This window comes from Nicotiana tomentosiformis, chromosome 10 (genome assembly GCF_000390325.3).
Source record: "Nicotiana tomentosiformis chromosome 10, ASM39032v3, whole genome shotgun sequence".
In the NCBI taxonomy this organism is placed as follows: Eukaryota; Viridiplantae; Streptophyta; class Magnoliopsida; order Solanales; family Solanaceae; genus Nicotiana; species Nicotiana tomentosiformis.
This window is the reverse complement of record NC_090821.1, coordinates 73,233,072-73,305,160: the sequence shown is the minus strand read 5'-3', so window position 1 is coordinate 73,305,160 and position 72,089 is coordinate 73,233,072. Positions and strand designations below refer to the sequence as shown.

General features: G+C 34.9%; 2 protein-coding genes across 2 annotated transcripts; one reads left to right on the top strand and one right to left on the bottom strand.

Moving 5' to 3' along the window:
- The first annotated feature begins 34,190 nt into the window (after window positions 1–34,190).
- Window positions 34,191–34,556, top strand: LOC138900389 (protein NEGATIVE REGULATOR OF RESISTANCE-like). Its single transcript, XM_070187128.1, has one exon. The coding sequence runs from the start codon at window positions 34,191–34,193 to the stop codon at window positions 34,554–34,556; it is 366 nt and encodes a 121-aa protein (XP_070043229.1).
- A 10,627-nt stretch (window positions 34,557–45,183) lies between these two features.
- On the bottom strand, window positions 45,184–50,381 carry LOC104104541 (protein NRT1/ PTR FAMILY 3.1). Its single transcript, XM_009612650.4, has 4 exons — window positions 50,224–50,381; window positions 49,890–50,107; window positions 48,111–48,670; window positions 45,184–46,281 (listed from the first exon to the last, which is right to left on the bottom strand). Exons 1-4 carry the CDS (start codon window positions 50,297–50,299, stop codon window positions 45,396–45,398), a joined length of 1,740 nt encoding a protein of 579 aa, XP_009610945.1. The 5' UTR covers window positions 50,300–50,381; the 3' UTR covers window positions 45,184–45,395.
- Window positions 50,382–72,089: the final 21,708 nt, after the last annotated feature.

Genomic DNA, 72,089 nt, shown 5'->3' with positions numbered 1-72,089 from the left:
AGGTTTAGAGCCAACCAACTACGTTGATAAACAACATAGTATTGCTGCTTACTTAAATACCTATAGTGGGCAGTTGCAACCAGTGGGTGCTGAGCATTATTGGCCGCCGGAACCATTTAAAATGGTGTGTAACAAGGACTATTTGTGTCGAATACAGGTGCCGAAGAGAACGCGTATACGGAACCAAATGGATGTTAGCGATACTGTTTATGTGTGCAAAATACGATATATGCTCGCAAACAGGATACGACCGTCGAAAATGTCCTTCGGCTAGTTTGGGTGGCGGTAGTAATCAAGCTCGTGGTGGGTGTTCTTCTAATGTTCCCAACTATCAATGAGTTTATGTTGTAATAAGTAGATATTTTGTTTATGTTGTAAGATGTATCAAATAAAATTATGTTTCCATTGTTATTAAATCTTATTGATATTTAACATTTTTCAGTTGAGTAAATTAATGCATTTTTCCTTCCCGTTCATGTAATCAAAAATAGTATTGGAGTAAAAAATGGAAAAATATGTGAATATATTTGATAAATATAGTTGATAAATATAGTACAAAATAGTTGAGTTAAAGGTAGATTTATGATAAATATGTGAATACACATAGCGTGGTTAAATACTACATTATGTGAATATATATAGCGCGGTTAAATACTACGTTACGTAAATATATATATCGCGGTTAAATACTACGTTATGTGTATTGTCTTGTCGAACTGAAAAGCTGCCCGTCTGAGAAAATATTGTTTTGTATCCGTAATCATCTTTAACACGCAAAACATAGTGCGGTTAAATACTACGTTATGTGAATGTATATATAGCGCAGTTAAATACTACGTTATGTGATATATATATATATATATATATATATATATATATATATATATATATATATATATATATATATCGCGGTTAAATACTACGTTATGTGTATTGTCTTATCGAACTGAAAAGCTGCCCGTTTGAGAAAAAGCTGTTTTGTATCCGTAATCATCTTTAACGCGCAAAGCATAGCGCAGTTAAATACTACGTTATGTGAATATATATAGCGCGGTTAAATACTACGTTATGTGTGTTTCCTTGCCTATAAATAACGGGCGCATTCTAGTTATTTTCTGCGCTTAACAATAACCAATAGCAAAACTTTCCATAAAAGCAAAGTTTTTTTTAACGCTTTAACAAATGTCTGAACGCCTTTATGTACCAAGGTGCCAGTGCAGCAAAAAATATTTGATGAATGACTGTTGGGATGATAGTGAAGTTGGACGCCGCTACTGAATGTGTGTGGACAAGTTTTATAGGGTTTCCGACGAACTTTTTTGCAATTTTGAGGTATGGATTGATGAACCCTGTAAGCAGGAATGCTACAAACGATCTTTGCAGTATCTTCATGATTTGACCTTAAAACAGTGTGAATATGAAAAAGAATATAAACGAGAAATTGTGGAGTTGAAGGAGAAACTGAAAGAGGCAGAATTAGAAAAAAATAAGATGGAAGAGAAATTTAAGTGGTTGGAGCAGAGAATAATGGGCGGCAGTGACTAAACAATGACATGTATGTGTTAAGTGTACTACTTTATCTTTATATTTCTCGTGTCATGTATTTTCATTAGTTGTACTGAATTTAAATTATGTTAAGTTGTTATGTTTTGTGTTTTTGTTGTAGTATTAAAATAAATAAGGAACGGGAAAATAAAAACATAATGCGCATATTATGTAAACATAAAAAATCATTGTTATTATTTACATAAAATAATATTTACATAAAATACAAAAAAAAAATCAATGTGTCCCACAGCCTGTGTGCTTCAATGCAGCCGCTGGCCTGAGGAGCATCCCATCCCTCCCGGCTATGCTATCAGGATCATCCTTATCACGACGCCTCTTTATAGCAGGATGCGCTGCAGCACGATCATCAGTGGTGCTGGCAGGATCGGTAGAAAGGGCCGTCGGTCCAGTAGAAACCTACAAAAGAATAAGTCACCTCAGTATAGGAAAGTATATATTAAGTCATAACAATTTAAATTGTCTTACCATGGTCTCGTCGGGTTCCTGAATATAATCTTCCGTCACAGCCATTTCAGCATCGCACAAATGGGCCTCCGATACGGGCAGAGATGAAGCCTTAATAAAAAAATTAATAAAGTAATGAAAAATAAATGAGAAAAGAAAAAACAAATTTAAATTTAATACTAATAAAAACATACTTGCGCCTCTTATGATGAGCCATAACTCAGCCGGCGCCCACTATCCAAATCTCAGGTCGGCCGATCCTCAGCAGCGGTCGATGACCTTGGGAAGTATGCTTCCCAATCCTCTCCGGTAAGGTCCGTGCCCGTGATCAATAACGGACCTGACGGGGTCACCTGCGAAGTCCCTGGAATGAGCTGCATCCCAAGGCTGTATGACGGCATACTGGTGGGATACTCGTCCGGCTCATGTAGGTCACTCGGCAGATCAGCACCAACATCATCAATAGAGGCCTCAACGCCCCCTTGCTGGGGACCACCTCCTCGCCGCCCACCACGATCCCGTGCGGCAGCCCTGCCTCGTGGGGCAACCCTGCCTCGTGGGGTACCCCTACCTCGAGGGGCACCCCTGCCTCGTGGAGCACCCCTCCCTCGTGCGACACCCCTACCTTGTTGGTATTGCTCTGGCGCCACATAAACAGGGTCGTGTCCCAAGCGCTGATCCTCTCGAGCTCGCTGCAGTGTCCGGGCAGCCACCTCTGCAACCTTCCGGCCGTCATCGTGCAAAGCGGCCGCTCCCTCGCCGGCATACTGTTACATCTGCAGTCCCATCTAGTAGACTATATGTAGGCCAATAGCTTGCACAACGTATAAAATATAAACTACAGAACACTAAGTTATAGTTACATAATTAATAATAACAGAAAACATACCAGGGCCTCGTGCAGTCCGGCGTATGGAACGTACCGACCGCCATCTTGATGAATGGGATTCCCGACAAAAAGTCGGGTAACGAGACGGTACCAGGGCATATAGAGCTGAATAGTCTCCGTCTGGATCTGTGGGGGGGGGGGCGAAATTAGGTCAGCTCGGCCGTCCCAAGTATGGACCTGCGCCTCTAGCCATGCTACATATGCGTCGTCCGCCCTGGAACGATCATCCTGCTGATAATATGTGGCCTCCCATGCAGGCCCCCTCGGTATACACTGCGAACGGCCAAACTGGCGAAGTACCCGCTTCGTGGTATGATGCTCCACAATATCGAGGCACATGAGCGGGACGAAAGTGCTCCAAATCAGTCGGCCGGCCGAGCAATAATCGGGCAGGCCACCTATCAAATCGTCGTTGTATGGCGTCCAGATGAACTATCAAATAACAATAGAAAACGTGAGTATGCGCAACACATGTGAAGCTATACCAAGAAAGTTTAGGTACACATTTACCTGTGCGCCCTCCAGCATATCCAACACATCCCTGCAAAGGGGGAGATTATGCCGAGCCTCATAATCTCGTACATATCCACGCCAGAGAACCCACCTCCTAGCTAGAGGGAGAAACAGAGTGGTACATCCGGAGGTAATAGTGGTAGAGGTGGCTGCAACTGCAGGAACCGCTCCTAAGCCCAAACCTAACATACAAAGTTGACGTAAAGTTTAAGAAATTTTTTGACTAGATAGAATTGGAAGGAATGAACAGAGTATTCAAATATGTTGTCACCTGTAGAAGCGGCAAAAATCCACATACGTCATGCTTGGTGCCCATGCTCGCCCGACACAAATGCCTGTACAAGTAGGCGAGAACAGCAACACCCCAGCTGTACTGGGGTAAATCATCTAGCAGTTGAAGATGATGAAGAAATTGCAAGCTGACTAGGTTCCCCGAAGTATTCGGGAACAAGACCCCCCCCAAACAGAAGGAGCCGCAACAACCTTGTATACCCGTAAATATGCAAATCATATGTCTCCCTGGTGATGTCGGGGTGCAATATCTCCAAATGCTGTCGAATAACTGTCAAACTCATGCGACTAGCTCCTGAGTGTGCAGTCTCATCCTGTGGCCTGAAATCAGTGAGCTGCTGCAGCATGTCCAAATACTGCCCACGCGTCATCTCTCTTATGGCCTAAGGCAGTGCAATGGACAGTCCATCAACATGCATCCCATATAAAACCTCTACGTCCTGCAGCGTGATGGTGGCCTCGCCAATGGGCAGGTGGAAAGTGTGCGTCTCCGGTCGCCACCGCTCTATCAGGGCCGTGATCAAAGACCAGTCGAGCTGCAGCCGCCCGATCTCCAAAATCCTGTAGTAGCCCGTATCCCGCAGGCGCTGGACTACACGGGGATGGAGATCTTTGTCCTTCATAAAATCTCACATGTCGTCCACTCTCCTGGCGCGGAGAGTCTGGGCCAGTAACTTTCCCTCCCATACGTAGGCGAACCTATGATCGCCCTGTAACACTAATAGCTCATCGGAGACAGGTCCGGGATGCATAGGCGGCACGTCCATATCGTATAGTGTAAATTAAATAACATTAATTGTATGTTTGATCTGTAAATTAAATAATTATTTTTTATAATTATACAATATTTAATTAGATCAAGCTATTTAATTGGTCCGAGATCCAGGCTCGATATTTGATGCCCAGTAGGACCAAGCTATCCTCAGTTCTTGTGTGTGTCAATTTTATTATTTTTGTAATTTTGTATGTTTATTTTATAAATTAAATAATTAATTTTTATCATATTTAATTGGACAGAGTATATACCTATGAGTTCCATGCTCGATATTTGAGGCCCAGTAGCACCAAGCTATCCTGAATTCTTGTGTGTGTCAATTTTAATACTTTCATAATATGTTTGTTTTGTAAATTAAATATTTATCATATTTAATTGGACAGAGTATATACCTATAGGTTCCAGGCTCGATATTTGAGGAACCAGTAGCACCAAACTATCTTGAATTCTTGTGTGTGTCAATTTTAATATTTTTATAATTTTGTATGTTTGTTTTATAAATTAAATAATTAATTTTTATCATATTTAATTGGGCAGATTTTGTGTTTGATCTATCAGTATAAAAGATACTTAAACTACAGGGATTCTACGCTAAAAGGTTCTACATTTTACTACGCTAAAAGGGCATTAGTCTTTAAGCAAATAAATAATCTAAACTAGATAAAAACAGCCAATAAATTTTAATCACAAAACAAACACAAAACACTAATATCTTAGTTCAGATAAAAATAACATACTAGTTTAATCATAAAAAAAAAATACAAAACAACATGAAAACACATTCAAAACAACTAATATGCATTATTATACGTGTTTCGACATAAATTAAATCGGAATACCTCGATTTATGTTTTTCGGAAAGTCAATGAATTAAAAATTTGAGCCCGAAACGAGGAAACCACAACAATAGAAGGCTTGGCTAGGATGTGGGACCTATAATTTTATCTTTTTGTGTGACGGGTGGGGTCCGCTGTAATTTTTTTAGAAGGAAATTTAAGGGGGAGGGGGGGGGGGGGAAGGGTCGGCTAAGACTTTTTAATTTGGGGGAGGGGGCGTCTGGTTTGAGTGTGGGGAAGAAGAAGGGGGACCGTTTATTTATCTATGTATAGCGCGGTATATAACTGCGCTATACATATACCGCGCGGTTATATACCGCGCTATGCATAGCTGTCTTATCAGCCCTGTATAGCGCGGTTTAAAAGAGCGTTCTATATATATATATATAGCGCTCTTAAAAGAGTGCTATATATAAAAATGTCACTCTTTTTTTTAAACATATATTTTCGTCATACTTGTCCAAAAAAACCACAAATGAGTTCTGGACTCCTCATTTCTCCCCCTTTCTTTTTTCTCCTAATTACGCTTAACATGTTCTTTTTTAGGTTATTAATTTTACTATTATGAGCGATTATTTGTAATCATCTTTTGAATCACTTTAGTGTAAAATTTCTTTTAGAAATAAAAGTTACACTTATTTGCCTACACTATTTAAAGCAACTACAATTAAACCTCTCTATAACAACGTTCATATATAATAACACTTCACTATAAAAATCAAGCTTTTTCGGAACTAATTTTTATGTTATGTTATAATATATGTTCTCTATAACAGCACTTCACTATAACATCAAAAAAATTCGGAACAAACGGGGTTGTTATAAAGTAGTTTGACTGTATTAACTTATTTTGTCTTTTTAAGAAATTATCATCGTAATGCCAAGTTCAATGCCAAGTTCTTTGCTACTCCCTCCGTCTCATAATATGTGCCGTGGTTACTAAAGATGTTTGTCTCAAATTATTTGTCATTTTAGAAGTTCAAGACAAATTTGATTATATTTTTCCTTTTTTACCATTAATAATCAATTGCATTCACATTTAGTAAAAATATGGATAATGTCATTGATAGAGATGACACATAAATTGAGAAAATATTTAATAAAGGTAAAGTAGTTAAAAATTATTCTTTCTTAAGGGGCGTGCACACGAAAATCACGACACATATTATGAGACGGAGGGAGTATATGCATAATTAAATGAGCTCATAATCAAAAGTTACCAATTTGTGAATTTGGTTGGTATTTACTCTCGATAAACAATGAAATCTACTCCATCTTGAAACTACAATTATCCTTTAGACCATCACTTAGGACCGTTTGTCCATTGATTTTTTTTTTCAAGATTATTTTTAAAAAAAACGTCTTTGGCGGTGTAATTTTGCAAGTTTTTGGAAAATTTTCAAAAATGAGTTTTTTCAAAAAAAAAAAAAAAAACATATTTTCAAAATTTTCAGAATTTTTTGTTTTCCCACTCACAAAATTGTAAAAAATTTCAAGTGAAATGTATGTCCAAATATAATTTCAAATGTTATTTTTCAACCTAACTCCAAATACTACTTTTCAAATATTACAATTTTTATGTTCAAACACCTGCTTAGAGTCGTAAAGGAAAAAAGAAAAGAGAGGATATGGCTTTATTATTATATTGCGTACTTTTAGGTATATTGTCTTTTTAATTATGAGAATAAACGATATAAAGAATTTAAACAGAATACAAATTAACCTATTAATTAGTGCAAAGTTTTACTACATATACATATACTTTTTTTTTGGAAAAATGTATTATCCTGCCCAATTTCGAATGGAATTTCAGAAGCAAAAATCTGAAGGAACAAAAAGCTTGCAAAGCACATTGGAAATTTGTGACACATTGAATGAAATCAGCCATTGGAATAAAGTGTAAGAATCTAAGATAAGAATATTTCTTTTAATGATGATTTAGCACAGCTTTAATTATTTTAATTTAAAAATAATTAAAAAGATTGGTTTATATTTTTGTCTTAATGATAAGTCTTTGCATAAGAGTAGGGCAAATTGACAATTAAATAGTCAAAATATCTCAATATTACATATGAAGCAACTAAACCACATGGGTAAGTTTAGATTTTCTCCAAACAGTATAGCAGGAAAATATTTCCTGAAAATTCAGTGAATAATTGCCTAAAATTCACTGTGTTTACTGTTTAGTGCACTAATATACGGCTCAGGAATAGTCTAAAGATAAAGGATTGATAATTTGACATTTCTTGCTTAGGGTTCCTTGTAATAATTGTCCTTTTAGACAATTTTCTTTCCCCTTGGATTCCTCCTTTATCGAAAATGACCCGTAAGACTGTAATAAATTGAAAGAAGATATCTTTTTGCTCAGTCCGTGACCTAGTATTGCCGTTATTACAATCATTCGTCCCTGTAACATTTATTCGTAGCTAAAGGGCCAAAAATGATATTCTTTGTTTGCTTTTTGTATCAAAAATATTCTTGCAGTCTATGTTTTGGACCACAAATGTCCCTTAAATCGTTAGTGATGCCATTGAAGCTGACATGACAGTCCAATTGGGTTAGATTTGCTTACATGGCCATCCACCTAAGCAATCTATCATGACAAAATTATTTTTCCGAAAAATTATTTTTTCGGATGTCACACCCTTTTTTCACCTCAATAACCCTCTTTAAAACGATAATAAGATTTGTAATGCTCAAAAGGGTTTTCAATCATGAAAGTGACAAAAACATTGTTTAAAAGGGATTTTCTCAGAGTCGCCACTTGGCATGAATCTCGGTGTGCTAAGTCACCGTTTAAAAAAATAATTTTTCCTTAAAAATAATTTTGACTCTAAATCATAGTCTGCACCAGAAATCCAAGGTAAGGGGGTTCATTTGACTCGGGGAGAAGGTGTTAGGCATTTTTCAAGTCCCGTAACTAGTACGTTTACATATCTAATCTAGTTAGCTTTTAAGAATACTCTAAATTGAGGCAAAGAAAAACACGCAAAGGAAAATAAACACCAAAAGAGGTTCGAAGTCGTCCCCACCTAATAAAAGTAAAGAAAATAATAAAAATAAATCTAATTATCCTATTATGCCTCCATGATATTGCATCGGCCTCCTTTTACATTCACTTCGGGGCATTCCCCTGAATATGAACTAAAGAGAACGACCAATCGCCTCGAATAAAATAAAATAAAAGATCTAAAGTTTGCCTACCCAAGTTTGATCGGTCTAAATATGCTACTAGCGGTTTTAATCAAATAAAGTAAAATATTTAAACACCTATGGTTCAATTTCCTTTCGGATTTTTACCCAAGGTCTATGGCCAAATCCTTTTCAATTTTAATTCCCTTCAGAGCGTGTGTCTAAAAGGCATACATCAACGGTAAGTAAATTGTGCAAATTGTTGCGCTACTAAACATTCGAGTACTTCTCCATTAAATCAAGTAATAAAGCTTAGTTTCAAAATTAGATCATTTTAATTCAAGATATCACAAATAAGCATGAAATTCACACAAGTCTATCGTCCAAATATCATAAAGGACAAAATCAATAAATAAAGGATAAAATAGTGACGGACCTTAAAGCAAAATAAATTTGAATCGGAAAATGCTCAACACCGGAAACCTTAGACAACGGCAACCTTGACGGAGCCGCGAACCTGCCCGAAAACCTCAGACTGTGACCTTCGACAATCTCGAAATTCACTAGAAAACTCAAATTAAACCAAACAATGAAACCAACGGACTCTATAACAGTGACTGACGATTTGGAACTGCTTTGGCTGTTTGTGGTGCTTTTGGAGAAAAATTTATGAGTAGTGTCAATGGAGTTTTTTATTGGTTACATAGCTGTGAAATGGAGGGGAAAAAACGCTGGGTCTATGTAGATTGAAGGGAGGAAAATTCAGAGTTTTTGCTTTTGGTATTTGAGCCCCAAAAAACGTGAGTTCTTTCCTCTCTGTTCCTAATTCTTTCACCCTTTTTTAAAAAAATTCTTTCTGCAAGTTGCCGTTGAAGACCTCAAAAATGGTGAATCTATAAGCGGCTGCTCCTAGGTTCTTCGAGCTTTTTAGGATTTTCATAATTGGGTATTTTACATAAAGGTGGGAAGGGATGATGGCCATTGGATTAGAGGAGGAATAAATGGCTAAGATTAAATCTTGCATTTTAAGTGGAGAGTGGGCTAATGAGATGGGAAGAATGGGTCTTTGTCTTGCTAAGCCACTAAAATCCGAAAATGAGCTCCCAATTGATCCAAATTCTATTCTTTCTCAATGAACAAATATAAAAATAAAATAAAAATACTACCAGAATATACTATTTCATCTTAGTTAATAAGAATAAACTATTAAAGTGAACTATATATGCAAATAAAAATATTTTTGGTATTTTATTTAAATGTTATAAAAAGGTAGAGAAAACTATGTTAAAGTAATGGCAAAAATTAAAATATTATCACTATAAAATATCAATAAGCTTAAATAAATAAAATAAATAAAGGATAAAATAAAAAAATATATAATAAGAGAAGAAATATTATAAAACTATTTTTTGTGTTTTTAAACTTATGTTTAAAATTAAAATTAGAAGTTGATTGAAATCCTATTAAAATAAAAATAAGTTAGTATTTTAAAAATACTGCTTTTAAAAGTAGCGCGGGTCAAAAATTACGTGCTTACAGCTGCCCCTCTTGGCTTAAAAACACGAAAAATTTTCGGAGCAAAGAACAATAAGCAACATAATTGATTTTTGACCCAACGCTTATTCAAAAGAAAATAAAGATGGCTAAAAAGATTATGACCGAGTCCTGGTATTGAGCTGCCTACATATCCTTGGCCATAAAGAAATCAGGTCACGTGTAGTTCAGAAGTGAGAAGAGCGATGAAGTATACCGAGGTGGAGAGCCGATTGAGGTGCCGTCGAGGTTCCGGTCCGCGGTTCCTGCCATTACATCAAAAATAAAAGGAAATATTACAATAGAAATAAAAGAAAAATATAAGATCCTATCTACTTCTTGTCTCAAATCTTCCTTGAATCTCCACTTGATCCTTTAACATGAAACCGAAAATTCACCCTATTCTTCAGGTGCGCATCCTTCTGACTTGAATTTGAAGAAAACTGAAAGTTGATTTTGTTATTCAGGCGGGTATCCTGCTGCTTGAACTTGAAATAAACTTGAACTTGGAGTAGACTTGAGCTTGCAAACCATGTTCTTCAGGCGGGCTCGTGCTACTTCTCATTTGAACTGGAAAAACAATTGGAGGTTGACCCTATTCTTCAGGTGGGACCCTGCTGTCTCTGACTTGAACTTGAAAACTGAAAGTTGACCCTGTTCTTCAGGCGGGCTCCTGGAACTTCTCACTCGAACTTGAAAACTGAAAGTTGACCCTGTTCATCAGGCGGGCTCCCGATGCCTCTCTAACTTGAACTGAAAATTGAAAGTTGACCCTATTTTTCAGGCGGGCTCATGGTGCCTCTGACTTGAACTTGAAAATTAAAGATTGACCCTGTTCTTCAGGCGGGCTCCTGGTACTTCTCTGACTTGAATTTAAATCCAATTTCTGAAATATTGACCCTCGTTCTCCAGGTGGGGGTGCCTGAAATCAAAACAACAAAACGAACAAAATTTTCTGCCCCAGTTTGCACTAGGAAGATTTGTGAGTTGTTAGCAAAACTGTAAATCACCTATGCTATTGATGAAGGATGCAATGATGAAAGTAAAACTAAAGACTCGACTAGGATGTGCATCTCCTGTGAGATTGAGCTTAAGGAAAACTATAAACTGAGTTTGACTAAACTTAAAATTAACCATATTCTCCAGGCGGGACCCCTGAACTCAAGGAAAACTAAAGATTAACAACTTAAGAAATCTAAAAAATAATCCTATTCTCCAGGCGGGACCCCTGAACTTAAAGAAAGCCAATAATTAATAACTTAAGGAAACTAAAATTGACACCATTCTGCAGGCAGGACCCCTGAACTCAAGGAAAACTAAGATTAACAACTTAAGAAAACTAAAAGATGACCCTATTCTCCAGGCAGGACCCCTGAACTTAAGGAAAACTAAAGATTAACGACTTAAGAAAACTAAAACTGACCTTATTTTCCAGGCGGGACCCCTGAATTAAAGGAATGCTAAGGATTAACAACTTAAGAAAACTAAAAACTGACCCTATTCTCTAGGCGGGACTCCTGAACTTAAGGCGATTTAAGGAAACTAAAACTGACCCTATTCTCCAGGCAGGACTCCTGAACATAAGAAAAGCTAAAGATTAACAACTTAAGAAAACTAAAACCTGACCCTATTCTCCAGGTGGGACTCCTGAACTTAAGAAAAGCTAAAGATTAACGAGTTAAGGAAACTAAAACTGACCCTATTCTCCAGGCGGGACCCCTGAACTTAAGGAATGCTAAAGAGTAACGACTTATGGAAACTAAAACTAACCCTATTCTAAAGGCGGGACTCCTGAACTTAAAGAAAAATTAAAAACTCTTCCGACTGGGGAGAATGCCTTGGAGGTATGATCTTCTCAACTAGGGTAATGTCTAGCAGGTAAAGACCTTCTCAAACAACCTTTGTGCTGACAAAATTTGGGCACGATACCTGAAAAATTCAAGCTTCCAAGCTTTGATTTGGATATAGTCTTCATCCCTGTTTCAAACAAAGAAAACTTGTGAGTTTAAAACATGGTGGTTGGTTTGTGGCCTTGATCTTGAGGGCGATTGCTCCTACGCTTGCCATGATAACTTTGATTTCAACTTGGAAGACCTTGCTTGTTATTGGCTAACCACTTTTCTGTCAAACCTTACCACAGAAAACACCTCTGATCTATTCGAGCCCTATACCCTTTATCTGTTGCATTGTGCTCATGAATTGATATTTACCGAGCCTTTGCATTTCATATAAATCCCAAAGCACGTCAATTATCACCAACTTAGTATGCATACTACTCTTTCCTGACTTATGCCACTTTGATGTGCTAGCCAGACTCCGCTCTGTGCAATTGGAAAGCTGGTAGAAAATTTTGAAGTCATTTCTCACTTGTTCTGACTAAACAGACTCAAAAAAGGACTTAAACAAAGCAAGAGGAACAAAGTAAGGGGACAGTGGAAATAGATGATATCTAACAAGAACATTATCAAGTAGAAACTTATCTGATGTGACACCAACTCTAATGACCATGACGTGCATCTTGGATTAAGTGGCTTGATCTGTCAAGCAAGTCTAATATTCCATTCTTGTCAAACCTCTAAGGTGTGAAACTAGGCTTCAACGCTCCTATTGTCCTATCTAATTCACGATCCTCAGTCGACTTGTAGTGCCCTGAAGGGTTTTCACTATCAAGCCTCTCTGATTTTGTTCTTTCTCTTAACTCACCGTCGCCTTATGGTTTTCGTGAGGGTTTTCACTAATAATATTCTCTCATTTTGTTCTTTTCTTCTTATTTCCTCTGATTCTGCAGATGACAAGGCATTAACCATGGTAAAAATATCATATGCTCCTGGCATATCTAACTCGGCACTCTCAAAGATTATATGGGAGGTCTTTTTTGGACTGTAATGTGACTTTTGGATAGGGTTAGAAAGAAATGCATGAAGTCTCAAATTCAAATTAAGACCAAATGGGGTATAACTTTACAACTTTTGGAACCGTCTTTTATAGAAAACAAAACTTCTGCCTCGGTTTCTTTTGAAGTTAGGAAATTTAGAATTTTTGACCTGCTGTGACCGAACCTTAAGGCTGCCTACATATCTTGTTGACACAAGAATCAGGTCAAACATAGTTCAAAGGAATACTTTTTGTTGTTGCTATTTTTTTTCTTCTTTTTCTTTTTTTCCCCCTTCTTTATCTCTATTTTTGTTTTTGAATTTTTCTTTTGGAATGAACTTTACAAAACAAACCTATGGGGACATGAACTTTTTTTATATATTATTTTATGACTCTTGCTTGATTCCAAAAGAGGGGAGGTCAAAGAAATAAGCACATGCTCAAAAGGGTACCGAAGGGTATAAAGTATTTGGGTAGGTGAAAGAGGGTCTCCCAATCTATGAAAATGCCAAGTACAACACATGCAACTTGAGGATGAAAAATGAAGATCATGCATAGCATTTCTTTTGCAGCATCGGCATTGATATCACAGTTATGCCTTCCATCTCTCTTTAGTGCCATGTCAAGTACAAAACTCTCGTTGGGTGATTCCTTCTTCACAATGGATACCCTCCGTCAGTTTGGGACAAAACTCCCTTGGCTTTATCTTGTAACTTGAGATGCACTTGAACACAGAGTTGGTTGCTTCAAATTATCTGAGGCGCACTCTCTTGTAACAAATCTTTGTCATCTTATTAACTTCCCAAACTATCTGCCCAGTTTCACACAATTCGGGCTTTAAATGATCTCAAAATGTCCAAATCTTTACTTATTTCCCTCAAATGTCCCTATCATATTCAAACCTTGATTTATTGTTTCATGATTAGACTAACTTTTAAGACCAGGCTGAGAATTCCACGTGCATGTCATGTCACTAGAGTCACCATGAAAAGAACTATAAACGGAAAACAGAACCAAACAAAAATGGACTAGGAATAACAGAAAAAAGGGAGATTGCATTAGATAGACGGTGAAAGGGTTTGAACAACAAAACAAGCAAAATAGACATGGGTTACAACCCTGGAACAATCCTAGATAATACTAGACGAGTTACCACAACTAAACGAACTAGGAAAAATAAGAAGAAGAAGGGTTTGAGCCACAAGACAATATCCGGATTACAACCCTGAAATAACCCAAACAAGAGAAATGACAACAAAAATAAACCACCAAAACTCCTCCATGGCTAGCCAAGAAAGGAGTGTCTTTCCAATTACCAAGCTCGACATCTTAGCCACTGAGTCACACATCGACATTACCAGAACCTTCACAAGTCTCCATCACGTTGACCTTAGCAAACAGCTTTTGGGTCCCTTTTACCAACTCGTTCTTAAGATCAACTTCTGGAACCGAGACTGATAGCGCTGAAAACTTTGCGGTAGGTGGCCCTCCAAGGGACTTAGAAGAGTTCTCATATTCCTTTTCAACACAAATCATACCCACCATATGCGTCTCATTATGAACAGACAATGGACTTTGGTTAGTATCTGCTGCCTCTGGATTTTGCACGGTAATGTCACCTGCATCAATAAGCTTCTGGACTGCTCTTTTCAAATGCCAACACTTTTTTATACTGTGCCCCGGGAATTAGAGCAATATGCGCACCTTTGAAAATAATCAAAATTCTTTGGAAGGGGGTTCAATATTTTTATCTGAATCGGCTTCAACATGTCCAATTGCCTCAACTTTTGGAATAAACTGGCATATGATTCTCCAATAGGAGTGAAAGACTTTTCCTTTTGCTGTTGCCTTTTCATTTTGTACTCCGGCCTCGGTTGGAACCTCTTGCGGGTAGGTGGTTGATATGCTTGTAGAGGTGGGTAAGACATTTGTGGAGGTGGTGCAGGCCATTGCAGGTCTTGTCGATGTGGGACATATGGCGGTGCATTGTGGATAGAGTACTGGGAAAGTGAGGTATGTCTTTGGAGATTTTGTGGAGAGAAGTAGCATTGGGGAGGATTATCTGGAGTACGGTATATTCATGGGGTCGATGTTGAGGTTGAAAGCATTGAGCAAGAATGCCCACTGGATCTTGTCGTTGGTGGGACTCCACAACATCTTTTCTATTTCTCTTTCTTCCACCCACGCTTACTGAGATGTTCTGAATGTCTTTTGTAGAATCTTTCAATGCAGAATAACTCATCATTTTGCCTGACTTGATTCCTTCTTCTACCATCTCCCCCATTTTTACCACATCATTAAAAGGTTTACCTAAAGTTGGGATCAAATGACTGAAGTAGTTGGGTCCCTGAGCTTGTAGGAAAAACTTAACCATTTCTTCTTCATCAATCGGGGGACTGACCCGAGCAGCTTCTTCCCTCCATCTGAGCCCAAACTCTCTAAACTTTTCGCGGATTTCTTTTCCATCTTAGATAGGGAGGAACGGTCTGGGACAATGTCTATATTGTACTGAAAGTGTCGAACAAAATCTTGAGCCATGTCATCCCAGGCATGCCACTTACCGACATCTTGACGAGTATACCATTCCAAGTCTGATCCAGTTACACTCTCACTGAAATACGCCATCAACAACTCATCTTTTCCGCCAACACTTCTCATTTCACTGCAATAACCCCTCAGATGGGCCGCTGGATCTCCACGCCCATCATATAAGTTAAACTTTGACATTTTAAACCCCGCGGGCAGATGAGTATTAAGAAACATACAGATGTCATTGTAGGACACGTTAATCTGATTTCCCACCCCTTGCATGTTCTTTAAGGAGTGTTCTATACCTTTCAACTTTCTGGATATCTCATCTCACTCTTGTCTCCTTGTGAACTTTTCATTTTCAATATGAGGCTCATTCTGAGGGCTATGATTGTATGAGTCCAGGACCTGGTGGGCCAACTCTGAGGGGTAATATTGGGTATCATGAGGTTTGAACTGGTGTTCAATGTTGGACCTAAAAAGAGGTTGTTGAGAAGTTGTGATAGTGGAGGTAGTGGATATGACAGGAGGACTATTTTTGGGAAAGGTAGTTGGAGGACGAACGATGGAGCTACTAGGGAGGTTGGGAAAGCTGTGATAAGTGGGAAAATCTGGAGAGTATGGTGGATCATCTGGCACTATGACCGGAGCTTGGGTAAGGGTAGCATCTAAGAAGCTAGGTAGTGGCGGGGGTGGTGCATTCCCAGTCATCCAAGCCTGATACATGTTCGCCATGTGTTGTCTTAACATCCTTACCTCTTCAACCAACCCAATGTCTCGTTCAACGAATTGCTCTTGGACATCAGTATCAACCAACTCATTTCCGTTGACATTTGCCATGGCCTTTCAGACTTTATGTTCTAGGAAATAGTTACCAGTTTATGAACCACAAACCAACCACCCTTCTGCTATAATGAGAGGAACAAAATGAAGTCATCACGTTAGTGTTAGGTCATTTAACAGCAAATAATATCATATCATATGCAATGCACCTAGTCACAATTATCGGTTCTAAAATGACATCGAGGGTACGAAGGTCATTTTGGCATCATCCCAATTTTTCCAATTTTACTCTCCTCGACCTTTTCCTTTTTTATTCCTTTCTATCACTCATTGGTTTTTCATTTTCTTCCCTCTCTTTTCTTTCTCATTATCGCTCTTTTCTTACATCCCACAGTTTCATCTTCTTCTTTTTTAAAATGATTCGATCGAACTCGATGTAGGTTGCCTACGTATCATGTTCCACATGAATCGGACCAAGCATAGTTCTGGAAAAGTAATGGACAAAATAAACTAAAAATAAAAATCTTTTTGGATTTTTCATTTATAACTTTTTTTTTGGTTTTCACATACAAAATAGGAAGTACGATAACAAAAGACTCGACGAACTCAACTAGATTATGACAGACTCTGACACCTCCTAAAAGACTCAATACTACTGTACAAGACTAGAAATTAAAAGACAACATAAAATAGACTCAGAAATAAAAAGTCTCCTCAAACAGCTCCTAAAGGCAACGGTCCTGGCTGGGATGGTCCTGGGGCGTTTGTCATGCTCAAGCTCTGATAAATGAATCCATACCTGAATGAGAAGAATAAGACTAAATAGAGTTAGTGACTCAAGACACTATGTGACGCCACAAAACCTCTTATTGGACACATGGAAGACATGATTGGGCTATTTTTGCAAAATGGCCAAAGGTGGCTATTAGTGCAAACTCAACAAAAATGACCTCTAAGACATGGGAATATCTCACTAAGGCTTATATGGCTTCAAACTCCCAATAATCATGGCCCTAGAAATTACTTTGCAAAAATGATCTATTTTACAAAAATGGCCTATGTGGTCAAAAATGGTTAAGCTTTCAAACTCAACATGAATGGACCTTAAACTAAGAGGACACCTTGTTGTGGACTCATGACTCTGAGACATCGGTTAACAAGCCACTTTGAGAAAATAGCCCAATTTTGCAAAAATGACCGATATGGCCAAACGTGGCTAGACATGCAAATTCAACAAAGATGGGCCTTAAAGTAAGGAGAAAGCTAATTGTGGATTCAAGACTCTCCGAATACGGTTCAACAAGCCACTTTGCAAAAAAAATAGCCCTATTTTGCAAAAAGGCCGATGTGGCCAAAAGTGGCTAGACATGCAAGATTTGGCTACAACCCCCGAAGCCAAGAATTTAAGATTCACTAGGAAGACCGGACCCTATGTGGGTTGCCTACGTATCCTGCCCCGAAAGACGAGAATCAGGTTCGCGTAGTTCGTGAAGATTGGATACGGAAGAAAATTTAAAAAATAACTGATTTGGAGAAAACATATTTTTTGTCTTTTAGAAAAATGATGGAAAATGTAAAATCTTTTTGGATTTTCTTTTTCTCTTTTTTTTATTTTTGGGAAAAACTATGAAAGAAAAATGTGGATGGGCCCAACTTGCTTCATTTTATACTTCACCCTCTGTTCTTTCTCACTGGTCCACCAAATGGCTCATTCACCCTTAAAGAATACAACATGTAGCACATAGGGATGATTAAATATCTTTTTGGGCCATGGGCCCATTTTGACGTAATTTGGATAGGCCTCCTACAAAGGGATACGGTGCCTGGGACCGAGCCCTCCTAGGTCAAAATGACATGATGCAAATAAGCATGACCTAAAAGCTAACCTACATTTGGGGTTCACTAGAAAGGGCAATTCGGGGCGGCACGTGGTCGATAGCGGCTTCTCTAGCTGTCCGCTCACTCCACGCTCCCACGCCACCTCCCTAAAGACATGGGTGACCCACAAAAGGCCGTGTATGCTCAAACGTACTGCAGAAGACTTGTTGCGGAAAAATGACCCATGGTTATGCAAATGATGACAGTTATAAAGCAGTAAACACATAAGAAAAAGCGATAAATAAATTAACAACGAAACATGGAACGAAACAAACAAACCAAATAAACAAAGCAAATAAAGAAAAAAAAACACCTTAACCGAATATTCTAAAAAGCCAACAAGATCAAGTACCAGCTCGAACCTGCAACTCCCCAGCGGAGTCGCCACGATCGCCAATGCTCAAAATGGTTTTCAATCATGAAAGTGACAAAAATATTGTTTAAAAGGGATTTTCTCAGAGTCTCCACTTGGCATGAATCTCGGTGTGCCAAGTCACCGTTTAAAAATAATTTTTCCTTAAAAATATTTTTGACTCTAAAACATAGTCTGCACCAGAAATCCAAGGTAAGGGAGTTCATTTGACTCGGGGAGAAGGTGTTAGGCATTCCCCAAGTCATGTAACTAATACGGTTGCATACCTGATCTAGTTAGCTTTTAAGAATACTCTAAATTGAGGCAAAGAAAAACACGCAAAGGAAAATAAATACCAAAAGAGGTTCAAGACTGTCCCCACCTAATAAAAAAAAAGAAAATAACAAAAATAAATCTAATTATCCTACTATGCCTCTATGATATCGCATCGGTCTCCTTTTACATTTACTTCGGGACATTCCCCTGATGAGAATATGTACAGAGTCTATGGGACATTCCCCTGAATATGAACTAAAGGGAACGACCTATCACCTCAAATAAAATGAAAGAAAAGATCTAAAATTTGCCTACCCAAGTTTGATCGGCCTAAACATGCTACTAGCGGTAGGAATCAAATAAAGTAAAACATTAAAACACCTATGGTTCAATTTCCTTTCGGTTTTTTACCCAAGCTCCATGGCCAAATCCTTTTCAATTTCAATTCCCTTCAGAGCGTGTGTCTAAAAGGCATACATCAAAATCAGACCATTTCAATTCAAGATATCACAAATAAGCATGAAATTCACACAAGTCTATCATTCAAACATCATATAGGACAAAATCAATAAATAAAGGATAAGATAGTGACAGACCTTAAAGTAAAATAAATTTGAATCGGAAAATGCTCAACATCAGAAACCTTAGACAATGGCAACCTTGACGGAGCCGCGAACCTGCCCGAAAACGTCAAACTGTGAACTTCGACGACCTCGAAATTCACCGAAAAACTTGAATTAAACCAAACAATGAAACCAACGAACTTTGTGACAGTGACTAGCGTTTTGGAGCTGCTTCGGGCTATTTGTGGTGCTTTTGGAGAAAAGTTTATGAGCAGTATCAATGGATCATAACTGTGAAATGGAGGGACAAAAACGCTGGGTCTTTGTAGATTGAAGGGCGGAAAATTCAAAGTTTTTGCTTTTGGTATTTCAGCCCCCCAAAAACGTGAGTTCTTTCCTTTCCGTTCCTAATTCTTTCACTTTTTTTTTTAAATTTCTTTTTCTGCAGGTTGCCGCTGAAGACCTCAAAAATGGTGAATCTTTAAGCGGCTGCTCCTAGGTTCTTCGAGATTTTTAGGGTTTTCATAATTGGGTATTTTATATGGAGGTGGGAAGGGATGATGGCTATTGGATTAGAGTGAGAATAAATGGCTAAGATTAAATCTTGTATTTTAAGTGAAGTGTGGGCTAATGGGATGGGAAGAATGGGTCTTTGTCTTGCTAGGCCACTAAAATCCGAAAATGAGCTCATATCTACTTCTTGTCTCGAATCTTTCTTGAATCTCTACTTGATCCTTCAACATGAAACTAAAAATTTATCCTATTCTTTAGGTGGGCAACCTGCTGACTTGAATTTGAAGAAAACTGGAAGTTGACCCTGTTGTTCAGGCGGGTATCCTGCTGCTTGGACTTGAAATAAACTTGAACTTAGAGTAGACTTGAGCTTGCAAACCTTGTTCTTCAGGCGGGCTCGTGCTACTTCTCATTTGAACTGGAAAAAAAACTGGAGGTTGCCCCTATTCTTTAGGCGGGACCCAGCTATCTCTGACTTGAACTTGAAAACTGAAAGTTGACCCTGTTCTTCAGGCGGGCTCCTGGTACTTCTCACTCGAACTTGAAAACTGAAAGTTGACCCTATTCGTCAGGCGGGCTCCTGATGCCTCTCTAACTTGAACTGGAAATTGAAAGTTGACCCTGTTCTTCAGGCGCGCTCCTGGTGCCTTTGACTTGAACTTGAAAATTGAAGATTGACCATATTCTTCAGGCGGGCTCCTGGTACTTCTCAGAATTGAACTTAAATTCAATTTCTGAAATATTGACCCTCGTTCTCCAGGTGGGTGCCTGCAATCAAAACAACAAAACGAACAAAATTTTCTGCCCCAGTTTACACTAGGAAGATTTGTGAGTTGTTAGCAAAACTGTAAATCACCTATGCTATTGATGAAGGATGCAATGATGAGAGTAAAACTAAAGACTCGACTAGGATGTGCATCTCCTGTGAGATTGAGCTTAAGGAAAACTATAAACTGAGCTTGACTAAACTTAAAATTGACCCTATTCTCCACGCGGGACCCCTGAACTCAAGGAAAACTAAAGATTAACAACTTAAGAAAACTAAAAACCGACTCTATTCTGCAGGTGGGACCCCTGAACTTAAAGAAAGCCAATGATTAATAACTTAAGAAAACTAAAATTGACACTATTCTACAGGCAGGACCCCTGAACTCAAAGAAAACTAAGATTAACAACTTAAGAAAACTAAAAGATGACCCTATTCTCCAAGCGGGACCCCTGAACTTAAGAAAAATTAAAGATAAACAACTTAAGAAAACTAAAACTGACCCTATTTTCCAGGCGGGACCCCTGAACTAAAGAAATGCTAAGGATTAACAACTTAAGAAAACTAAAAGCTGACCATATTCTCGAAGCGGGACTCCTAAACTTAAGGCGATTTAAGGAAACTAAACCTGACCCTATTCTCCAGGCGGGACTCCTGAACTTAAGAAAAGCTAAATATTAACAACTTAAGAAAACTAAAACCTGGCCCTATTCTCCGGGCGGTACTCCTGAACTTAAGAAAAGCTAAAGATTAACGAGTTAAGAAAACTAAAACTGACCCTATTCTCCAGGCGGGACCCCTGAACTTAAGGAATGCTAAAGAGTAACGACTAAAGAAAACTAAAACTTGGCCTTATTCTACGGGTGGGACTCCTGAACTTAAGAAAAGCTAAAGATTAACGAGTTAAGGAAACTAAAACTGACCCTATTCTCCAGGCGGGACCCCTGAACTTAAAGAAAAACTAAAAACTCTTCCGACTGGGGAGAATGCCTAGGAGGTATGATCTTCTCAACTAGAGGAATGTCTAGCAGGTAAAAACCTTCTCAAACAACCTTTGTGCTGACAAAATTTGGGCACGACACCTGAAATATTCAAGCTTTCAAGCTTTGATTTAGACATAGTCTTCGTCCCTATTTCAAACAAAGAAAACTTGTGAGTTTAAAACATGGTGGTTGGTTTGTGGCCTTGATCTTGAGGGTGATTGCTCCTACGCTTGCCATGATAACTTTGATTTCAACTTGGAAGACCCTGCTTGTTATTGGCTAACCACTTTTCTGTCAAACCTTACCACAGAAAACACCTCTGATCTATTCGAGCCCTATACCCTTTATCTGTTGCATTGTGCTCATGAATTGATATTTACCGAGCATTTGCATTTCATATGAATCCCAAAGCACGTCAATTGTCACCAACTCAGTGTGCATACTACTCTTTCCTGACTTATGCCACTTTGACGTGCTAGCCAGACTCCGCTTTGTACAATTGGAAAGCTGGTAGCAAATTTTGAAGTCATTTCTCACTTGTTCTCACTAAACAGACTCAAAAGGAGGATTTAAACAAAGCAAGAAGAACAAAGTAAGGGGACAATGGAAAGAGATGATATCTAACAAGAAAATTATCAAGTAAAGACTTATCTGATGTGACACCAACTCTAATAACCATGACGTGCATCTTGAATTAAGTGGCCTGATCTGTCAAACAAGTCTAATCTTCCATTCTTGTCAAACCTCTAAGCTGTGAAACTAGGCTTCAATGCTCCACTCATATGTTTACTTTTATATATTTTGACACCCCTTAACGAAAATTCTGGCTCCGCCACTGCATGTAAGCAAATTTAACTAGTTGGACTGCCATGTCAGCTTCAATGGCAAGACTAACGGTTTAAGGGGCATTTGTGGTCCAAAACATAGACGGCGGGGATATTTTTGACACCAAAAACAAACGGAGGGTATTTTTGAGCTATTTCACATAGTTCAAGGACATTTTTGGCCCATTTCCGTTTATTCTTTATAATAGGAGAAAATGAGCTTATTCACAGTGGGGCATGTCTTATGTCCGGTTCTTGGATCCGGTCGTGCCTCTTTGAAATTACATCCCTGCCTCTTATCTAACTCGAGTTGTCCTGCTCCTTTGGCAGTATTTTTATATTCTCATAAATAATAGTATTTTCTGTTTATTCCAAAAATAACAAACGTTTTTACCATTTTAGCAGATCTAATTTTGAATTTAAATTTGATAGTTTGACAAATTCTATTAGGCCCCTAAAAAATCTCCGGAATTTAAAACCAATCTTTCTTTTTTCTTTCTTATTCCCATACGTTATGTACTTCCTTTTTTTATACTTTACCCATCTCTCTGCTCTTTACTTTGTCATGGAGACTTTTGGAAGAACTTTCCTTCTTTCTTTTCTTCAACTTGGCTAGAAGGTCTTGAAGCACATTAAAGTGGAACTAATGTGATAAAATATAAAATTAATATACTAGAATACCTCTGTAAGTTATATATATATTATTAGGTGTATATAATATAGTAGAATATTATTTTAATATATATACTGTTAAATACCATCATTATATCGTTTATATATATATATATATATATATAAGATACTATGAATATATACTAGTAATGTATATTCATATATAACATTACTACTCATCATGTATTCAATATTTATAGAACACAGTGTATTATTAAAGTCAATATATCATAAATATAACAATTAGAGTTAAAGCAGTTAATGAGAGCATCTTGACGCAATGCATTAAATGAGGGAGAGAAAGTTGCGGGAATAATTATTTCAGCATTATAGGTTTGTGTTAGAAATATAGTTAATTTGCTGCCATGTTTCTTAATTACTTATTAGTGCTAGAACTCTGTAAAATTTTCTTAAATATTCGCTAAATATGTTTTTTCCCCTTGTATAGCTCGCTTCAAGAAGTAAGATTATATATGTTAATAATACTTCACTATAATAGTCTAGTTATTTTTAAACAATTATTTAAAGTATGTTTTAAGATATTGTTATTTATAATAACACTTTACTATATCAACCAAAATATATCAGAATAAACAAAATGTTATAAAGATGTTTAACTGTATTGAATTTATAGGTACAAAGACAGAGTTAGACTTTTGAATTTAATGATTTTAATTTTTAAAGAAGATGATTAATTAAATTTAAAATAAATTATTTATATATTTTAAGTGGAATAATACAATTACAAAATTGGAGCCGAAGTTATTTATTTTTGCCGAACACATAAACAGAATTGTAGAAATGAGCAATAGCTAAAGTTGTTATAAATATATTATATTATGGATGCTCATTTAGTACTCCGTTGTAAATAAGTTTCCTGAAAAAACTTATCCATATGAGACTCAGCCGTAAATATGTTTAACTTTTTAGTACTCCATTGGAAATAAGCCTCCTGAAAAAGCTTATCCTTTCGGTACTCCGTTATGGATAAATATTATCCATGGTGGAAGATTATATATATCTGGCACAACAGCTTAGAGTAGCAGCTTACACAGCAGTTTGCAGTAGCAGCTTACAGTAACAGCTTACACAGCAGCTCCCTTTTTTTATAAATAGAGAAGAATTCAATTCATTATGTACATAAGTTTGAAGTTTGAATAATATATCAGTTTCTCTCTATACTTGTCTTTACTTTACTGTCTTTATTTTATAACACGTTATCAGTACGAAACTCTGCCATCTCGAGAAAATACTTTGAAAGTATCAGAGGTACAAACTTTCTTTTTCTAAATAATATCAATTCTTTCTAAACTTTAGTTTGTAGCCCTGGATATATCGGGCAAAAGCTACATGTCGTGGGTGCTTGATGCCGAAATTTATTTTGATGCGATGGGTCTGGCAGACACCATCAAAGATAAAAATCAGGCATCAAACTAAGACTGTGCCAAAGCAATAATATTCCTACGCCATCACCTTGATGAGGGCCTGAAAATGAAATATCTTAATGTTAAAGATCCAGTAATACTGTGCAATAATTTGAAAGATAGATATGACCATCTGAAGATGGTCATTATTCCACAGGCACATTATGATTGGACTCATCTAAGGTTACAAGATTTTAAATCTATCAGTGAGTATAATTCTGCTATGTTCAGAATTATTTCCCAATTGAAACTATATGGTGATAATATTACTGATCATGATATGTTGGAGAAAACTTTTACCACTTTTCATGCCTCGAATATGCTCCTGCTGCAGCAATATCGAGAGATGGGATTCAAAAAGTATTCTGAACTTATCTCACATCTTCTTGTAGCCGAGCAACATAATGGGCTATTAATGAAAAACCATGAAAGCCGACCTACTGGTTCTTGTCCATTCCCTGAAGTGAATGAGACGAACTTCCACCAAGCTAAGCGTGGAAGAGGACGTGGCCCCAGTTGTGGTCATGGCCATGGTCGGGGAGAAAACTTTAATTGTGGTAATAACAATACACCAAAGAACCCTCCTCACCACCAGCAGTGGAAAAGGAAGGAACAAAAGTATGAAGCGGTGCAAGCAACAAAGCGAGAAAATGCATGCTATAGATGTGGAGGAAAAAGGCACTGGTCAAGTACATGTCGTACGCCAAAGCACCTGGTTGAGTTGAATCAAGCCTCCCTGAAGAAGACAGAGAAAAATGCTGAAGCAAATTTTATTTCTGAAGATAATTTAGACTTCATGCATTTGGATGTAGCTGATTACTTTGCACTCCCAGAAAGAGAAACAAGTCATGTGATCGGTAGTGAATCTGTAGAAATGTAAATATTTTAATTTTTGTTGTTTGCAGTACATAGTATGGTTATATAATTATTATACATAAATAAAAGTTATGCTTTGAAAATGATATTTACTATCATACTTATTTTGTTTATGTCATTTTGAAAAATATGGATAATCCTCAAATTATGTTTGGATCAAAGACCAATCATGAAGATATTTGTGTAATTGATAGTGGAACAACTCATGCCATATTCAAAGATCAGAAATATTTTTCTTATTTGCATAAGGAAAAAGCAAATGTTTCAACAATTTCTGGTAATATAAGTTTGATTGAAGGCTCCAAAAAAGCTACTGTATTTCTGTCTAAGGGAACAAATCTTATTATCGACAATGCATTGTTCGCCTCAAAGTCCCGAAGAAACTTGTTGAGTTTTATAGATATCCGCCGAAATGGGTATCATGTTGAGACAATAGATGAAATGAATGTGGAATATCTTTATATTACAAAGAATATTTCTGGCCAGAAATGCATTGTAGAAAAGTTACCAACTTTATCTTCTGGCTTATACTATTCAAAGATTAGTACAGTTGAAACACACTCTATCGTAAACCAGAAGCTTACTGATTCAAATACTTTTGTGCTTTGGCATGGCCGTTTGGGCCATCCTGGATCAATAATGATGAGACGAATTACTGAAAATTTGAGTGGGCATCCATTAAAGGACCTGAAGATTCTTACAAATGATGAATTTTCTTGTGATGCTTGTTATCAAGGCAAAATGATCACTAGACCATCACCAATGAAGGTTGGCATTGAGTCCCCTGCCTTTTTAGAACGTTTACATGGGGATATATGTGGACTTATTCACCCACCAAGTGGGCTGTTTAGATATTTTATGGTCCTAATAGATGCATCTTCAAGATTGTCTCATGTGTGCCTATTATCATCTCGCAATATGGCGTTTGCAAAGTTATTAGCCCAAATAATTCGATTAAGGGCACAATTCCCAGATTATGCTATAAAGGTTATTCGCCTATTTTAAGTTATAATTCAATAATTATTAAAAAGAATATTTATGATTGCCTTTTAAATGATGTAACTGTGTAAATATTTTGTCACACTACTATGCGTAAAACGTAAACTTGCTAGCTAATATAATACTCATGTTAATTAACAATTATATATCATTAGATACATTTTTAAATCTTTTCCGTCTTCGATCTAATAATCAAAGTTAAAAATCATTATCAATAAATATTCTAAAGCAAGTGGTAATTTGATATATGAAGCTTGCCAGAAAATTATGGGATCTATAACCATAAACAATTATAGAATTGAAGGTTTAAAAAACAAATGTAGAGACTAACGTTAAACCTTAACAGCTTGCTTGGATTGTTGTTATGTATCGTATCGTATTGTTATTTTAAATACGATATTTGTTTTGATTGTTACTTACATTTTATTGTATCGTATCGTTAATTCTCTCGTTACGTAACGACGAAATGTGCCACTTTATGTAACGACCGATTTGGTGTGGTCACGTCGTTACCTTGTCTTTTTCTCTCAATCTCACCCTTAATTATTGTTAAATAATTTTATTTTATCATTTATCCTACCTTTTTATATAGTAATTTTATCCTGTATCATAATTTTTCTTTATAATATTGCAAGTTTATTCTTCATATTGTTGGTGCGTGATATCATGAAACGACGGCATACGACACAATCTATCCAAACATTGTATTCATCAAACGATACAGTACAATACAATATGATACGATACATTATAAAACGATATGTAACAACCATCCAAACAAGTTGTAAAGAAAGACCAATATAATGTTAGTATTTATGATATTTTAAAAGATTGATTAAGTAGACTTACCATTGCAGATTTTCTCGTTCATTTTCTTTATTTCGCTTTTGTTGTCGTCGTCATTACAATATACATATTCTTTTCAACATAATAATATTTTATTTTCTTCTGAGATCGTTACATTTACTTCTAGATTTTTTTTTTTTTTTTTATACATTTACTTCTAGTTTTATTTTTCTTTTCCAACAGACATTCACTTCTAGTTGACAAAACGAAACTTGGAAACTTTTAACTTCTATTCACATTACATGCTTGACATGTATTTATACACGTAATTTCATGTTAGTAGGAAGAATTGTTTTTAAAACATTTTAACTTCTATGACATTTGGCATCATTCCGTTACTAATACCATCTTATTCAGCTTTCATAAAATTTATAATTCAAATTCATTAAACTAATCATATTATATTTTAATGTAATATTTTCTATCAATTACTTTCTGATTATTACTCATATTTTTATTTTTATTTTTATTTTTTCAACTTCAATAATTTTTTCTGCTTTCCCTCCAATGTCCAATATTAGTTTTGAGACCCGGCTAATCTGAATTGAAGACCCGGCTAATCTGAATTGATGACGAAAAAATCTATCTTGGAGTACAAAGTATTTTCTACTAAAGGTAACTGTTATTCCCGCCAATATTGTTGTATTTGTAAATAATAATTCTGCAAAATATAAGTTAACGTAATGAAACAGTAATTAATTCGAGCCCACTGAATTCACAGTATTTCCTTAAGGAATTTAATCCCCTCCTAGTATCCAAGGTAATGGATTATTTCCTCCCAGGATAGAACGAATCACACACTGGTGTAGCGGTACTTCAAACCCCAGTGTTTAAGCAAACACAAAGTTCGGTAGCAAATCACACTTATAGTTGCTTTGTTTGAAGTTAAAAACAATGCAGAACGAGGGAGTAGAAACTCAGAAAATCGTATGGAAATGCCGAGAGGAAGGAGTGCAATGTATAGCCAAATCTGTTAAGCGATTTCGGTTTGTGTGTTGTGTGTTGTGTGTGTCTTTCTTCAACTGTTGCTGCACATATATATAGCAGCCAGTGTTGAAGAAGACCAATCGTCCACCCTCCATGGTGGAGCAAGTATTAGCTTGTTTGTGGAGCAAGCACATTCATGGTGGGAAGAGCATTAGGCGGCTGCCTTGTGGTCAATACACGGATTGGAATACAAATGCGGATAATCTTACGTTAATATTTACTATTAACAAATAAATTTGGTCCAAAAAATTAATCAATCAATTGACCGAATCCGAAGCCGAAGCCGAAGCCGAAGCCAAAAGCCGAAAGCCGAAGTCGTAGCCGAAGCCGAGCCGAGCGAGCGACGACGGTGCGAGGCTTGTTTTCTTCTTAACTCTTTAAGAGTTACAAGAAGAGCAATTATATATATACCCACCAAAAATATTTTCCTCTTCCAATATGGGACAATGTCTCATTGTCAAGAGGAGGAAACTTAAAATTTTACTCAAAAAATTTTATTTTCCCTCCATTTTCCATTCACCCTCATTTTAAGAGTATTTCATCTTAAAAACAAAACCCCAACAGTAACTTCATAATTCTTTCTCATAACTTAGACCCCAAAACCTATGATCCCAACCGTCCGGGTCTTATTTCCTTTTCTGGCTAGCCCAATACTTGACTTTTTGTCTTCGGTGATTTGTTTTCCAAGTCCATTAACATACAAGTTAAAATAGCATGAGCATAATTTAACTCTACTTTGTAAATTTTTCAAACTTGATTTGATATCTTACCTACTAGTACTATTTTCTTGACCTTAGCAAGTTTAGGCCAGAGGCATATCAAAGTAGAGGGGCGTAAACTGATGCTCCTCCTCCCAAATTATGTATAATAATATTATATTTCTTTAAAATTATTTAAATATATATATTTGATCACGTTCAACTATGTCTTATAAAAAGGACTAAACGGTCGTTGCAAATATAATCTAGTTTACAAGTCCGGAGTCGAACCCCCCAGAGAACTAAGGCTTAGCTGCAGATGTTCAATATTACAAAGAAACACAAGTTCAAATAATTTTCTAGTTATAAAGATTTGATTTTTATTTCTACTAATTAACTAGAAAATATTATAAAGCAGTAAAATTATCAGCTAACATGGATGAAATTCTAGACAAGACTAAGGAGGTCTAGAGTTATGATTTCCTCAATTATCGGAATTCTTTCTGCTACGTTTCCTATAAATTTGCTTAAGTCTTCTCTACCGATCATGATCACTCTAACTGTCGTAACTCTCTCCCGAGTAATTATCACAATTTACTAGACATATTCTCCCGAATTACGCTAGCTGGCATTAAGTACAGCTCACTCAAATCGCACCAAAGTTTTGTTATCCCTAATCCAACTTTAAACCTTTTGTATTGATACATTTAGAAGTGATTTTGTTCAACAATTACCTAAATATGCACTCTCTTCCGAGTAATACATACTAAATAGCCACAGCTAATTGAGGGCCCTTCAATCAACCACAAGAATAATATAGTTGAGCAAATAGAGAAAATACTATGGCAAATTTATATTAACGTAACAAGAAAATCATCCTCCAATAGGTTCCATCAAAACCTTAGATAACAAATTAGCTATTCATAATAGTATGCATAACTACAATACTAGAATTCATAACCAATAATGAAAATAGGAAGAAGGAAGTGAAAAACTCGTAGAAGAATTCTCCGCCTTGCTCCTAGTATGTTCTTTCCTCCTTAGTTCGAATCCCCGGTCTAATGTCGGTCTCTCTGTCCAATCTCGGTCTCTTTGTCCAATCTAGGTCTCTTTTGTCCAATCTCGGTTTCTTTGTCCAACCTCGGTTTCTTTGCCCAATCTCGGTCTCCTCTCCAAAAATGATGTTTAATGACTATTTATATGTGTAGGGTAAAGACCTAGGCGAAATAATTCAGTCCAAAACCAAATAGGAGACAAAATAGGCTTGAAACCCATAACATGCGTCGCTAGGGGCGGAGCCACAATGTTGTTTGCGGGTTCGGCTGAACCCAGTAACTGTTATTCAAAACCTATATTTGTATTAAGAAATTTAATAAATATGTACAAATCATTAATTTAGAACCCAATAACTTAAAATGATTATAATTTCAAACCCATAAGGTTCAGATCCTAGCTCCGCCTCTGTTCGTCGCAATGCAAAACGCGCGATGCATCTCGCGTGAGGCTGCGCGTCCCGTTCTCAAACGCGAGAAAATTGCTTCGCCTCGCTAGACACTGCTCCTTCGTTTTCAATTTATGTTGCCTTACATTTTCTCCGGCTTTCATCCTTGTTTCTTATCTTTCTCTTTCACGTTTTTTGTCTCTTTCTTTTCCTTTCTTTTGAATTTGTTTATTTTGTCTTTTTTGATTTCTTTTGTCCTCTAATTAAATAATTACAATTTCATTCTTGTATTATATAAAATACATATAAAATTTACTTTGCTCTCAATTTCGTATTCAACGTACCTGCACATAAAATATACTCAATTAAGCACAAATATAGTATAGTTTAGCATTAACACCCCGAAATATAAGGTAAATAATATATTAAAATATAGAATAGTAGCTGAACATCAGTGAACCCATGCTAAAAAACTCTTATGATTCAAATATTATTGGGTGCACCTCTACATGTGAAATTGGCAGTTCAAATCTTACTCTAATTGATCTTGTTTTCGGCACGAAGTATGTATGTATGTATATATATATATATATATATATATATATATATATATATATATATATATATATATATATATATATGTAAAAATTACTAACATTTCAAAAAGAGTATAATTTTGAACCTAGAATTTTAAAAGTGTAGTGAGTTCATGATAAGAGAGTAAAGTTAAACCCGTCAAATCTAAATTATAGATTACCTCTTCACAATGTTACACTTATTATTTTGAAATCATAGATTCGTATCTGAGTTTAGCCCCTTATTTCACACATTTCTCGACTAAACTTGATAGGAAAACATATTAAAAGATCTTAACGTTGATTTCACTCTATTTTGGTCTATTTTAGGTGGAAGTAGGACTAGGTACTATATGTATGGAGTGTTAGTGAAATAATATAGGTTTAATATTTAAATTGACACCTTTACTTGCACCATTTTATAAAGTTGACCCTTCGATTTTATGTTTTCCATATATATATATATATATATAGAGGCGGATTAAAAATTTAAATTTTATTGATTCAATTTTTAAAAATTTTAATATTGAACTCATTATATTTATAAAGTTATGGGTTCATATCTACCATTTTTGCACCCGTCAGTTCAACACTACATTTGCCCGTGAATATATAATTAGAACTAACTAGAATACGTCCAATGCCCACGAGTTTAAATGTTTGTCGTAAACTGAATAATTTTCGTGTATCAACGCCCAAAATAACAATTCAGATATGTCAAAACATGTGTTCTAACCAGTGGGGCGAGGCGTATCAAAAATGCCCCGGGGCGATGGTGTGGGGCGAAAGTCTTAAGAGGCATACGTCCCGCAATTTGGGGCGTACGCACGGACGTTCAGGGCGTGTTTTTTAGTAAGGAGTAAGCCCAGCAACTTTTTCAAATTAAAACTAAATTTGTTGAATTAGTCCTTCATATAATACTCAAATTCTCAAAAGTCAGTTTGGTAATTACTCAAAAGGTTTAAAAATGAACTCAAAAGTATTAAATTTAAAAGTAAAGACTTTTTTTTTTATTGATTTAAGTCCTAATTCATGATTTTTCTAATTTTTTATCTTGTCCGCTAGTCTGCTAATATTTTCCAAAAGCAACGAATATTTTTTTTTTCTTTTACAAATACAAAGAGAACTACATTTTTCTTCATACCAACAAATTCAAAGTTCAAATTGCAGGTTAATCATCTTTTCTGTTCCTCCATATAGAAAACTTTATTCTTTTAGACTCAAATTACTTGTGCTTGTAAGTAACGTATAATATATTATTTTGATTAGTTTTTTGTGGGGATGGAGCACACACATATATAGTTTTCTTCAATTTTTATGCAATTTTACATGTTTATAAATATTAACTGTCATTATATTATTTTATAAAATATTAAAAATTAAATATGTTAGGATCGGGAACCCGGGTAGTGCGGAATATAGTCAAACAATGGTATAATGACAATAACAAAGACAATGAAAGTTGATAACAACAACAATTAAAGTAGATAAAGAAGACACAAATTTAACGTGGTTCGGTCAAAGTGACCTAAGTCCACAAGCGGAGAGGAGCAATTTATTATAACAATAAGAGTACAAAAGAGAGTACAAAATTAGAGTAAACACTCTAATTAATCCCAAATACCCTAAGAGAATAACCTCACAAGATCACTCCAAAGAAAGGGTTCGCACAAGTGCTTCACAACACTTAACTCTCATACAAAACACTCTTAATAAAGGAAGAAAGGAAGAAACAAGAATTGAAGACAAGTCTTGTTGGTGTGTCTACAAATGAGGAGAAACTCCTCTATTTATAGCAAGAAATCTTTAGCCTAATAATAGATATTATGTCATGGCAAATGTCATGATCCACAAATTTGTTATAATGGATATTATGTCATGACAAATATCATGAACCACAAATTTGTTATAATGGATATTATGTCATGACAAATGTCATGAAAATTTGGCCATATTATAAAATACCTATGGGGCTTACACCCTGCCGAGGCATATATAAAACGTTTCGTCTTACACCCACGCTTTTTAAAACACTGGTTCTCACAAAGTATAGGAGTTTATTAGTAAATTATAAAGCTGGGAGGCCGACTTTACAAAATCGTGCAAAACAGAGGAGTCAATTAATTGTGTATTAAATTAATTAATTAATTAATGTAATTACGTATTATATGAACACGAGCTTATGCTAACGTCACATTCATGACGAAAGGCTGACTCTTTTCTCTATATTTCTTTTTTCTTTTAATACTTTTATTTTCTGCTTCTTTTTTTTTTGGGTCCCAAATTATTGGTGGCAGTGGTATAAAATTCCAATTTACTAATGAGGTCCCAAAATTATTACGATTTTCGAAGAAGAATCCTTTTTGCTTATACAAGGACAATTGAAGACTTGAATAATATAAAGATGTTTTATATTATTTAAAAATATACTGTATTTATCATCTAATCTTCTTACCAAATTAATAATTCTGATTTGAGGAATATTTACATACAGATCACCTTGAAAAAAAAACTAGATCCTTTGGGACTCAATTTTATTATTTTAACACTTCCAAATATCTTCAAGAACAGCAACTTATGTAGACGGAGAGACGAATTCAGAATTTAAAATTTTTGAGTTCAAATTTATAGTTATATCTCATCTCATCTAATTTAATAATTAAAAATAAGGACTTATAACTTTTTGTATAATCTATAACATATCCGAACTAATCTTAACTTATACAATATTTTATTTTGAAATAAAATTTATATATTCACGGTTTATATGAAAACTTATAGGTTCTTAATTTCTATTGCACCATTTAAAAGTTTAGGAAACTGAAATTATATAGTTATTTTCAAAATAATAACCGAAAATATAAATTTTTGTATATATACACATTCTTTATATTATATAAAAAATTATACAAATTTTATATATAATTTTCAATTAACAAATATAAATAATATTTTACGCTGGGCTAAAAATAATATCTCCATTTCTTGCTAAAGCGGGACATCCCACGAGCCAACGACTACGAGTACTACATGTGTAGTTTTTATTATTTTATTATTTTAGTTTTTTTGCCAGATATGCCTTTATTTCCTTAAAATAATAGTACAAGAAAATATAATTTAATACTCTTACGTAACATTCGTTGGCAAATTGGCACAAATCACTATGCTTACGACATTAAAATTACATCATCAGCGTTGACACTTTTGACCACTTGTACAAAATTCTCAATTATATAACTGCCACGTAAACCAATTCCAAAAATCAGAAATTGCACTCTCATTTCTCCCCCTTTCTTTTTTCTCCTAATTTTATTACCTTCGCCGGAAAATCAAGATTGAGCTCAACAATATGGAGGTTCAAAAGAGGAAATGTTTACACGACGGAGAAATTGAAGTAAAAAAGCAAATAAAAACGGAGAAAAATGACGGAAAGAGCACGGCGGCAGCGGAGGCGGTGGAGGACGATGAAGTGGAGGAGTTCTATGCTATACTGAGGAGAATACGTGTGGCGGTGAAATATTTCGAGAAGGGTAACGCCGACAGAGGTGGTGCTAGCAGAAAGCTGACGGTGGCGACGCCGTGGAATTTGGCTTTGCGGACGGAAGATTTTAAAGAGGTTGTCGGCGTTAAGGAGGAGGAAGAAAAAGTTGAGGATAATGCGGGTTTGGATCTTAACATTGACCCGGTTATAGATCCAAAGTCAGAAGCCGATTGACTTAGAACTTGTTTGGCCAAGCTTCTTAGCGGTCAAAATTATGCTTTTCATTAGAAAAAAAAATTACTTTTTAACAAATTTACGTTGTTTCTCTAATACGGAGAAATACTTTTGGCTGCTTTTGAGAGTAAGCATAAAATTCTAAAAAAAATTTAATTTATTAAAGATAATACTATGCTCGCCATAAATTTATATTTTTCAAATTATTACTTAGTAGTTAGTACTAATTTTACTTTTCCTTTTCTTTTTTATTTCTGGTTTCTATTTTATTTCTATATACATATGAATATATTGTAACTTTGCAAATTCTTTTTCGACTTTTTTTTATTTTTGATGTTTTCTTTGTGTAATGTCTTTTAACTTCCAAATGATCTTTTCTTTTTTTCACGCTAAAGAAAATTATCTATATTAATTCTCTTACCACAAGTAATCATTTGTAATTTCTTCTACTATAGGCTATTAATTCTTGACTTTATAATATTTATCATATCTAATTTGAGAAAAATTGCTACAAATAGGAGTAGAAAATAAATTTACATTTGCATCACGTAATCTATATACTATTAAAAGAAGAAAAAAAATCCTCCACATTAAGCTAAGTGACAGTCTCACAATAGGTCATTTGATAATTTAGGACAAAGTTAGTTGGTTAGATAATAATTAGTTTCTTTTTTAATTTAGATTTTTAAAAAATTAAATTATGCATTAGGTGTTGTTGATAATTAGTTACTCTTATTGAATTTAAATATACTTAACTATTATTTTTACGAAAATAATAATTTTTTATATATTTAAAATTATTTATATTTTATGTTCAATGCCATATTTCAAGTCTGACACTCAAATTCATCTTGTTACAACTACTATAGCTATGCATAATTTCATCCTGTCACAACCCGAAATGTCCCACCGACGGGACCGTGATGACGCATAACATTTCACTTGCTAGGCAAGCCAACGTTAGAAAAATCGTTAAACCAATTTCTTATTTCAATTCAGTAAATAACAATAATTAACTAAGATAAAATATAATAAGTGCGGAATATCATAAACTATATTAATTACTACCACCCGGATCTGGAGTCACAATTCACGAGCATTCTAGAATTTACCACAAGTAATAGTCTGAAAGAAATACAATTGTCTGAATGAAAGAAAACAGTAGGACATAAAAGATAGATGGGGACTTCAAGGTCTGTGAACGCCGACAGATCTACCTTGAGTCTCCGGACAGTGGACCAGTAGCAAATCTCGATCAACCTGAGCCGGTATCAAAATCTGCACAGATAGTGCAGAGTGCAGTATCAGTACAACCGACCTCATGTACTGGTAAGTGTCGAGCCTAACCTCGACGAAGTAGTGATGAGGCTAAGGCAAGGCACCTACAAATCAACATGTGCAATTTAACAGTGTATATGCAAATAACAGAAATGAAGAACTAAACAGGAAATGTCGGGAGGGAAAATATACTAAGGGGAATATAAGATAAAGAACTACAACAGAATGATCACCGGAGCAGTCAATATACCATGAATCAACAGGAATAGTGAATACAGTAAAGAAAAATGCACGACATCACCCTTTGTGCTTTTACTCTCAATCTTACCATAAGATTTATAGAACGGCGCGACATCACCCTTCGTGCTTTTACTCTCATATCATGGCACGACATCACCCTTCGTGCATTAACACTCACAATATGGCATGACATCACCCTTCGTGCATTAACACTCATAATATGGCACATCATCGTCCTTCGTGTATTAACACTAACAATATGGCTCGACATCACCCTTCGTGCATTAACACTCATAATATGGCACGGCATCACCCTTCGTGCATTAACACTCTCCCTTATCATAATGCAATACCTAAATATCAACAGGGAGGTAGAATAATAAGTACAAACCTTACCTCAACATTTGGTTCCATAACATCTATCTCAACTTTGAAATAAAAACTCAATCAGAAAATCCGTAAACATGATAAGAACGATAAATTGAACAACACTAGTATAACACATCACAATTAGGCATAGGAACGAGACAATATAAGAAAAAATGAGTAACATGAAAAACATGTAAATTTGGCGACGCATAAGTACTAGTCACCTCACATATACGCCGCTCACATGAATTTCACTTAACAAGTAATCTAAGGTTCCTAATTCCCTCGAGTCAGGGTTAGACACAACACTTACCTCGCTCCGAAGGCCACTTAATTCTCAATCACATCTTTTTATTTGGAATTCATCTCCAAATCACTCGTATCTATTAAAAAATAACTCAATAATATCAAATATTGCTAAAGGAATCAATTATATTGCATAAATTAAATTTTTTAAATTTTTCTCCAAAAAGTCGAAAAATCGACCCCGGGCCCGTTTGGTCAAAACCGAGGTTCGGACCAAAATCCTTTTACCCATTCACCCCCAAACCCGAATATGTAATTAGTTTTGGAATCCAACCTCAAATTGAGGTCTAAATTCACAAATTCCCGAAATCTCAAGTTTTTACCCTAACCCCTAATTCTACCATGAACACTCTAGATTTTAGGTTGCAAATTCAAGAAATGTAATGGGTAAATTGAAAAAAAATGGTTTAGAATCACTTACCAACAATTTGGGGAAGAAATCGCTCTTGAAAAATCGCCTCTCACCGTTTGGTTTTTGAGAAAAATGATTTTTTGACTAAAATTCCGTTTTTTTTATTCTGTTAAGTGCTGGGCGTCAGTGTTCATCGCGTTCACGAGAGCACTGTCGCGTTCGCGAAGGGTACTGGCTGCCAAGCCTACGCGTTCGCGAGACCCATCTCGTGTTCGCGATGGTTACTTCCCCTTGGCCTTCGCATTCGCGAGGCATTGTTCGCGTTCACGTTGAAGGAACGACTAACTCGCCCTCCCCAATGCCTAACACTACACGTTCGCGATGGGCTTATCGCGTTCGCGAAGGATAACGCCCCCATCGCTTTGCGTTCGCGACCAAAACTTCTCGTTCGCGAAGAAGAAATCCTCAGCTGCCCAGTTTATTCTTCGCGTTCGCGAGAGTACCTTCGCGAACGCGAAGAAGGACATGCCAGAACACGTGGTGCAGCAAAATACGAAATTTTTTAAGTGCAAATCACCCCGTAGCCTATCCGAAACTCACCCGAGCCCTCGGGGTTCCAAACCAAATATGCACACAAGTCTAAAAATATCATATGGACCTGCTCGCACGATCAAATCGCCAAAATAACACCTAGAACTCCGAATGTTGTACCAAATCGAATGAAATTCTCAAGAACACTTTAAAATTACTATTTTCTCAACCGAAGGTCCGAATCACGTCAAATAAACTCCGTTTCTCACCAAATTTCTCAGACAGGTCTTAAATATCATAATGAACTTGTACCGGGCTCCGGAACCGAAATACGGATTCGGTACTAACAATGCCAAACATCAATCAATTCTTAAAAATAATTAATTTTCATAAAAAATACATAACTTGAGCTAGGGACCTCTGAATTCGATTCCGGGCATACGCCCATATCCCATAATTCGATTCGGACCGATCGGAACCTTCAAAACACGAATTCATTACCGTTTACCAAACAATGTTGATCGAAGTAAACTAAAATTAACTTTTAAGGCAAAAATTCTTATTTTCATTAGTTTTCAACATAAAAGCTTTTCGGAAACCTGTCCGGACTGCGCACGCAAATCGAGGAGGGTAAAAATAGAATTTTTAAGGCTTAAGAGAGCAGATTTGAGTTCTAAAAAAAGATGACCTTTTGGGTCATCACACATCCGACGACATTCTTTTACCGATAAGAAATACAACTATTATACTAATGAAGACATTACTTCACAAATTGAGAAATGAGATAGGCATTCTAGTATTCCTTTAGAAATGCAAGGCAAGCCTTCTACTAAGGATATGTGGACTAATTCGATACACGTGATTAATAACATTACATTAGCAAATTAAAGATAGAATAAATAGACAAACCAGTAGTATTATTGAGTCTGGGGGCTCGATTATGAGCTTAACAATTAGCTTGCCTTCGGTTTGGAATCAAACACTTATGATGAATTATGAGCAAAATTGATGACTTTGAATGACTTTTAGGAATAGAGAAAATAAATGTATATTGTCTTGATTTGAGTGTTACAATGTGTTTGTTGAATAATAAACCTCTCCTTTATATAGTAGGAGAGTTTTACCCTAAATACAATTCTAAAAGCGATAAAAATCTTTTTTTTCGCTAATCACTGATCTGCTGCCGATACGAGCCGAGATCCACGATGTGATATCCGATTAGGCGCGAATATCACGACCCTTTGTTAATCGTGCGCGGGCGTTTGATAATGCTTTACGAGGTTTTGGAACGCGAAACAGATCCGGGGGTATGGTCTCGATGGTTCCGAGTACAAGTGTTTTGTTCGGGCCTTGATACGAGAGGCTCCTGGCTCCGATTTCGGTTCCTTGTAGTTACATCTTTGGTTCGTTTCCCCTACCGGAAAGTTGGGGCGCTCATTAGCCTCGGTTTTACCCGTATACAATTGTGTGATAGAATTAGAGATGAAATGATGAGAAATATGATCATGTGTGAGTGACTTTGCTTATTATTTCATGGTGTATTATCAATATATAGTATTTTATGAAATAGACTTTCGATTCATACTGAATGATCACAATAAGTAATTATACTAGATAATATTATATGTTTTGATATAATTATATATGTTATATTGATTTAAATCTTTAATATGTATGTTTACTTTATGTTTCATATTTTAAATAAATAAATAAATAAAAATAAAAGTCTCTTATGTTAAATATTTAAGTGTATTCTTCTCTTTAAAATAATTATAGTACCTTGGTACTATCCTTTTGGTATATTGACACACAAAAATACTTTTTAAAAAGATTGGCTAAACATAATTTATTTACCAAATGTTGCAAAAAGTTATCTTTAATGAATTAACCAAACACAAACTATTTTTTTTTTTCAAAAGTACTTTTGAAAAAAATATTTTTTAAAATAAACAGTTTTTATCAGCTTGGCCAAACGGGCTCTTAATATTTTTTTCATTTTTCTTTTTTCCCGTTTACTTATTTTTAGGAAAATTCCAGATTTCTTGGAAATAGGATTGATGTACTTCGATTAATAAATCTGTTTTTCGCCCATTTTTAATTATTTCACATTGTGTTATAATGGCTAATGAAATATTGTATCAAGTTGCAGCACTAAATATTATTACTAACAAAATTGGATCTTCTCCTAATCATGGATCATCATCGGGGCGAAGCTAGAAGTCCGGTTACAAATTCATCAAAACTCAGTAGATTTTTCTCAAATAATATATTTGTGTTAAAGTTTTTACTATTAAATATATAAAAATATTAAATTTAGACCACAATTATTAGCACTTGAAATTATTATTCTAAAATCCAAAACGCATAAAATAATTAAGGAAATTTTACTTCATATAGCAAAGATTTACACCTTATTTATTATAAATAAATACCTTTTTAAAATATTATTTTCTATAGCTACCTTTTAGTTTTTATAACAGAATATGTATTTATGGTCACTTCCTACCGTTAAGCCATTAAATACGTAGTATAATATTTTTCTCTCTCCTACTTTCTGTTCTTTCTCTCACAAGATCACCATATAGTATCCAACTTCTCTCTCTCTCCACGATTTCTCTGTCCAGTCTCCACTTTCTCTCTCACAACGCCAGTCTCTTCCCCATTCTATATTCACATTGTCTTTCTCAATTTTCAATTTTTTTGCTTCAAAAAGTTGTGGTAAGTGTTAAAGTTGTTAGATTTTCGCTGGTACTATGCTTCTTCTGTTTCTCTTTACTAATTTTTTTTATAACTAATCACCATTGTTATGCTTTCACTAGAAAACTCGAAATTTCATCTCCAATGGCTGATTCAATAACTCAGAAGAGGGTTATCCAAGTTGTACTCACCAAAGCACTCAATTTCGAAGGGCCGTCTTTTGATTTGCAAATCACTTAACCGGAACATGTATTTGCAGGTTCAACAACAAATATATACAACAGAATACTATTGGCTTGATAATACAGATGAAAACACTTAGTTGGAATACATAACTAAAACTAGAACAACTAATGTATTTTAAAAAATTATTGAATGAAATAAAATACATCTAAATACAACAGTCAAAAGTCACTGTAATAAGTATAATTGAGTTTGTTGAGTTATATTAGTAGTCTGTCACGTTAATTGATTCACTTACCGTTTTTAAACAGCCGGAGAGACCTTTTTTTCGCAGATTTCCGTTACAGTATTCACGAATACAACTCGCGAATACATATGAATACAATCTATGTTAGCTGGACTTTCCTGTTTTCCGTCGAGTTTTGCTACTGTATTCATGAATACAGTAACTTGAATACATCGAATACATTCTATAACAAGTAAAAAGATAGTTATAGGAAGTAATTAAGTAAATAGTAGATATATCAAGTTAATAGCCACTAATCAATAGTAGTTTCTGAAAATTTCTCTCAAATTAAAATCTTCGCTCATCCTCTAGTAAAAGAAATTAAAGAAGAAAACAGAACAAGTACTTCTTCTGCGGAGTCCATTGCATACTCAAAGGTGGAGTCAAAATTTAAAGTTTATGAGTTCAGAATAGTTATTCTAAGCTAATAAGTTCTAAATAATTAATTTGTGTCTAATTCAATGAATTTTTTAATACACATACATAATTTATACCAAAATTATTGAGTTCCGCCGAATACTTATTGTCATGAAAGTTTCTGTGCAGAGATATAATTGGAAATTTCAAGTAGTTGATTTTTCTCCGAAGTTATTGCTACAGCGACTGCTGAACCCATGTGGGCTCGTTTGATTGACATTTTAGCTGTACAAAATTATTTGTGCAGTAAATAATAATTACCAGACCAGCATTGTCAGGTAGAAATTGCATATTTTTAGGACATTTACGTATATCAGTGAAAGTTTCCTCTTATTTCTCGTATTCTTATTTTCTATTCTGTCTTGTATAAAATAACACATAAATTTTCATATAATGTTTGCACAAGCATTTAAATATTTCGTCCCTCAATCCAAGCAACCGCTAGGGATTTACGCTAAGAGTGCAAGAGGATTAATTTTGTAACTTTTTTTTGTTTTTTACCAGTTTCTTTTTTATATATAATAAAAATAAATTAATAAATAACCTTCTTGATGATGATAATTAGGGGTATATAAAGAAAATAACATGCATACAAAAAAAGATGAAAAAAGATGTTGCTAATAATAATAATAATAATATCTCTTATGCATCGAGTTGCGTTGTAATTTGCATCTTGTCTAATTATTTTAAAATAAGCATCTTCCCAAAACGGCTCATCTTCTTTAATTAATTGTAAATAAAAACCTTTAAACGGGTGACAAAAAACTGATTATTTACCTTTTTTAAAATTTATTATATAGTAATAATTATTTATTTCTATTTCAATCTGTCATTTGATTATATTCAACTCTTTTAATTAATGTTATTGGTAACGAATACAACTCATGAGTTTTAAAACCCCTCCCCCTTATTTTCTTAAAATACTGTAAATTTTAATATTTTTGCCGGATTTCATTAGTCGTTATATCAAGGAGTTAAATGTCTGATTTTGAATTATAAAAAAATGTATTTATAACTGAGTCATGCAAGAGCACTTAGTACAATTTGATTATTCAAGTTGAAATAACAGTGGTTTAGAATGGTTCTCCTTTGCTATCTATAACATCATCCTTATAAAAGTTAAGTTTTTCTCGAACTAATTTTTATGTTATGTTATAATATATGCTTTCTATAATATCACTTCGCTATAATATAAAAAAATATTCAAAACATACGAGATTCTTATAAAGAGGTTTGATTGCATTATGCAAAGATAGAAAAAAATGTTAGTTTCTTCTATTCCCCTCTTGAATTGATTAAAACACTCCCATTCTTTATGGTTGAAATGCAATTCCTCCTAAATACGAGAGTTTAAAGTCAAAATTTGGTGGCTATCGATTCACTAGTAAAGTCCAAAATGTAATGAATCCAAAAGTTAGACTTAGATATTTTAGTAAAATTGTGGTAAAAGAATCTATGGGAGTCACTATTGTAATTAATACCCTATGGACTAGTAACAACAAAAAAGGAGGAAATTTAAGAACGTTTGCTTATAAAAAAAATGAGCAAATATTGTTTTTATTTTTATTTTTTATCAAACATGAGCAAATATTGTTTTAAAATATCAAAATTTGTCCAAATCTAAACGGAACCTCTTGATATGAAATTCCACCAAATCCGTGGAAGTCATTTGGTTCCATAAAAACTCCAGTGTGAAACGTTTTATAAAAAGGCACATAAAAAATTAAAAAATCATATAAGGGGTAGTTTCTCAATTTTTACTAAAGCTAAAAATCTTTTTCTAATACTATATGGTTTGGAAAAAAATTCACCTGTTTATGAAACAAACCCCACAGAGAAAGGGGGGGGGGGGTGTATATTTGGGTGGTAAAAGGTAGGGATCCTCATTACGAATAGTAGATCGGATCCACTGTTTATTTTTCTAACCGATATATAATAATTATACATAAATTACACATATATTATACACACACCGTCTATTTTTAGTTTAAAAGGGTTAGTGAGTTTCTATTTAGGTTAATTCTAAATGGGTGGAAGGGGAGAAGATCCAATTCCCAAGTGCGAAGCAAAAGCTGGTTAAGGCCCAAAATGTATGTAAATGGGCCAGTACTGTAATTGTTGTCCGTTTCGAGAATGAACATAATCCAGCGAGAATTGCAGGGCCCAAAACAAAAAACAAGAAAGTTTTATGTTTGACTACTCCGCCAAAAATAATTATATTCGCTAGCTAAATATATAAAAAAATTAATTCAAATAGCCGTCCATCAAGTAGCTTAAACTAAAAATAGCTAGCGGATATATATTATGTATAATTCATATAGAATATGTATATAATCAACGTATAATCTATGTATACTGGTTAGTAAAAATAAACAATGAATCTGAACAGCTATTTGTGTAAAATTTCCAAATATATATAAGGGGAATCTACGTGGTATGCCCATTGAAAATATTAGTTAACACCATGTACAATTAAAATATTTATTTTACTCTATATACCTACTTTATAAAATTATTTTACCATGTATACCTACTTTATTCTAAAATATAATACTGTATATTCCAAATTAGAATATTGTGATATATTTAATTTGAAATTGTATTTCAAATTAGAATACTGTAGCATGTTTAAAACAATTATGACATATTTGCTTTGGATACTATATTCCAAATTCTAATGTTGTAGTATGTTGGGTTCGGATACTGTATTTCAAATTAAAATATTGTAATATATTTTGATTTTAATATTATATTCTAAATTAGAATACTGTAGTATGTTTTATTAGAATATTATGGTATGTTTAGTTTGGATATTGTATTCTTCATTAGAATATTATGGTAAGTTATATTGTAATATATTTAGTTTGAATATTGTATTCCAAATTAGATTACTGTAGTATGTTTTATTAGAATATTATGGTATGTTTAGTTTGGATATTGTATTCTTCATTAGAATATTATGGTAAGCTATATTGTAATATATTTGGTTTGAATATTGTATTCCAAATTAGAATAATGTAGTATGTTTTCTTAGAATATTATGGTATGTTTAGTTTGTATATTGTATTCTTCATTAGAATATTATGGTAAGCTATGTTTGAATTTTCAATTGGAATATTGTAGTATCATTAATTTGAATATTATATTCCAAATTAAAATATTATGGCCTGTTTAGTTAGAATATTGTATTCTAAATTAGACTATTATGGTAAGTTAGGTTTGGATTGTATTCCAAAGTAGAATATCGTGATATATTTTAGAATATATGGAGGTATATCGTGTAATATTTTTGGGATATATGATGTAATTTTAAAACTTAGGTATACCATGAAAGTGAGTTCTAGAAATGGGTATATCATGTAACTTTCCCTATATATAATGTATACACTGATTATGTATAAAATATTTATATTATACTTAAATAAATATAAAAAGTTATATTTTTTTGATTATTATTTTTGGAAATGGCTATACAATGTAGGTTTTCCAAAAAAAAGTTATATTTTTTTGATTATTATTTTTGGAAATGGCTATACAATGTAGGTTTTCCAAAAAAAAAAAATGTGAAAGAAATAGACCAACTATGAAAAACAAGGGGAACAACAGGTCGTTGCCACTATGGATAATAACCAGGCCATCTTATATTCCTTCTACTCTATTTTATATAACATAATAAAATGACATCCATACAATATGATGAAAAGTTTAAATGATAAATTGAGGTGAAAATGAGTAAAAATTAATTAATATTTAATAATAAAAATATATGTATTTATTGAATTGGTATAAACACCAAATATGAATAAGTTTTTTCATTATATCACTCCCTCTATCCATCTTATATAACGTGATTACTATTTGCATCGTCAAGTCAAACAATTAAGAAATTTGACCTCCTACTATGAACCCCTCATTCATTTAGTAGCAAAATAGTATACATTTTTCAAAAGAGTAAACTGCAAAAAGTATGAAACCAAAATCTAAATCCATTAATGGATTGCTTGATACTTAATATGGAGCAATACAATTAAAAATATTTCTCAAAAACTTTCTCCTTTATCTACTATAACTATATATACCATTCTTTTCTTTCCTACTAACATAAAATTATTACTACATAATAGGACATAAACACAGGCCATAGTTACAAAAACCTTCTAAATCAAGATGCTAATACAAACTAAACATTGTTTACAAGTTCAATACTATCTTTTTTAGAGTCCAAATCTTCTGTCTTGTGTACCTGAATAGGCTTAAAAGTATAGAATTTTGCACAAAACAGATAGTAAATCAAGTTAACCACTTGTAGAATTGTGATTAACCAATAAAAATACTCTAATTTTCCCTTATTCAAATTATTATCAGGTAACCAATTTGATCCTCCAGATCCTGAAGTAAATTTATGCACTAATGAAACCAAAAGTGTACTCAAATAATTCCCAGCTGAAATTGATGTCCAAAATAATGCAGTAGCTGTACTTCTCATACTCTCTGGTGCTTGATCATAGAAAAATTCAAGATGTCCAATTGACATAAATGCCTCAGCCACACCATGTAAACAATACTGAGGCACAAGCCAAAATACTGAAATGGGAACAATCGCCTTACCTTTATCGATCAGTCCATGAGTTAAGGCTGCTTCTTTTCGTTTAACTTCTATAAATCCAGCTACTAATGTGGCTAGAACTGAAATAGAGAACCCAATAGCCATTCTGCTAAGAAACGATATGCCTCGTTCTAGACCAGTGAATTTACGTGCTATAGGCACAAATACGCGGTCATAGAAGCAAATGGTGCATAACATTGCTGTTAATGTGAAGACTGTCATTGATGCAGCTGGGATTTCGAAGGAATTTATTAAGTGTCTGTCCATTGTTTTTGCCTGTTGAACTGAGAATGTGTGTTGTTGAGCATATGCTGTGATTAGAATTATTCCAGATGCCCATATTGGTCCCATTCTTATGATCGATTTTAGCTCTTCTACGCGATGAACTGTGTTTAGCCTCCATAGATTCGGAGATTTTCGATTGTCTTCCTCTGTCACTATTGCTGCTCTGTCCAAGAATCTGAAATCCAGACAGAATATAATTAGCTAACGGGTTAAACTTTCAGACGAGACAGTCACATAATTCAAAGATCATAATAATAATGCATGCATATGAGAATTTCCCCTTCCAAATAGTCCAATCAAATGCTAATATTGGTTCTTGGCATATTTCTCATGACATTAGCATGTTGTCTTTCTTGATCAAGTCTACATCAAAATAAAAATAAAAAGGGCAGTCCGGTGTAAAAGGCATTCTGCGTTCACGTAGGGTCCGGGAAGAGCCGCACCCAAAGAGGTGAGATGTATAGACAGCCTAACCTAATGCAAGCATTAGTGGCTGATTCCACGACTTACACCAGTAACCTATAAGTTACACGGAGACAACTTTACTATTGTTCCAAGACTTCCCTTCGTACGTCAAAATAATGCACGTAAATTATTACATTGGGACAACTTAAGAGACATCCAACTTTGACTAGACTCTTTACCTTGGCTATAAATAACTCCAATTATATTTTAACTTACTAAGCTTGGATCTGTATTTTTTTACAGCTTAAAAAAGTCACTAGTCACATGAATTGAAAATTTCCAGTAGTTTAATAGCAATCTGTGACCACCTAGATATTTTTGTAGACAATTTGAGAAATTTGATAGTACACTTCCAAAAAAGAAATTGGCAGTATTTATCAACTTGTTTTCTGGTTTCTATTAGCCTCAGGACTGATCTTGCATAGCATTATTGTCAAGCCAAGAAAAGAAATTTAAGCTAAATGGGAAATTGTTAAAAAATAATTCAATGAATCTTGAAAAAAAAGGACAACAGGACAGACAAACAGAAATTATTATGAATAATTCAGAAACAGAAACGTGCAATGCTTCACATAATGTTTTTGGCCACACATTAAATGGTTGATATTTGGTTTATCATTCTGTCCATGTCATGACTGTGGTCTTTCCACTCAGTGTTCTTCAGATTACAGAAAGGGACATTTTGTTTCATCTTCAGTTATTGGTTAATTGGATTCTTGAGATAAATAAAAAAGTCTTTGCCATATTTTGAAGGAAATTAGCCAATCACTAAGTTTTCACCTCACATCATGTGTACTTGTATCAGTAAAGAATTCTTAATTCCATTATTTTTTGCAAGTTAAAAGAAACCATATTGGTGCAAATCACGGGTCCAGGCCGTGGAAACAGCTACTAATACTTGCATTATGTTAGACTGTCTACGTCACGTCCTTGGGATGCGACCCTTTCTTGGACCCTGGGTGAACGTGGGAATGCCTTATGTAAGGAGCTGCCCTTTTTAATTAGATTAATAGTGTAAACTAACTGTTACATGTAGCAATTCTTTAGGTGTACACTGTCAATTTATAGAAGTTAAATTCAAAAACCAAAAAGATGGATTTGTTGTTGTTTAAAAGAAAGCATATAAGTGCAAACAAACATGTGATGCATTTGCTAGGGGAAAAAAAGAATTAACATATGTACACTAATAATAGTGTAAACTAACATGTAGGTTACCTGATTTATTCTTTAGGTAACTAGTTCACTTGTTATGAACACTATATGTAGTTATTGTTTAGGTGTACACTGCCAGCTTAAAAAAGTTAAAGTAAAAAACACAAAGAATAGGTTATATACATCGATAGTGTAAATGATTATTACTATAAGTAAAATTTAACTAGTTATAGTAGGTTTCCTCTCTATGTTTCCGGTTACTATTATAAGGCTTAGATATGAACTACCTATTGTTGTAAAGCCAATTTTACCTAATGGTTTTAAAACATATATAGTAGTGACGGTTAGTGCACAGAACTTAAACTCGGGAAAAAGAAAATGACTTACTTCATTTGCTTAGTGTGAACAAGCTTGCCAGCAGTAGAAATAGCAGAATCAAGCTCTTCATTTTGGTACAAGAAACTAGGATCAGAAACCATGTCCAATTTTCTTTTCTTGTAAGCAGCAACACAAACTTGCAATAGCCTAGTAAAAGGACTACCAGCAGGATCCAAGTTTCTATATAAAGGGTATCCAAATATGAAAACAATAATTGAAATAAGCATAGCAATAGTTGGGACTCCAAATCCTATACCCCATCCAATATTATCTTGGATATAAACAATTACTGTCACAGCTATTAGCATGGAAAATCCCATACTGAAATAATACCAATTGAAGAATTTCCATGTTTGTGTTTTCTGATTTGGATCAGTTTCATCAAATTGTTCTGCTCCAAATGCTACAACACAAGGCCTAATTCCTCCTGATCCAAATGCTGTTAGGAGTAATGATATATAGAGAATGGCTAGTTGGCCAGAATTTGCTTCTTGGCAAAATTCATCACCTTTGCAAGAAGGTGGCCTTAGTTGAGGAAGTATTGCTGATACTGTTAAAATGATCATACCCTGAATAAAATATCAAAAGAACACGAAAATCAATCAAAAAGGCAAAAGAAGTAAATAAACAACAACAATAACAGCCAAATCCCACAAGTGGGGTCTGGGAGCGTAGTGTGTACATGGTATATTAATGAGTAATGTAACTTCTATATGACGGCAGTGTAAACAAACTTTTATGCTATCAGGTTACTTAAACGATAGTTACATGTTTTTCATAAAAAGTGAGATTAGCAATCTGAAAAATTAGACAAGTTACCTGTTACAACATACTAAAATAACTAATTGTATTGTTACTTTTTACACTGTCAGTGCAGATAAATTAAATTCTATAGTGTTAATTTGGGTTTGATAAGAGATGAACAGAAGTTAATTGTTTACTTGCAAATTCCAGTACTATAGGGCTAATAAAACAGTTTACACTTTATTAGTGATATTTCATAAATGATTATTTCCAACTGTACTTGGTTTTCCAGTACTAAAGTTCACATGATAATCATAGTTATAATATATTCATTGTATATTCAAATCCCAAACTAAAGGTTTTGCCTATCAAAATTTATTTTCACCTTATATATCTTATCCTCTGCAGCCTTATCCAAGAATATCAGCCATTTAATACATGTGTCATGGAGAAGGAAGTATATATGTCTATCTCCCAAGAAAGTAGTGAAAAGCACAACCCATTTTCACCAAATTTAAGTTTTGCTGAATAAATGTCTAGGAAGCATCAAACAGAACTAAAACAAACGGGAATTAGCTACGGATAAATTCTGTAGTTAAATAGAAAAATTCGTTACTAATCTTATTTAGCGACGGATTAGCGATATATTATCAAAAAATTATGTTAGCTACGAGCGATTTAACAATAGATTAGCGGCGAAGTTCGTAGATAATTCTAATTTTTTCTGTAATGAGCTAGCATATCAACTATAACATCTAACCTCAAAGCGAAAAAAATTTAACTCGAAAAAAATTTAACTTATATACACTAATAGCGTTAAGAAGAATTACTACCAGTGCAGTATAATGTGTTGTAACATGTATCCTATTATTTTTCTCATGTTACTGATCCACTTATTATGAATGTATGATTTACCTTTAATTATCGTTTAACACTACTAAATCCACTCGTTTTATCGAGGGATAAAACTGCCGAAAAACTATCGGTTATGAGCATTACTGTCGGTGTATATAAGTTAAATTCGAAAGAGGATGAGAATCTTACGATTTGGTAGATGATAGAAGCAATTGTTATGGTCCAAAACCTTCCTGCAAAGGTATCAGCAATGAAAGCTCCAAGTAATGGAGTCAAACTTGCAGTGCCACCAAAGTTTGTAAGAGTATTAGCTGCTTTAGTCAATGGAAGATGGAGCTCATTTGTCAAGTATATTATCATATTTGCACCAAATCCCACCACTGCCAACTTCTCACATATCTCATTTGCTGCAAAAAAAAGAAAAAAACACAAGTTTCACCTTAGTATTCAAGAAAATATACAAAATATATAGTTTCAAGATTCAAAACATTAATATATAAGTTGGAAAAAAGAAAGAACTAACCAAATATGAAGGGCATGGTAATCATTCCACCCTTCATTTTTCTAGAGGTGTTTTCTTTCTTCTTCATTACTTCCATTTTTGTTAGTTCATGTGTTGTGCTCTAAATGATCTCCAGAGTCCACTATTTATAGGATATGACAGAGCTTAAGCTAGGTAAGTAGGTATATTTTATGTCACCATATAGTTTGTTCAGTTTCAAAAATAACATTATGACCTAAACCCGTATCTTGAAATTAATATTTTAGATACTCTTGATGATGACTTATGATGTGTTTTTTTTTTAAACTAAAGCATACCGTCTTATTTCATCTTATATATAGACGGGACATAGAGTTTAAAGAGGAACGAGGTGTGAGCTAATTAACAAGCATAAAGATAATCTTAACATTGTGTACTGTTGGCTTTGGCCGAGCTTACCATTAAGAGTATCACTACACCTCATATGCAGTTTCTTTTTCTTATCAATTTTCAATTTGAGATTTTATTCACAGTCCTAACAATCTTCCCCTCGAACTAAGAATTTCACGTCACTCATTACCATGATCCTTGGGCTTATCTGGAGATTCATTATGTGTCACCCTATCATTCAAGTATTTATGGCCACTGGAGCCCATATGCTTCTTTTTTCGTTTGCGCGCGCGTGTGTTTCCAAGCTACGGATGACGACAGTAAATCAGCTAGTAGGCAAAGGCACTAAGTCGGGCCTCCATCATCACAATGCCATGGTGTCATCTCCATCCTCGTCTCGACGAACCATTGGCTTAGATAACAATTGTTAGGCTAAATCAATGAACGATACTCTTAACATAGTGTGATACGATCCGCTTTGGACTAAGCGCACACGATTTTTTCAAAAGGTCTCGTACTATTAATTAAGAGTGTCACTTCACCTTATATGTAGAGACTTTGTTCATATACAAAAAGTACTCGTTGAACTTGTAGTTTTAAATATACTATACTATTTCTATGAGTATATAGTGGTTAATGGTATGTCAATAAACGTAAAATAAGATGTTTAATATTAAAGAGTTTCCAAATAGAAAAGGTATCTTCTTTTTATTTTTTTAAACAAATTAAACGGGGCAAATGTCATAAAAATAATACAGATGAAACAGTTAATTTTGTATTAATTATACATCCAATCATAAAATTTGACCAATTGGGCATGCAAGATCATATTTGTTGATTTTAAAAATCTTGTGACGTAAAAATTTGTGTTCGACTAGTTGTGCAGTTGCGATATGGACATACATGTACAAGTTAATTAGTCTTTTTACTTCACACTTTCTAGTTCGTATTATTGGGGGAAGGTAATTAGCAGGACAGATGTTAAGTGCCAGCTTCTATTATTATTATTATTATTATTATTATTATTATTATTATTATTATTATTATTATTATTATTATTATTATTATTATTATTATTATTATTATTGTTGTTGTTATTATTGTTATTATTATTATTATTATTATTATTATTATTATTATTACCATTTATCAATTTATCGTTTTCCCAATTTGGTGCAAGGAGCAGGGGGTTAATCTGGAATGCAGGTCAAAACAGCACAAACTGTTTATAAGACAACATTTTTGGCAAAACGATTGAACTTATGCACTATGACGGTATAAGTAATTTTAACATTATCAATAATATATTCTAACTTGTTATAACATATTACTTATGTTATAATTTATATTATCGAATTACATTTATATGTTAAAAAGATCCATTTTTCTATAGTTCATCCTAATCTAATGGTGTAAAAAAATAATATACTGCTAGTACAAGAAGTTAAATTATTTGGAAGAATAAGCGAAAAAGAAAAGAAACATGGAAGATGGAAATTTTAAAGCATATATATTTAATGATATGATATGTGAAATTCCTTCACCCTTAATCAAAGATCTCGAATAAAAATGTTAGAATGAAATATTTTTTGATAGTTAGGAAGCATTTACGCTTATAGAACTCTATGCAACGCGAGTCAATATGTTCTGAACACGGAATGGTTAAATACGAAGAAATAATAATGATTAATCGGATTAGTATGTTTTGGATACCCGATGATTAAAAAGAATAAAGGAAGTAATAAATGAAACTTAGGAGAGGAGAATCGTAGAGGATTCGAATGTGACAAACAAAGTCAAGACAGATATGTATGCTTCTCTCCACTTGCTCTGGTTTTTACCATTTTATCTCACGCCACAGCTTTCCCACAAAATTTTTTGTACTACTACTATTTTCTTTTTCTTAGTGTTTCTCATATGTTTTGCTATTTTTCCAATATCACTATCACGGGTGGCAAAAAAGAGCAAAACTAAAACAAAAAATCACATTCGATTAACCATGCGCAAATAGAAGTTAGTGGTCTAAATCTTCTCTCATCATTTTTCTTAAGTGTTCTTTACACACTATTTGAAGCATGCATTTTTTCCTACGAATTTTTTCTAGGACTTGCCAAGAGATTGTTTCTTCTTCTTTGTAAAAATTTTTTTTTTTTACGAAGGGGAGCCTTGGAAGAACGGTCAAGTTGTATCCGTGTTATCTATATGTCACGAGTTTGAACCGTAAAATCAGCCACTGCTACTTGCATTAGGATATGTTGCATATATCAAAACCTTGATGAAGTGAAAGAAGGTAATTACTGTAACTTTCCAAAAATCGTCGTCAAAACAATCATTATGAAACATGATAAGATTAATTAGAGCATTAAGAGAGCATTGACTCTATCTCTCTCGCAAATGATTTTACAGTATAGAAAGCATATCAAACGTAGTAACTAAAATTCGGACAGATATTGAGAAAAAATAGGTCAATATGGATATTTGTTACATAAATAGCCGGCCAGATTCAATGTTTACTTTTTTAATCATTATACACAGATTATACATAATTATATTTATATTGTACATGAAATTATATATAATTTATATATTTGTCGATTATTTTTAGTTTAAGAGATTAAGTGAGCGGCTATCTGAGTTAATTCTTCTTTCTATAAAATAAAACGAAGTTTCAAATTAATTTATCAGAATAAACTTTGAATTAAAACCCACTTGTGAATTAAAACATTAAAATAGGTTATTTTTAGTGTTTTACAACTATGATCAAATCCAAGTCTTATTCACAGTTCAATCTAGAAGGGAAAAAAGGACTATTACCAAAGCATGCAAGAAAGCCAATTACCAACTATGGAATTATGATTTAATTTTAGGATGATGACAAAGACAACATGATTTGAACGTTCACTTTTTGAGCACTAAATCTCTCACAAAAAAGAGAAATTCAAAACCATCTTAAACAGTATATCATTATATGTAGATCATTTCCAATAGTTTCATGATAATGTTTGAAATCTAGATAAGGATTCGAAGTGTTCAAACATGTGAATTTCTGCTAAGGATCAAGAGTGGCATTATTCGTATTTCAGCCTCTTTTTCCTAGGGCCACGGGTAGACAGAGACGGATTCAAGGTTTAAACTATGTGGGTTCAGACTTGTAATTTTGTTATATTTCATCTAATTTAATGAATTCAAAATTTATTATTTATACATATTTAATGACCTTTTTGGACAAAAATATAGGGTATGAGCGAAAGTTATTGGTTTAGTTGAAGTGTTCAAACATGTGAATTTCTGCTAAGGATCAAGAGTGGCATTATTCGTATTTCAGCCTCTTTTTCCTAGGGCCACGGGTAGACAGAGACGGATTCAAGGTTTAAACTATGTGGGTTCAGACTCGTAATTCTGTTATATCTCATCTAATTTAATGAATTCAAAATTTATTATTTATACATATTTAATGACTTTTTTGAACAAAAATATAAGATATGAGCGAAAGTTATTGGTTTAGTTGAAGTGTTCAAACATGTGAATTTCTGCTAAGGATCAAGAGTGGCATTATTCGTATTTCAGCCTCTTTTTCCTCGGGCCACAGGTAAATAGAGACGGATCTAGGATTTAAGCTCTATGTGTTTAATTTTTAAGATTTTTAATATTAAACCCATTATATTCTTAAGGTTATGGGTTCAAATATATTATTTTTATAATTTTAATAAATTTTTACACATAAATTTCTACTTCACATCGAACGTTATGGTTTCAATTGAACCCGTAACTACCATACTGCATCCGCCCCATGTCTGCATGTAGAGGCAGAATCAGGATTTGAAGTGTATGTATTTTGGATTTTAGAATCACGACTTTAAGTGTTTATAATAGAATTCTAAATTTAATATTTGTATATATCAAATGATTTTTTTAATACAGGTTCGACCGAACTAGTGGATAATAGATTCACTGGAATTCAATATTTTCAATAAAAAGTATAACTTTTTTTGTGAAAATCTACGAATATTTCAGCAAATATTCGATCTGAATTTATAATATTAAGAATATAATAAATTCATTACTAAAATTTTTAGAGATCAAGCTCATTACGTTTAAATTCAAAATATGTTTCTATTGAGTTGTTTCTCTCTTTTGTTTTTTGTTTTTTCCTCTTTTGAGTGGGTAAGTAATAGACAATATCTGCAGCCATTGTATGATGTAAAATGCATCCCATTAAGATTTTTGTTATATATACCTGCTAAATTGACGTAAGAGATGACATAACTATTGTACAAACCATTTTAAACCTATCCAAAATAATATTGTGTGTACAAAGCCATGGCTATATTTGGATTTTGCACCAAGAATTAATTTAATGGTTTGTAACAATGACACATGTCTAGTGTGTTGGCAAGTCTTTTTTGAGTCATATATCTTTCTATTAATTCAGAAATGCGTAATCTTTTCCATTTTTCCCTATGAAAATACACTTTCTGTTTCTAGTTTGATAGAATTAGTGGAGTAGTGGGGATGGGTTACGTGGGGTCTAATAGGAAGATATCACTGTATAAAGTGGTCTTCTTTTTTTTTGGACATTTAGGTTGGTCTTGGTAGGACTGAATTATTTTAAGACCGAACTCGAGTTAATATATAATAATAATTAAATTAAAGAAGGAATATTAATATATATTTAATATATAACGAACAACTTAAACATAATATATGATATAAATGTTATAATTGCAATTGAATTCGATAAATTATTATAGTATATAATATATACTGGGTATGTTGTTGTTGTTGTTGTTGCATTCGATAAATTATTATATTTTGAAACGATTAATGATCGTATCATTAGGTAATATAAACATTTGGTCCAAGAAACGGACTCCTAGCTTCCATAAACACACGATCAATCAATCATATATATACATACACCTTAAACTAATTAAATTAGTTGGACTTAATTATATATATAATTATATACTGATAATCTATTAATCCATCATATTCAAGTTCATCTATTTCTAATATTAGCAAGTTTGTCATTTTATAATTAGGATTTTTTCAAAACTAAAGTTCTCTAAATGTCACACTTATGCTTTTGTTAATTAGTATGTAAGTCTACTTCTCTGGGAACGAATGTGATTGTAATTATAACAACTAAGCCTTAGACACTACCTTAAATTTAGATTTAATAATATATATGATAGATCATGTTTACCTATTTTAGTAACACGAAAATTGAATATTATAATTCATAGAGATTCCTAAGTTTTGCTCTAGACGGTTGTTATACAAATAGTAAGTCAAATGCTTACTAAAATCGCCAACCGTTCAACTCAAATACATAATCTGTTTCTTTTTCACTCATATATATAATAAGTGCATGAAAACTGAAAAGTATAGTACGAGTAGCCCGTGACACTGCCACCTCGCCTAAAAATTAGGTTGCTTAGTTAACTAAATCTCTTTTTGTCTATAAATATTATTGAATTCTATTGATATTATCGTGTGTTTACTTCTTTTTATTTTGAATTTCCTTGGTAAATATCTGCGACTATATGTAACAATTAACAATTAGACACATCTAATGTGTTGGCGAATCTTTCTTGATTCTTGCTGCAAAAAAATGCCTATCTTGATACATATATATACCACAATAATTGGCAAGTGGACTTTTCTGTTCACCCAAAAGGAATACCTAATTTCATAGTTAGCTATCTTAGGCTAAAGATCACTGATTAAAGTGGTCGATCATATGTTAGAAGTGATGATTAAAGGAATACCCAATAATATATTCAAATATGATACAATATATACCTACTTCAATAACATCGTATCGCATATTATTACGTTCATATATCACATAAAGTCTCACATTTGTCGTCCGATATACCAATGTTGTTCACTTAATACATCACATGATGTGACCTAGTGATCAACGAAATAGATTGAAAATTATGAGATTTTAAGTTTAAATTTTAACGGAGGAAATCATACTAGGTAATTTTTTTTCATCTGTCATAACTCTAGTAGATAAACTTATCCGACATCTGTGCCGGAGGAAGTTAACAAGTACCTCATACAATTAATTAAGATATATACAAATTTACTCGGACATCACGACTATTATAAATAAATATATATGTCACATGATCACACATTCCACTAAGTACATATAGCTTTTTCAACTCATGTTAAGTGCATGAAAGGTATAAAGTGGATTTTGACACCGACATAATCAAAATGATAACCTAGCTAGAATGTCACTAAAGTTATCGAACATGTGAGAACTTGTCACTTGTGGGCACCCAACTAAGGGTAGATCCTATTGAATTAAAGGCAAAACTATAGAAGCAATGATTTTCGACTCGAACTTTGTACACATATGAAAAGAATAAGTAACAATAAAGTTTGATATATATATATATATATATATATATATATATATATATATATATATATATATATATATATATATATCAGAAAACTCACAACTTCAACTCAGCATTTGTATCGTTTCATTTATGAAACCACCACTAATATGGGCTAGGATTTTCAGGGTCGTTCTCATAGGAACGTTCCATGAGGTCAAAACATAGAATTTCTAAATTTTCGTAACGTCTTCCCTAAAATTCCTTCTAGGACAATCTAAACTTTTCGATAAATATCCATGGGGAATAGTTACCCACAAATTCATTTTCTACGGATTATATTTAAAACATTCATGAAAAATACGTGTATTTCTAGTAGTTGCTATTATTTAGGAATTGAAAATGACTTTACAAGGGGCAAGTAGAGCCTCCCCCAAACTTTGGGTCTCTTAGATATCCTTATAGTAAGACAATTTGCTAGGGCAAAGAAAATACGTTAAAGTTATCATGGTCCAGAGCCAAGAAAATGATTGAAGGCATGCTTGCCAAAGAAAGTTGTGGTCTTTTGGAAATGCGAAATCTTATTAGAAAAAGACTTTAGGTTTTTAACTTCAATATTATGTCATCACGATCTAATACTAAACGCCTTCTTAATTGTTTATCTTTTTTGGTTCTCACCTAGTATCCTACACCGCATTTGAAACTCGACTAAATTTAGATTCGTACAGGAAAGTGTTAACTTAACTTTTATGTATATCAAAATCTTGAACATGATAATCTTAGACATAATCGTTATAGAAAAGATGCCTGAATCGGAGGCCATTATCGCAAAGCAGGAGCGTTTATTGAAATTGGTTTCTACCTCCTAACTCTAGCCTTACATTACCACAGCCGTCAGTTGTCACACCCTCTTTTCCCCCTCACTAACCCCTTTAAAATAATAAAAGGATTTGTAAGCTCAAAAGGGTTTTCTATTTGAAAGTAACAAAAGATTGTTTAAAAGGGATTTTCTCAGAGTCGCCACTTGACATGTAATCTCGGTGTGCCAAGTCACCATTTAAAAATAATTTTTCCTTAAAAACATATTTGACTCTAAACCAGGTTGCACCAGAGATTCTAGATAAGGGGGTTCATTTGACTCGGGGAAAAGGTGTTAGGCATTCCCCGAGTCCCGTAAAAATTACGGTTGCGTACATGATCTAGTTGGCTTTAAAGAATATTCGGACTGAGATAAGAAATACACAAAAGGAAAATAAATAGCCGAAGAGGTTCGAGGTCGTCCCTTTCTAATAAAAGACAATAAAATAAGTCTTACTAGCCTATACTATGCCTCCACTGATGATGCCACGACCTCCATTTACATTCACTTCGGAGCATACCCCTGATAAAAAGTATAATATATATATACAAACTCTACGTGGCATCTCCGGATGAATTAATCAACTAAAGAAGCGACCTCTGACCTCGAAGGAAATCAAGCTTAAACGTTATAATATATGCCTCCCGACCCCGAGTGAGATCCTAAAAGTTGCCTATTTGTTTAATTCTTGCTGTCCTATAGCAATTGTTAATTCGAACCAACCACAAAGACGTGCCTGAAACAATGAAAAGGCTCTAACTGTTCCAAGCATGACCATAACCAACTTTTAATTTATTATCATTTCCATGGACTTACATGTATAATTAATTATATCAATAACCACTTTCATCAATGGGATAAATAATAAGTAAACTGAAAGATAAGCTAACCCTCACTAAATAAGACAAATGCAAAGTTTATTAAAAGCAAAATGCAAACAGAGAATCAACCAAACATTCCATCCAAGCATCAACAAGAGCAACGACACCAAAGATTAGGTAGAGTTAGAAAATAGACCTCACGCAACCACAAAAATCAAATTAATCGCCAAAACCACAAGCTCGGATTACATAGCGAATCGAGTGTTTGTTCCGCAAGGGACTAGAATCCGGAACCTCGAACAAGACAACCTCTTGAACCAAAACCTACTGATTTGGTCGACTCAATTGAAAAGCAGTATAGCCTGGTAATTCAGAGTGATTGAACAGAGCTATGGTAGAGGGTGGTGAGACTCAATTATTTTTGGTATTGGGGTGAAGCTGGGACGAAGACCTATGGAGACAACTATAAAACCATGATGAAACTGCCGATAGTTTACTTGGATGAATGGTATTTCAAAGATGTATTACATAGTGTTGATGAAGAGCACTGTCGATTTTGTGAGCTCAGTGGAATGCCTCTCTTCTCTCTCGTTTTTGGACTGAAAGATTGTCCGCCTCTCTCTCTTGCTATCTCACCATGTGTCTCTCCTAGGGTCCTTCCCCATTAGGGGTTTGATGTTAATTATATTTTTATATTGTGGGTAGATAGGATATGGGTTATTGGATGAGGAGATATTGGATGGCCAAGATTAAAAGGCACTAGGTCGGGTAAAGTAGATGAGTCAGCGGGTATGGGCTAAGAGGAGTTGGTCAGGTTGGTTGAATTGGGCTTAAAAGAACATGAACATCCTAAAATTAAAATAAAATCTATACTATAAAATACAAAAATTCTAATTAACAATATTATATTGTGAAACTATTTTTGGTATTTTTTCAAGATTATATAAAAATAAAAGTAGAGTAAAAATAAAACTCCTAGTAAAATAGTATGACTACAAAATATTAATGATATATAAAATATGCGAAACTACTAATATAACTTGAAGACGTGGTGGGTCAAAAATTACGTGCTGACAACTGCCCCTCTTTGCTTGGAAGCACGAAGTGTTTTTGAGCAAAGAAACAAGTAAGCGACGTAATTGATTTCTGACCCGACACTTATTCAGAAGAAAGAAAGATGGATAAAAGATTGTGACCGAGCCCTGGTATCTGAGCTGCCTACATATCCTTGGTTATAAAGGAATCAGGCCACGTATAGTTCAGAAGTGAGAAGAGTGATGGAGTATACCGAGGTGGAGAGCCGATTGAGGTATCGTCGAGGTTCCGGTCCGCGATTCCTGCCATTACATCAAAAATAAAAGGAAAAATTACAGCAAAAATAAAAGAAAAATACAAGATCCTATCTACTTCTTGTCTCGGATCTTCCTTGGATCTCCACTTGATCCTTCAACATGAAACTGAAAATTTACCCTATTCTTCAAGTGGGCATCCTGCTGACTTGAATTTGAAAAAAATTGGAAGTTGACCCTGTTCTTCAGGCGGGCATCCTGCTGCTTGCACTTGATATAAACTTGAACTTAGAGTAGACTTGAGCTTGCAAACCATGTTCTTTAAGCGGCTCGTGCTACTTCTGATTTAAATTGAAAAAACTGGAGGTTACCCCTATTCTTCAGGTGGGCTCCTGATGTTTCTTAAACATGAAAATTGAAAGTTGACCATCTTCTTTAGGCGGGCTTCTGATGCTTATCTAACTTGAACTTGAAAACTGAACGTTGACCCTGTTTTTTAGGCGGGATCCTCCTGCTTGATCTTGATCGAAATTGAAAGTTGACCCTGTTCTTTAGGCGGGCTGCTGATGCCTCTCTGACTTGAACTTGTAAACTGAAAGTTGATCCTGTTTTTCAGGCGGGATCCTCCTTCCTGATCTTGAACGAAATTGAAAGTTGACCCTGTTCTTCAGGCGGGCTCCTGATGCTTCTCTGATTTGAATTTAAAACAATTTTTGAAATATTACCCCTCGTTCTCCAGGTGGGTGCCTGCAATCAAAACAAATAAAATTTTCTGCCCCAATTTGTACTAATTTGTGAGTTATTAGCAAAGTTGTAAATCACCTATGCCATTGATGAATGATGCAATGATGAGAGTAAAACTAAAGACTCGACTAGGATGTGCGTCTCCTATGAGTAAAACTAAGAAACTTAGGCTAGGAAGTGGATCTCCTAAGAGTAAAACTGTCAAACTTGAACTAGGAAGTGCGTCTCCTAAAAAGTATAACTTGAATGAACCAAACTAGGAAGTGTGTCTCCTAGGGATGAACTCAAATGACCCAAATTAGGAAGTGCGTCTCCTAAAAGTATATCCTGAAAGACCCAGACTAGAAAGTGCGTCTCCTAGGGGTGAAACATTTAACCTAAAATTAGGAAGTGCATCTCCTAAAGAAATAAAATCTGAAAAACCCAAACTAGGAAGTGCGTCTCCTAGATTTGAGATTGAGCTTGAGGAAAACTGTAAACTGAGCTTGACTAAATGAAAAAATTGACCCTATTCTCGAGGCGGGACCCCTGAACTCAAGAAAAACTAGAGAATAAAACTTAAGGAAACTAACAATTGACCATATTCTCCAGGCGGGACCCCTGAACTTAAGAAAATTAAAGATTAACAACTGGAGAAAAATAAAAACTGACCCTATTTTCCAGGCGGGACCCCTAAACTAAAGGAATGCTAAAGATTAACAACTTAAGAAAACTAAAACTGACCCTATTCTCCAGGCAGGACCCCTGAACTTAAGGAAAACTAGAGATTGAAAACTTAAGGAAACTAACAACTGACCCTATTCTCCAGGTGGGACCTCTGAACTTAAGGAATGCTAAAGATTAACGACTTAAGGAAACTAAAACTGACCCTATTCTCCAGGCGGGACCCCTGAACTCAAGGAAAACTGAAGATTGAAAACTTAAGGAAACTAACAACTGACCCCATTCTCCAGGAGGGACCCCTGAACTTAAAGAAAAACTAAAAATTCATCCGACTGGGGAGAATGCCTAGGAGGTATGACCTTCTCAACTAGGGGAATGTCTAGCAGGTAAAAACCTTCTCAAAAAACCTTTTTGCTGACAAAATTTGGGCACGTCACCTGAAAAATTCAAGCTTCCAAGCTTTGATTTGGACATAGTCTTCGTCCCTGTTTCAAACAAGAAAACTTGTGAGTTTAAAATATGGTGGTTGGTTTGTGGCCTTGATCTTGAGGGCGATTGCGTTTACACTTGCCATGATAACTTTGATTTCAACTTGGAAGACCCTGCTTATTATTGGCTAATCACTTTTCTGTCAAACCTTACCACATAAAACACCTCTGATCTATTCAAGCCCTATACCCTTTATCTGTTGCATTGTGCTCATGAATTGATATTTACCAAACCTTTGCATTTCATATGAATCCCAAAGCACGTCAATTGTCACTGTCACGACCCAAAATCCCACCACATGCGTCGTGATGGCACCTAGTCTCTAAGACTAGATAAGCCGATTTCTATTATATTTTGAAGCTATTTTTTTATTTATTTAAAATCTAACAGCGGAAATAATTACAATACACAACCTCTGAAGACTGGTAGTACTGAGTCACGAACTCTACTGAATACATGGAATAATCACGAGGACCGAATATACAATACTGTTTGATTACAAAATTAATAGTACAATAAAATAAAAAGACTCCAAGGGACTGCGACGACCAAGCAACTCTACCTTGAATCCTTACAATCCCGCTTTAACTCTTCTCAAGTCCGTTATCTTCAATTCCTGGCTCTGCACAAAAATGTGTAGAAGTGTAGAGTGAGCACACCACAACAGTGCCCAATAAGTATCAAGACGTTCTCAATGGAGTAGAGACGAGGTACAGTCAAGACATTCACTAGTCTAATAACCTGTGCAATATAATATACAAAATAATAGAAAACAAATAATAATAAGGGCAGGATAAAACAACAAGTGATATGCACAACATACAACAAAAATACCATTAATATCACTCAACAATTAATAAACACAATTACACCAAATTAAATCAAGCCCTTCAAATAAATGTATTTCACATAGTTCTTCCAGATAACTCTCTTTCAAATATAATTTTTTCAAATAATTATTTTTCAAATATAATTCTTTCAATAAATCTTTCCAAATACAATTTCCTCAAATAAATATCTTTCAAAATACAATTCTTTTATATAATACTTTCTAAGTAAAAATCCTTCCAAATAAATATTTTGAATATAATTCTTTCAATTAAAAAAGTCACCATGTGACACCTCATTTCAAAATCATCAAAATACGGGTCTCAGTCCATTTTCATATTTTTCGTAAATACGGGTTTCAGCCCATTTTCATATTTTCACGGCACCTCGTACCCATAATTAAATCATCATATTTGCCCGGCACCTCGTGCCCTCATTTCATATCACAACTGCACGGACAATTCACGTGCCAAATATCATTATCATTTCATCACAGCACCTCGTGCCCACATTTTATATCACAACTGTACGGATAGTTCACGTGCCAATATCCCCATTTCATATCACAATTCACGGCACCTTGTGCCCACATTTCATTTTATAAACCGCCTGGCAATAGCCACAGGCTCCCAATTTTAACATAAATCAGATTATTATCAATTTACTAACAACAAGACAAGTTGCACAAGGTATAAAAATAAACACAAGCAAATCACAACATCACATAAAAATTGTCAACACCATAACCCCATATCATCACATATCGTCCCTGACAATAGCCACCCTTATCGCTCCTATTGCCACCCTTATCGCTCCTGTAGCCACCTTTATCGCTCCACCCAGACAATATCAATAGCCACCCTTATCGCTCCTATTGCCACCCGTATCGCTCCTATAGCCACCCTTATCGCTCCGCCCCAGACAATATCAATAGCCAACAAACACAACAGTGACCCTTATAACCACATAATATCAATGGTGAAATGCCACCCTTATCTCCGCAAAATAACAACTCACACAATACAATAATTTGCACGGAAAATTATCACAACAATATAACAAAAATTAATTCATATCACAATTTGCCCAATGGCCACAATCAAATTTCAAAGCTACAACCAAGTCAATTAATTTTACAGCAAATAGCCAAATGCTCCACACAATGTGTACAAAACCCAAAAACAATCAATAAAGATAGAAATTACTCAACATAAAGCAAAGTCTTCATAAAAGATCAAATTTTTAATAATTATATAAACACCTCTTCTTAAGCCCATTTAATTAATTATTTGCAGAGGAAAAAATCCAAAATAAAATTAAATTCCAATAATTATCAAGCCAGCAAATTCACGAAATTTCATAAATAATCAAATAACAATCACATCACTTTGTCATATAACAACATAGTCAACAACAAGGGTTTAGGCACGACAAGTAGATGATTAAATATATGCCAACAATTATCCAATTTACTACACAATATGCTCAAGACTTTATCTCAATAAAATTTGCACATATAAATCAAGTACGTACTCGTTACCTTGCGTACATGGTTTTCAATTACCCAAGTTGCACATAAGACTCAATGCCTAAGGGGAATTTCCCCCACTCGAGGTTAAGCAAGACACTTACCTTTTTGAAGTTAGGCCGATATTCCAAAATAGCCTTCTTGCTTGAATTGACCTCCGGACAGCTCAAATCTATCCAAATTAATTGTATAACTTCATTAAAATTTATCGGAAACAATTCCGGATAATAATACGTCGACTTAAAAATTTATTCCAAAAAGTCAACAAAAGTCAATGCAGGACTTGCCTCTCGGAACCCGACATAATTTTCATAAAATTCGAACACCCATTCCGATACGAGTTCAACCATACCAATTTTATCGAATTCCAATAACAAATCGACCTCCAAATCTTAAATTTTCGTTTTTGGAAGATTTTACAAAAATCTTGATTTTTCTTCCATTAAATCCGAATTAAATGATGGATTCAAAGACATACATGGAAATTAATCAAATCTGGATAAGAATCACTTACCCCCAAACACCCACGCAAGAATCTCTCCAAAAATCGCCTTCTACCGAGCTCCCAATTTGATTTTGAGATATGAACTCAACCCCCCATTTTTGGGACTTTTAATTCTGCCCAGATACACCTTTTTCGCGTTCGCGACCATTCCTTCACGTTCGCGAAGGCCAAAATCCAGCTGCCTCAAATCCTTCTTCGCGTTCGCGTGACAAGCATCGCGTTCGCGAAGGCTAATTGCTTCTGCCCCATCATTTCCTCTTCGCGTTCGCGAAGTCCTCGTCACGTTCGCGAAGTCCTTGTTGCGTTCGTGAAGTCCAGCTGACCAACTCCTTCGCGTTCGCGTTCCAAGCTTCGCATTCGCGAAGGCCAAACGACCCCAGGCCCCTATCTTCCTTTTCTTCTTTGCGTTCGCGTTGCCTGAGCCGCGTTCGCGAAGGCTTTCCCTGCTCCTTCTTCGCATTCGCGTTCGCGTTCGCGAAGGACAAATTATCATCCCCTCAAACTCCTCTTCGCGAGCGCGGGACTCCCTTCGCGTTCGCGAAGAAGGAAACCAGACTTCAGCAACAACAGTCCAAATAACTCCAATTTGGTCCGAAACCACTCCGAAACACACCCGAACCCCTCGGGATCCCGTCCAATCATGCTAACCAATCCCATAACATATCACGGACTCGCTCGAGGTTTCAAATTACATCAAATTACACCAAAAATACAAATCGCACCACAAATCGAACTTATGAACTTAAAAAACTTCCAACTTCTAAAACTCGTGCCAAAACCTATCAAACCAACCCGGAATGATGTCACATTTTGCAGGCAAATCCCAAATAACATAACGGAGCTTTTTCAACTCTCGGAATCACATTCCGACCCCTATATCAAAAAGTCAACTCCCGGTCAAACTTTCCAAAATTTTGAGTTTCGCCATTTCAGGCTTAATTCCACTACGGACCTCCAATTAATTTTTTGGACACGCTCCTAAGTCCAAAATCATCACACGAAGTTAATGGAACCGACGAAACTCCATTCCAGAGTCGTATTCATACAGTTCCGACTACGGTCAAAATTCTAAGACTTAAGCTCCATTTTTAGGAACTAAGTGTCCCAAATCACTCTGAATCATCCGTAATTCAAACTCGACCACACACGCGGGTCATAATATATATTGTGAGGCTTCTCGAAACCTTAAGTCACTGAATGAGGCGTAAATTCTTAAAATGACAAGTCGGGTCGTTATAGTCACCAACTCAGTATGCGTACTACTCTTTCCTGACTTATGCCACTTTGATGTGCTAGCCAGACTCCGTTTTGTGCAATTGGAAAGTTGGTAGTAAATTTTGAAGTCATTTCTCACTTGTTCTGACGAAACAGACTCAAAAAGAGGACTTAAATAAAGTAAGAGGAACAAAGTAAGGGGACAATAGAAAGAGATGATATCTAACAAGAAAATTATCAAGTAGAAACTTACCTCATATGACACCAACTCTAATGACCATGACGTGCATCTTGGATTAAGTGGCCTGATATGTCAAGCAAGTCTAATCTTCCATTCTTGTCATACCTCTAAGCTGTGAAACTAGGCTTCAATGCTCCAATTGCTTATCTGATTCAAGATCGTTATTCGACTTGTAGTGCCCGAATGGTTTTCACTATCAAGCCTCTCTCATTTTCTCTCTCTCAACTCACCGTCGCCTTATGGTGCATGTGAAGGTTTTCACCTTTAAGACTCTCTCATCTTGTTCTTTTATTTTTATTTCCTCTGATTCTGCAGATGACAAGGCATTGACCATAGTACAAACATCATATGCTCCTGGCGTGTCTAGATCGGCACTTTCAAAGATTACCTGAGAGGTCTTTTTTGGACTGTAATGTGGCTTTTGGATGGGGTTAGAAAGAAAGGATATCATAAAGGCTCAAAATACTAAGACAACAAGGTTAATTTATTTACAACTTTTGGAATCCATTTTAAACTTTGCCCCAGTTTCTAAAACAAGAGAATTTGATTCCATTTTTTTTAGATGGAATTTCTAAGAAAAACTGCTCCACTCTTGACTTTGTGGGATTATAAAATATTTTATTTGGTGCGATCGAATCGTAAAACTGCCTACGTATCTTGTGGTGACAAGAATTAGGTCGAACGTAGTTCAAAAGAATACTTGTTGTTGTTGCTATTTATTTTTCTTTATTTTTCTTCTTTTTCTCTTTGTTTTTCTTTTGGAATGAACTTTTTAAAACAAACCTTATGGGGGCATGATTTTTCTTTTAATGACTCTAACTCGATTCCAAAAAAGAGGAGGTCAAAGAAATCAGCACTGGCTCAAAAGGGTACCGAAGGGTATAAAGTGTTTGGGTAGCTAAAAGAGGGCTTCCCAATCTCTAAAAATGCCAAGTACAACTCATGCAACTTGAGGGTGAAAAATGAAGATCACACACAATATTTCTTTTGCCGCTTCGGCATTGATATCACTCTCGATGGGTGATTTCTTCTTTACAATGGATACCCTCCATCAGTTTGGGACAAACTCCCTTGGCTTTATCTTGTAACTTGAGATGCACTTGAACTCAAAGTTCCTTGCTTCAAATTGTCCAGGACGCACTCTCTTGTAACAAATTCTTGTCATCCTCTTAACTTACCAAAATATCCGCCCTAGTTTCACACAATTCGGGCTCTAAATGATCTCAAAATGTCCAACTCTTTACTTGTTTCCCTCAAATGTCTCTGTCATCTTCAAAACTTATTTTATTGCTTCATGATTAGACTAACTTTTAATACCAGACTGAGAATTATGCGTGCATGTCATGTCACTAGAGTCACCATGAAAAAAACTATAAAATGAAAAGAGAACTAAATAAAAATTGACTAGAAATAACAGAAAATAAGATATTGCATTAGACAGTTGGTGAAAGGGTTTGAACAACAAAACAAGCAAAATAGACATGGGTTACAACCTTGGAACAATCCTAGATAACACTAGACGAGTTACTAAAACTCAACAAACTAGAAAAATAAGAGGAAGAAGGGTTTGAGCCACAAGACAATATCCGGATTACAACCCTGAAATAACTCGGACAATAGAAGCGACGACAAAATAAACTACCAAGACTCCTTCATGACTAACCAAGAAAGGAGTGCCTTTCCAATTTCCAAGCTCGACATCTTAGCCACTGAGTCGCACATCAACATTACTAGGACCTTCACAAATCTCCATCATATTGACCTCAACAAATTGCTTTTATGTCCCTTTTGCCACCTCGTTCTTTAGATCAATTTCTGGAACCGAGACTGATAGCGCTGGAAACTTTGCGGTAAGTGGCCTTCCAAGGGAATCAGAAGAGTTCTTACATTCCTTTTCAACACAAATCATGCCCACCATATGCGTCTCATTATGAACAGACAAAGGACTTTGGCTAGTATCCGCTGTATCTGGATTTTGCACGGTAATGTCACCTGCATCAATAAGCTTCTGGATTGCTCTTTTCAGATGCCAACACTTTTCTATACTATGCCCCGGGGCATTAAAGCAATATGCATACCTTTGAGAATAATCAAAATTCTTTGGGAGGGGGTGTTCAACATTTTTATCTGAACCGGCTTCAACATGTCCAATTGCCTCAACCTTTGGAACAAACTAGCATATGATTCTCCAATAGGAGTGAAAGACTTTTCTCTTTGCTACTGCCTTTCCATTTTGTACTCCGGCCTCGGTTGGAACCTCTTGCGGGTAGGTGGTTGACATGCATGAAGAGGCGGGTTAAACATTTGTAGAAGTGGTGCAGGCCAATGCGAGTCCTGTGGATATGGAGCATATGGCGGTGCATTATGGATAGAGTAGTGGGAAGATGAGGTATGAATTTGGGGATTTTGTGGAGAGAAGTAGCATCGGGGAAGATTATCTGGAGTACGGGGATATTCATGGGGTCGATGTTGAGGCTGAAAGCGTTGAGCAGGAACGCCCACTGGGACTTGTCGTTGGTGGGGCTCAACAATATCAGGAGGGCTATTTTTGGGAAAGGTAGTTGGAGGACGAACGATGGAGCTACTAGGGAGGTTAGGAAAGCTATGATAAACGGGAAAATCTGGAGAATATGGTAAATTATTTGACACTATGACCGGAGCTTGGGTAAGGGTAGCATCTAGGAAGCTAGATGGTGGCGGGGGTGGTGCCTTCCCAGTCATCCAAGCCTGATACATGTTCGCCATGTGTTGTCTCAACGTCCTTACCTCTTCAACCAACCCAGTGTCCTGTTCAACCAACTGCTTTCGCGTACCAGTATCGACCAACTCAACTCTGTTGTCGTCTGCCATTGCCTTTCGACTTTATGTTGTACAAAAAGAGTTACCAGTTTAAGAATCACAAACCAACTACCCTTCTGTTATAATAAAGATAACAAATAAGAACAAAATGAAGTTATCACGTTAGCGTTAGAGCATTTAACATAAGATAATCTCACATTATGTGAAATGCACGTAGTCATAGTTATCAGTTTTAAAATGACTTTGAGGGTACGAAGGTCACATTGGCATCATCCCAAGTTCACTCTTGCCACTTTTCCTCTTCACTTTCATTTCCTTGCGCTCCTTGGTTTTTCTATGTATTCCCTCTCTTTCTTTTCTGATTATCGCTCTTTTCTTACATCCCACAGTTTCTCTCAATTTTCACATCCCACAACTTCATCTCTCTCTCTCTCTTTTTTTTTAAATGATTTGATAGAACCCTATATAGGTTGCCTACGTATCATGTTCCACATGAATCAGACCAAACATAGTTCTGGAATATTGGATATGGGAGAATCCGAAAAAATAACTGATTTAGAGAAAACATATTTTTTGTCTTATTAAAAAATGATGGAAAATGTAAAATCTTTTTGGATTTTTTTTTTTGATTTTTGGAAAAAACTATGAAAGAAAAATGTGAATGGGTCCAACTTGCTTCATTTTATACTTTACCCTCTTTTCTTTCTCACTGGTCCGCCAAATGACCCCTTCACCCTTAAAGAATAAAACATGTAGCATATAGGGATAATTAAATGTCTTTTTGGACCATGAGCCCATTTTGACATAATTTGGATAGGCCTCCTACAAAGGGACACGGTGCCTGGGACCGAGCCCTGCTAGGTCTAAACGACATGATGCAAATAAGCATGACCTAAAAGCTGACCTACATTTGGGGTTTACTAAACAAGGCAATTCGGGGCGGCACGTGGTCGATAGCGGCTGCTCTAGCTGTCCGCTCACTCCACGCTCCCACGCCCCCCTAAAGATATGGGTGACTCACAAAAGGCCGTGTATGCTCAAACGTACTCCGGAAGACTTGTTGCGGAAAAAAGACCCATGGTTATGCAAATGATGACAGTTATAAAGCAGTAAACACATAAGAAAAAACAATAAACAAATAAACAATGAAACATGGAACGAAACAAACAAACCAAATAAACAAAGCAAATAAAGAAAACAAACACCTTAACCGAATATTCTAAAAAGCCAACAAGAACAAGTACCAGCTCGAACCTGCAACTCCCCAGCAGAGTCGCCAAACCTGTCACACCCCTTTTTTCCCCTCACTAACCCCTTTAAAATAATAAAAGGATTTGTAAGCTCAAAAGAGTTTTCCATTGAAAGTGACAAAAGATTGTTTAAAAGGGATTTTCTCAGAGTCGTCACTTGACATGTAATCTCGGTGTGCCAAGTCACCATTTAAAAGTAATTTTTCCTTAAAAACATATTTGACTCTAAACCAGTTTGCACCAGAGATTCTAGATAAGGGGGTTGATTTGACTCGGGGGAGAAGGTATTAGGCATTCCCCGAGTCTCATAAAAATTACGGTTGCGTACATGATCTAGTTTGCGTTAAAGAATATTCGGACTGAGATAAGAAATACACAAAAGGAAAATAAATAGCGGAAGAGGTTCGAGGTCGAGGTCTTACTAGCCTATACTATGCCTCAACTGATGATGCCATGACCTCCATTTACATTCGCTTCGAGGCATACCCCTGATAATAAAGTATAAAATATATATACAAATTCTACGGGGCATCTCCGAATGAATTAATCAACTAAAGGGGCGACCTCTGACCTCGAAGGAAAGCAAGCTTAAACGTTATAATATATGCCTCCCGACCCCGAGTGAGATCCTAAAAGTTGCGTATTTGTTTAATTCTTGCTGTCCTACAACAATTGTTAATTCGAACCAACCCCAAAGACGTGTGTGAAACAATGAGAAGGCTCTAACTGTTCCAGATATGACCATAAGCAACTTTCAATTTATTATCATTTCCATAGACTTACATGTATAATTAATTATATGAATAACCACTTTCATCAATGAGATAAATAATAAATAAACAAAAAGATAAGCTAACCCTCACTAAATAAGACAAATGCAAAGTTTATTAAAAGCAAATACAAACAGAGAATCAACCAAACATTCAATTCAAGCATCAACAAGAGCAACGAAACCAAAGATTAGGCAGAGTTAGAAAATAGACCTCACGCAGCCGCAACAATCAAATTAATCGACATAACCACAAGCTCGGATTACACAGCAAATCGAGTGTTTGTTCCGCAAGGGACTAGAATCCGGAACCTCGAACAAGACAACCTCTTGAACCGAAACCCACTGATTTGGTCGACTCGATTGAAAAGCAGTATAGCCTGATAATTCAGAGTGATTGAACAGAGCTATGGTAGAGGGTGGTGAGACTCGATTATTTTTGGTATTGGGGTGAAGCTGGGACGAAGACCTATGGAGACGGCTATAAAACCATGATGAAATTGCCGATGGTTTACTTGGATGAATGGTATTTCAAAGATGTATTACATAGTGTTGATGAAGAGCACTGTCGATTTTGTGAGCTCAGTGGAATGCCTCTCTTCTCTCTCGTTTTTGGACTGAAAGATTGTCCGCATGTCTCTCTTGCTATCTCACCGTGTGTCTCTCCTAGGGTCCTTCTCCATTAGGGGTTTGGTGTTAATTATATTTTTATATTGTGGGTAGATAGGGTATGGGTCATTGGATGGGGAGATATTGGATGGCCAAGATTAAAAGGCACTGGGTCGGGTAGGGCAGATGAATCAGCGAGTATGGGCTAAGAGGAGTGGTTCAGGTTGGTTGAATTGGGCTTAAAAGAACATGGTCATCCTAAAATTAAAATAAAATCTATACTATAAAATACAAAACTAATTCTAATTAACAATATTATATTGTGAAACTATTTTTGGTATTTTTTCAAGATTATATAAAAATAAAAGTAGAGTAAAAATAAAAATCCTAGTAAAATAGTATGACTATAAAATATTAATGATATATAAAATATGCGAAACTACTACTATAACTTGAAGACGTGGCGGGTCAAAAATTACGTTCTTACATCAGTGATGGAATTGTATATAGAGATTTAGATATGATGTGCAGTGGCGGAGCCACCTTACCG

Coding starts and splice junctions, on each gene's coding strand:
- LOC104104541 (XM_009612650.4), bottom strand. CDS start 50,299: ATGGAAGTAATGAAGAAGAAAGAAAACACCTCTAGAAAAATGAAGGGT. Junction 50,108..50,223: donor TACCATGCCCTTCATATTTG/GTTAGTTCTTTC, acceptor TTTTTTTTGCAG/CAAATGAGATATGTGAGAAG. Junction 46,282..48,110: donor GTTCACACTAAGCAAATGAA/GTAAGTCATTTT, acceptor TCTGGATTTCAG/ATTCTTGGACAGAGCAGCAA.
- LOC138900389 (XM_070187128.1), top strand. CDS start 34,191: ATGGAGGTTCAAAAGAGGAAATGTTTACACGACGGAGAAATTGAAGTA.